The following is a 72089-nucleotide window of genomic DNA, read 5'->3' as shown; positions in this document are numbered from 1 at the left end:
AGATATTTGCTTGAGGTCAATTGAATAAAATAAATTCATAATGGCCAAGAAATGTATATCTGTTTGCTGATGTCAGACCCATAAATTACAAATCCCATCCGAATCAGAAACAAAGACTCAAAACCAGGAAAAGCTTTTAATTATTTTTATATACTTAGAAAGCTTTAAATGGAACAGAGCAAAATAGTTCTCCGTTTCTTTTATCAGGAATTCTGCACAAAGCCAAAAATAATGAGGGACAAATTTCAAATATTATTTTATGTATTTGCTAACTAGGTAAAAACACTTGGCAAAGTATCCCTTTATGGGGTTACCCGGGAGAACTGTCTGGTTAAGTGACCTGCTCAAAGTCACACAGTAGGCAAGTGATGTGAAAGGATTCAAAACCTGTACCTTTCTACAGAAAGCAGTTCCTTAAGTACCAGGTAACAGTAAACCACTTAAGCCATCAACAGAACAGCAAGTCTTGCACAGACATACGGTCTCTTAACAATTAAAACTATGAGACCGTAATGACTGGCATTATCAACTCATAGTAATCCTCAGTGATTTGCAAGAAAAAAGAAGTTAACTAAGGGGAGCGTAAAAACATAAGGTAAAATCAGCAATATTCTGCCAAACTGGAGACAAATAACACAAACTACTCTAATTCATTTAAAAAAAGTAACAGAACAACTGCCCTCTATATTTAATGTCATTAACTTAATATCTCCTGAGGAAGAGCTTATGCTACCTTTAAAGCTTGAATAATTGCAAAACCTATGGTGCTCAAGTGTTTCCACTGAAGACAGGGGTATGCATATATTTATAGAAAATAAAACAAATTATACAAATGTCAGTGATTTTTAACTCTCAATGATTTATCTGAAAATGAAGACATGAGAAGGTCTGGCTATAAGTACAGAGGATTAATTCTGAACTGCTTCCTTTAGTCAAGGGTACAGTGTTTGATTCTTTATACTTCCATTTGCTGTGTGACTTTGAGCAAGTCATTTACCAGACAGTACTCCTGGGATCCTCTTTACCTGGTTTAAGAAATCGAAAAACAAAGTGAGAGGCAAAATACTTTATGTGCAGTTTCTGAACAAGTGCAGAGCCAGATCATGAACCTAAGCAGAGTAATGGACCAGACCCCACCCCAGCAGCCATGCCAATATCCATTTACTTGGCTATATTTCCCACTCTAATTACCTTAACTCATTCCCTCCAGGACAGCTCCTTTGAGCGTGTACCTCTAACTCCCAGTGGGTGTGGTTTGAGCCTTTAGAAAAATGAAGTTATCATCTTACAGATATTCATATCTCTAGAACCATGCGTGTATTAGAAAACTGTAAATGGCAAACTATTCAGGATAAATCAGTCTTTATATTCATGGCATTCATTCACTTTAATGCTTTAAACTGGATTTTACAAGGAAAGATAAAGGTAGTGAATATTAATTTTGTAGTATTGTATAAACAGCTTATGATATCTCTGTAACTATTCAAGCAAGACACATACTGCCAGGAGGATTTTCTTCGTACAGCTGTAAGCTTTCATATAAGAAGCTGAGATCCCTCATAAAATCCTCCAAAGCAAGTTACGAAAATAAAATTGCCAAAGATTCCAAAGACAACCACAAGGTATTCTATAACTATATCAAGAATCTAAATGGCAATGCTCAGATCTGCTCTGAGCTATAACAGAATGTCATTAAATATACTGATCCCAAGGATATTGCCAATATCCTGGCAGATCGATTCAGTGCCAACTTCACCCCCCTCTCACTGCCTAAATGGCCCATATCAATACCGGAAGATTGCCAAATTCCAGTAAAAAAAGCCACACAGGTAAAAAATGCACTCTCCAAAGCTAAGAATACAGCATCCATGGGACCAGATGACATCACGGACTGTGTACTACATGAACTAAAAAATGAACTGGCACCTCACCTAAGTGTCATGTTTAATCATACCCTCTCCTCATGCTTTGTGCCCACTGAATGGCGCACATCTACAGTTATCCCACTTCACAAGGGGGGGGGGGGTCCAACTTTTACAGTGAGCTAATCGAAGGATGGACACTCAGCAAACTCGGAGCTACAATATATAACATTAAGTATCCTGTTTTTTGTTTATTTTGTTCTTTATTTCTTTGTTGTTTATAGCACTTTGTGTGCTGTGTATTTTTTCTGGCTAGTTTCACTGTGTGTGAGGTATTAACTGGAAATTGTCCACTCTTATTAAGCATCTGTTGGGTTGTTTGTTTATGATAACTTGTTGCAGTTAAACTCTTTTTTTCTAGTGGCTCCTTTAGCTGTTTAAAACTTTCATTTAAAGGCTCACTGCTGCTTTTCAGCTGTGAGTAACATTTCTGCAGTTTGTTCTAAGTAGTGGGGATATTTGTAGCATTTCCATATTCAGGCTTGTATGTGGGCCTAGTGTTTGTGTAGGCTGTGTGTCTGAGCACATAATTCAGGGACATCTTGTTTTAGCCAAAGCCATCAGGCATTTCAGTGACAGAGAATTGTTTGAGGTCATTGGCTGACTGTGGTCTCCTGGACTACAGCTTAGACTAAGTACCTCATTGGTTCTTTTGAGATTTCTTTCTTAAAAGCTGTCTCAGGTTTCAACTTTCTGTTACCTAAGAAGCTCAGTTGTGAGTGTTCAGCCATTTTACAGTGAGCTAATCGAAGGAAGGACACTCAGCAAACTCGGAGCTACAATATATAACATTAAGTATCTTGTTTTTTGTTTATTTTGTTCTTTATTTCTTTGTTGTTTATAGCACTTTGTGTCCTGTGTATTTTTTCTAGCTAGTTTCACTGTGTGTGAGGTATTAACTGGAAATTGTCCACTCTTATTAAGCATCTGTTGGGTTGTTTGTTTATGATAACTTGTTGCAGTTAAACTCTTTTTTTTCTAGTGGCTCCTTTAGCTGTTTAAAACTTTCATTTAAAGGCTCACTGCTGCTTTTCAGCTGTGAGTAACATTTCTGCAGTTTGTTCTAAGTAGTGGGGATATTTGTAGCATTTCCATATTCAGGCTTGTATTTGGGCCTAGTGTTTGTGGAGGCTGTGTGTCTGAGCACATAGTTCAGGGACATCTTGTTTTAGCCAAAGCCATCAGGCATTTCCGTGAGAGAGAATTGTTTGAGGTCATTGGCTGACTGAGGTATCCTGGACTACAGCTTAGACTAAGTACCTCATTGGTTCTTTTGAGATTTCTTTCTTAAAAGCTATCTCAGGTTTCAACTTTCTGTTACCTAAGAAGCTCAGTTGTGAGTGTTCTGCCATTTTTCAGTGAGCTAATCGAAGGAAGGACACTCAGCAAACTCGGAGCTATAATATATAACATTAAGTATCCTGTTTTTTGTTTATTTTGTTCTTTATTTCTTTGTTGTTTATAGCACTTTGTGTACTGTGTATTTTTTCTAGCTAGTTTCTCTGTGTGTGAGGTATTAACTGGAAATTGTCCACTCTTATTAAGCATCTGTTGGGTTGTTTGTTTATGATAACTTGTTGCAGTTAAACTCTTTTTTCTAATGGCTCCTTTAGCTGTTTAAAACTTTCATTTAAAGGCTCACTGCTGCTTTTCAGCTGTGAGTAACATTTCTGCAGTTTGTTCTAAGTAGTGGGGATATTTGTAGCATTTCCATATTCAGGCTTGTATTTGGGCCTAGTGTTTGTGGAGGCTGTGTGTCTGAGCACATAATTCAGGGACATCTTATTTTAGCCAAAGCCATCAGGCATTTCAGTGAGAGAGAATTGTTTGAGGTCATTGGCTGAATGAGGTCTCCTGGACTACAGCTTAGACTAAGTACCTCATTGGTTCTTTTGAGATTTCTTTCTTAAAAGCTGTCTCAGGTTTCAACTTTCTGTTACCTAAGAAGCTCAGTTGTGAGTGTTCAGCCATTTTACAGTGAGCTAATCAAAGGAAGGACACTCAGCAAACTCGGAGCTAGTTTATATAACATTAAGTATCCTGTTTTTTGTTTATTTTGTTCTTTATTTCTTTGTTGTTTATAGCACTTTGTGTACTGTGTATTTTTTCTAGCTAGTTTCACTGTGTGTGAGGTATTAACTGGAAATTGTCCACTCTTATTAAGCATCTGTTGGGTTGTTTGTTTATGATAACTTGTTGCAGTTAAACTCTTTTATTCTAGTGGCTCCTTTAGCTGTTTAAAACTTTCATTTAAAGGCTCACTGCTGCTTTTCACTTAGACATTTCTCATTTTTTAATAGATATTTGTAGCATTTCCAATTAGGCTTTATTTGGGCTAGTGTTTGGGACTGTTGTAGCAATAATTCAGGGCATCTTATTTTAGCCAAAGCTAGGCATTTCATGAAGAATTTTTAGGCATTGGTGAATAGCTCCGGATACAGTTAGAAAGCTCATTGGTTTTTGAGATTTCTTTCTTAAAAGCTCTAGTTCAACTTTGTTACAAGAACTCATTGTATTTAGCATTTTAAGTGACTAATAAAGGAAGAACTCACAAACTCAGTTTATATAACATAGTTCCTTTTTTGTTTTTGTCTTTATTATTGTTTATAGCATTTGGTACTTGTATTTTTCTAGCTAGTTTCACTTTGTGAGTATTAACTGGAAATTGTCCACTCTTATTAAGCATTGTTGGTGTTTTTTATGATAACTTGTTCAGTTAAACTCTTATTATGTCCTTTAGTGTTAAACTTTCCTAAAAACAAAAAACTAAAACTTGAAAACTTGCTACAAAAAAAAAAAGTTTTTTAAAAAAAAAAAAAAAAAAAAAAAGTTCCCCTTTCAAAAAAGGAAACATAGCCTCCCTCAGTAAAAGCTTCCCCACTTCCACCTTCAACCACAGTCATCATTCACAAAACATTAAATCCACCTCTAACTTAAAACCCACACCTTCATCTTAAATAAAGCAACTTGGTAAGGAAACTAAAAATAGGCTCTACCTCTGTAGATATCATCCCAACTGAATATCTAAAAAGGCAGGATAAAGTGTTGCCTATCCAATTTCAGTTCTAATAACGAGATCTATCCAACTGTCACATGTCCATTCCTTATGGAAAAGATGATATAACATCCAATTACATAAAGGGGAAGGGGGTCATTCACAGAAATGTCAGACTTTCGACCCATAGCAATCTTATCTCCCAAACTAAATTACTGGAAAAATGCCTTAATAAACAGTGATTAAAGTACCTTCAGAAGAAAAACTCCTCACCCCCAACCAACATGGCTTCTGTCCTGCACATAGCAGCAGTTCTACTCTTCTAGTATTCACAAAAACTTTCAGTAAAGCCAGAAATAATGGTAAACTAGTATCTGCCTTGTTCTCAGACCTCTCAGAAGACTTTGACACTGTCTGCCATACCCCACTCACTCAAAAAACTTGTAACCCTGAGGGTATCATTACCAGCACTGAACTGGTTCATCAGTTATCTGTCTGATTAGCATCAATCTATTAGATGACAATCCAGCCTTTCACCCTTCCATCCTGTTTTGTAGGGCTCTACTCTGTAATATTCTCACCAATAGACTATGTATATCCACCTTACAAGCCTCATTAATTCATTACTTGGATAACTCACCACTTACATGTTTATCCAGCAGCAGAACACATTACCAGCACTTAACTCAAGAACCTTAACTGCAACCAAAATTGGTTGTAACAATTTCATCTCATGTTAAAACCACAGAAAACTAAACTATTACTTTTTCCCAAAAGTTCACTACATAAAAAAATATATATTCTCTGAAAAATAAAATCATTGTGATGTATTCTAGTACAAAACTATTAGGTATGATAACCAACAATGAACTTAAATTCCATATTCATGTCCATGTCTCTATACAGAAAACAAATCAAACACATGGCATGTAATTCAGAACAAAAATGTTCTCACTGAATCAAATAAAAACACACTGGCTACTACCTACTTTCTATCTTCTCTTCTCTGTGGTAGCACCATTCCAAGAAACCTTCTGGCATCACAAAAGCCAAATTAGAACAATGTAATAATTAAGCAGCTCAATTTGCAGAAATTATGACTTTCCATGCTCCCCACTGTATAGCACTCAGACCCTAAAATGGCTAGGCTTACCTCACTAACTAACCTGCACACAACTAATCACTTCCTTTAAAAACATCCCAAACACTAATGGCTGCCCTGTTTTAAGGAATCTCCTTCCTACCTACATCCTAACTGAGCATTGCAATCTAAAGACCATAACCTTCTATTTATCTATAAACTTTATAAAACCATAGGACAAAACATATATGTTTACCAGGTTACTAAATCTTATCTAAAGACCATAACCTATTATCTATAAACTTTATAAAACCATAGGACAAAAAATATATGTTTACTGGGTTACTAAACCTTTTCTAAAGACCATAACCTACTATATAGCTATAAACTTTATGAAACCATAGGGCAAAATGTATATGCTTACCAGGTTACTAAATCTTGGAACTCCATACCAACATAACCCAGGAATGCTCAAAACCGCCACTCCTTAAAAACCTCCTAAATAACACTTGGTTATGCTCCTGTCCACCACCAGGTTAATCTAAATATAACTTCTTCCGATTAAACCAGTCAACTTTTCTCTCCCTTATCTCACATTTATCCACAACATGTAGGTCTGGAAATTGGACTCGCAAAATGATGCTCGACTCGAACAAGAGACACTGGATAAAATTTATTGTCAACATAGCACCGGAAGACAATATATCAATACAAAAATCTGTATATAAGGAACCACTAGGTTAAGCGCTTTCATCTGAGTAAACCAGACTTCATCAGAACTGAGTAGTCATGACTACAAATGAATTAAATACCCTTTTTGGCGCCAAAATATTTTTGAATTTAAAGAAACAGTGCGTGATTCCATAACTTGGTTCAACACATACAAATTAACAATGTAAAACCAACATACTTACAAAAACTGTAAAAATATATCTAAAAAATACATATAAAAATACATATATATAAATATAACATATACATAGAATACCTGTTAAACTGATGAAACATTATATGCTAAACACCAAACTTCATTATGCCATAACCAAAAACGGTTTGATACTAATATAGTCATTGACACCTGGTGATCTAGTGGCATCTGTAATAATCTGCCATCTGCTTTCTTTATAACTCAAAACAGTCTTAATGTTGCCCCCATATGATAATATGTTGACTTGATCTATAATAGCAAATTTGAAAAAGTGTGAGTCACCATTGGACTGTATATGTCTATATAAAGCGTTGTTCTTATCCTTTACCTTAATACTATATAAATTATCATAAATGCGTCTCTTCAATTGTCGCTCGGTTTTGCCTATGTAAAATGCTGGGCAAATCATACACTTGGCCAAATATATGATGAACTTGGTGTTGCAGTTCCCCGCCCTGTACTTCACATAGGTCCTGTTGATGTTATCCAATTGACAACATTCAAATTCATAAATAGCGTGACATTGTCTACATGACCCACACTTTTTAGTACCAAACAGATTCTTTTTCTTATTTTTGCCCTGTCTATTGGTCATAACATTCAATATTCTCTTAATAGTAAATCCAGTTTTATACACAAAACTTGGATATACACCCAAAATGGATACTATGTCCTGATTAGTTGTTATCAAATTCCAATGCCCTTTAATAATGTCTTTGATATATTGAACGAATGGGGAAAATGTCAGCACACACACCCTGTTGTTATGATCATTTTTAACCATATTTCTTGAATCAATAGATATACTATTTCCTAACAGTGGTGGATATTTTTTACCCCATTCTCTTATAACATAATTAATTACATCACATAGTAACATATTGGGGGTACCCCCTTATCTCACATTTAAAAAAAATATTCTAATAGGTATTACTAAAGTCTAGAACCTAGATCTTGCTTAGAACTTGTATAAACAATTCCTCACTAATGTTCTGTTTGTATAGACCTATGTAAATATATATGTCTTATATGTTCTTGCATTTTGCTGCTTTTCTCTCTAGGCCTCCAGTGAAAATATATAACTTACTGAGTCAGACTTTCTCAATAAACAAATTCTGAATAAATAAGTAAATAATTAACTGTCCCAAAAATAAAAGCATTATCACACTATGTGACATCAATTGTAATTATCTTGGCCATTTTTCCTCCAGCATGGTTACTTTCCTAACAGACCTGAGTCTCCTTCAGCTCATAAAAGCACTAATAAGACGTAACCTCAGGTCCTCCAAATACACCACATTCAGCTCGATTATTACAAACATACCAAACTCCATTCTGCCACCATCAGTAAGTGACCACTGCCCAGTCACCTTTATGATTGTCAACCATCCTATAAAACTGCCATCAATATTAAAAGCCTTCAGAAATCAGAGGAGCACTAATACTGACAAACTCAGAACCTTTCTCACAGCCCATATCTGGAACTACATGCTCTCCTTTTCTGATCCTATTACAGCAGCTGTAAGCCTAACCAACTGTCTATGTCAGGACAAATTCTTCCCACTTATTCACAGGCTTTATAGACCCACTAAAACTGAAAGACTATCCACAGAACTCAAATATTGTTTAACTTAAGGGATGACGCATGGCAAAAATGAAACAAGCCCCCATAACTGACCACCATGCCCCCTTTATAGTCTTCCGTAGCCTAAACAAGAATTCCATCAAAAGGCACAAAAGAAATCTCCAAAAGAAGAATCAAATAATAATACCCCCTTACATTTCCCAGAATACTCTTTGAAAGTAGGTAGCCTTCTTACAGGAATAAAACCTGTCTACAAACACTGTTCAGTATGCTACAACAAAACATTATCTGGAAGATTTTCTTAAACAATTTAGCTTAACTTTCATACATAAATCTCACACTCCCCATGGATCAGATCATGTATTGCCCACTATTCATCCTCCTCTACCACTTCAAATGCAAATGTGCCAACGAAGTCTCTATTCTACTTAAAAATGTTTCCACTGACACCACTTCTGAATCTGACAACATAAACCTCGGGTTCATATATGACTGCAGACATCTGGCCACACTTGTAGAAAAGATATTCTATAGCCAGCTCTCACTATATATCCAGCAGTCCCCACCCGATCTCCAAACAGCCTGTCTTCTGGCTGAGATGAACAAGCTGCACAGGACTGCACACACTTTCTCTTCCCAGGCACCTACACTTTGGCAAGCTCTTCCGATCGATATAAAGGAAATCAATGCTTATTCTAAATTCAGAATGCAACTCAAAAAGCACTTCATCCAAAACTGCTCCTGCTGCAACACAGGACTTATTACCTGACACACTATCCATATTTCAATCCAAATCTTTTCTCCTCCCTCAAGGTTTACTGAAGATCGACCCACTTTAGAAATGAATGTATAGACTGTACATTACTCTCTGCTTGATTGTACATTACGCTGTGCTTGTTCTTCACCAGAATGTACACATACAGTTTTTTTTCTATGTAATTAATCTGAACCACTCTGTTATTGCTTACATTTCTATATTTAAGACCTAACCTCAGGTCCTCCAAATGCACCACATTTGATTTGGTTATTATAAACATGCCTTAGATGCATGTTTCATGGTTGTGGCTGCCTGAATAGAGTGTTTGTATTTCACCCAGCCAGAGTCTGAAATTGGTCTACATTGATCAGTGCACTACCGTGATAAACAAAAATGAATCAATAAAGAAACAAATAAATAAGTGAATGTGTAAGTAGTATGTTTGAATGCATATCATGTCCCTAAAAGAGAGTACAATACTTGGGAGCTCAAAACATACTTTCTATGTAAATATTACAGTTAAGTAGACATGTACACATCACACTTGTTCAATAAACTAGTCATGCTTTTTGCTGGTTGTTTTTGTACACACTCATACTAGGTACAGACTGCTGGATTTGAACACCTGCCTGCCTAAGTCCACATTCTCTAGAGATGTGCAGTAACTTTTGATACCTCAGAAGAAGCCATGGCACTGTAATTAGAAAGCACTCAGCTGAAGAGTCAGCTTCATCAGTGTTAGTATGCATATGTTGTCCCTAACAGTGAGTATAACACTTAGAGGGAATCAAAGCCCTCTCCTTGTATAAATGCTAGTGATAAGGTTACTTTTGTTGATGGCCCTAAAAGGATCACAACCCTCTCCCTGTGTAAATGTTACCACCACATGGACTTCTACATGTCACATTTGTTGATCAAGCTTACTTTCTACCTGTTGCTTCTGTACACACTCATACTAGATATAATAAGTGCACATTGCAGGAGTCAAACACTGGCATAAATAACCATAGGTTCTCCAGAGCTGTGCATTAAGCACTGATGCCATAGAAGATGCCATATCGCATGTGTCAGAAAACACACAGTCGAAGGGAGAGTGACACATGTATAGAAGAACATGCAATGTGAAACAGATACTGGCAATATGTGGATCAGCATCTGCAACATAACCTATTGATAAGTCCAAAATGGTATCAGCAGCATATTGAACCATCAAGCCTGTGATATCTATAGTAATAACTGTCTCTTCATAGTCATTTCAGCATTTATTTTTGTCAAGCAGTGAGGCTAAGCATAGTATCATGAAGAGCACCATATAAATGCAGCTAAAGACAAATTCTCATCATTTTTTGCTATCAGAAGTGATCTGGTGGTTACCATTACTTACCTTTAATTAGAGATGCTGTTAGATGCTAAGCATTGCACAAAGGAGAAAGCAGAGAGACTAATTAGCCCAGCATTCGAAAGCCATATGTTCATATATGTGAAGTGTTACATTTGCTAGTTAACATTAATTGTTATGGTAGGGCATTATACATATGTGTGTAACAGTGGTGTTAAGTACATATTACTGGAATGGAAGTTATGATGGACTAATATACATGTTCCACAACAATGTTGTAACAGTTATAGATACAAAGGGAAATGGATTGTCATATGACTGACAAGTCAAAGGTGTAGGAATTGTGTAGAATGGAAATCACAACCATTCTGTTAGAGGGACTGAACAGAAAGATGGTGGGTGATAGTGACAGCTGTTACACATCTGTGTGATACTCATGCATTCCTGATTGTTAACTTACAGACCTCTGCATTCTGCATTATTGTCATTAAGTCTTGTGTTTCTGTGTACATCAGTAAAAACTAACTATTGCTTATATACAATGTGCAGGCTAATAACAAGACATATATGCACATGATGTAACTGTTGCACTCATCAACATCAGTCTGCAAATATGTATGTAATTGTACAAGTGCAATGGAGCACACTGTGACACCAGCAGGGCAAATGTGACCTTCACCCCTAGTTACATGCAGCAATACACTGAGTGTATTGGAATGGACTCCTCATATCAGGTGCACAATAACCCAATAAACCATGTACAAGTAACAAAGGCCACTGATGTTACTTGCAGTGTGTCAAAATTGCTTAGTGAAGTGCACTACTGTCAAGTTATTTGCATGACTCATGGCAAAAACCTCAGTGGTTGCTTTATTATTTTTTGAGTTTTTGCCATAGGACGAGAACAGCAGTAGGCTTTGCTGCTCAGTGCCCAGTGCTGAGTAAATGTTGAGAACAGAAATAGAGATTTCTGTGCATAAGCCATTTCTGGCCATGTGTGCAGTGTATTTTGAACAGATTAAAGGTGTGAAATGGCATTGATAGCACAGTGGTGAAAATGGTGAGCAAGCAGAGGGTAGAATGCTGGGGAAATAATTAAGGAATGAGCAGGATGGTGGTGAAAGAGGACCACATCTAATCACTTCACAAGCTAAATTTGTATATGTGCAAAGAATTTGGAAAACTTGGATACAGATATCATAAATTGTGTGTGACAACAATTTATTTATTTGCGTTAGTTTTCTGGGATAGTCTACTCAGCTAGGAGTGGCCATTTTCAGTGGAGGCCTGGAGAGAAAAGCTCCAAATATTACATATACACTGATGAGATAAAGCTGCATAATGACTGTTAACAGATTCAAGTTACCAGTGAGCAACATTATACAAAATACAAGAATAACAATTATTTACATCCAGGTACAATATATACATGTTGATATACAATTAGAATTAGCCTTTCTTTTCTTTCAGTTTCATCTTGCAGCTGACGATGCATAACACTGAGAGGGAGAAGAGTTACATTACGTGACGATCGATAGATATTTCGAAGTGTTAAAATTTTAGGAGAGGTTTCTAGTTTCATGCAACGCTGGAAGAATTATTTGAGCAACTACAGAGACATCGTTTGGAGAGGTATTCTTGCAGAGACGTCTTGAAAATGGTGTGGTTAGAATGGGCTCTGATTGTGGTGGGTAAGGAATTCCACCCCCACAACTTAATTATATTGTGTGACTAATCGGTCCAAATCAGGTGCGTAATACAACATGTAGGCAATGTGTACAGTTATGTATGGGGCCATTTTTACTTTTCTTTTAACAGAGAAAGGAACACTGAAAACGGTATTTAGGAATAACAGGTGTAGGTATGTAGGGTAGTTTAGGTATCGAGTGCAGACAGTGAGGACGTACAAGCTAGACAGAGATGATGATTGACACAAGAAGAATAGGGACACCATGACAGTGGGACTTGTCTGTACACATACACGGTTGCTATGGCCAAGAACTCATTACCTGTATCATCCATCAGTTCAATATTCTCCCTCGCGTCTTTCAAAACCACTCTGAAGGACTTCCTAGCTAAAATCTGGCTTTGCTCTTGCTCAGAACTGGGATAAACTATATCCTTAAATGTAAACTAGTATTTTTTCATTCCATATACCTCCTTAGCCTCCCTTATTCACTTATTTCCTTACTTTTATCAAATTGTCTACCCTGACATTCTAAACATACCTCAAGCCTGCTTTTCCCTCACTTCATATTGCAATTCCTGTTTGTATTAGACTAACAACTTTAATTTCTCTGCAAACTGTCTAAAATTTCTATAAATATTAAATAATTGTCCTGTAACTTTTATTGATTTTTAAACAATGTTTTTATACTATCACTAATTTGTTATAACTATTTAAACTGCTGATGTTTTTGTTTTATGTTCGAAGATTGAAAAATTAATGTTCTTAAAATAATTTTTAATAATTTGGAGTTTTTTTCTTCCCTGGCCTCCACTGAAAATGTACTTCTACCCAGTTGGACTTTTCTGGTAATCAAATGACAATAAATAAATAAATAAATAAATACATAAATAAATGTTGGATTTCGGAGGTGCATCACCATCCAGCATGAATTAGCATGAATTAGCAGCATGAATTAGCATGTCAATGCTCCTAAAGCATTTTTATATAGGTAAAGTACTTATATACTAAACAAAGTACTACATTAGCCTAGAATCCCGTTGAGTACACATTTCCCTATAGGTCCGTTCTGACTCAGTTACACAGCAAACTTTTTCACTTTTTCTAGCATGTCGAAGGGTCAGTTGCTAGCGTCCTCTCCTGTTCAGCTGGTGAATCTGGGCATCTTGAGGCAATGCTACAATTGCCTCATGTACACAGACAACCCACTCCTTCTCCCACAAAACACAAATACATGTGAGAGATGCAACTATATAGCCAAACTGGAGGCTGAGCTCTCTCAACTCAGGACTGGCAAGACCAGACAGGAGGAGAAGGAAACCACGCACACCACAAACCCAGTTTCACATAGAACTATCACAACTGCAAAACAAACACATAAACACACAAAGACATACTCGGAGGCACTGATCGAAAATCTACCAAAACTACAGAGGCCTCCAAAGCAGACACCCAAGCAACTGCCACCTCAAGACATAAGACATGCAACACATAGTTCTCAAAGTCAGTGTGCTAAACAGTCACAGCCCTTAAGGCCAAACACAATGCCAGACACACTTGTTATAGGTGACTCCATAGTCAGACACACTGACGTCCCACTCACCAGACTGAACAAGGAAAAGATCACAGTAAGCTGCCTGTCAGGCGCTAGAATCCGCCACATAAAACAAGCGCTCAGGTCACTCCACAGCAAGTGCAAGTATGACTCAGTCATTGTCCATGCCGGTGTGAACGACCTGAGACGTACCTCCCTGGACTACATGAAAAGAGACATAGAGGAGCTCTCAGATTATGTAGCCCAGGCCGGTATGACCCTGACCCTGAGCAGTATCCTACCCTCACCAAGAATGGTGCCACAATACAGAGACAAAATGATCAGCTTTAATAATTGGCTTTATTACTGGTGTCATTCTAAGGGGATCCAATGTCTGTCTGCCTGGGATGACATGCTTGACAAGCCACGCTGCTTTGCAAGGGACGGCTTGCACCTGTCACCCCTGGGCTTCCGGATATTGGCAAAGGCTCTTGCCACCCCCATAGTGCCTTTTTTAGGCAAGGCTCAAATGATAAACCTACCACCCTAGAACACCAAAAAGGAAAAAAACTAAGGGTAATACTGCTCAATGCCAGAAGTCTAAACCTCAAGATGCATGCCCTCAAAGCTCTCATCAGTATGGAGAACATCGATGTCTGTGCTGTGACTGAAACCTGGTTCAAGGCTCCTGAGAGCACCCCAGCACTATCAGGTTATACCTCATATCATGCGTTCCGGCCCCAAAATCCGGACCGAACCACAAAAGGAGGGGGGGTATCCATATTCATAAAGGATACCCACACCTCCAGGTTAGTGGCAATGCACGAAGCATCGGAGACCATCCAGGTGCAATTAACCATAGGTAAAACTGCCCTACAGTTTGTAGCATGCTACAGACCACCCTCTCAAACTCAGGAAACCCACACAGCCTTCCTGAAGACACTGGAGAGTATGAATGTCTCTCCAAACACCATCATATTCGGTGACTTCAACTATCCAAACATAGACTGGGAACATTACTCAAGCCCCAACACCCTAGCCCAAAGGTTCCTGGAGTTCATAAACTCAAATGCTATGGAACAACTAGTCACCATTCCCACAAGAGGAGAAAATATACTAGACCTGATCATCACAAACATGGGGACAAAATTCTCCACACCGGAAGTATATCCCTCATTGGTGAGATCAGACCATAAATTAATCTCACTGGAGATCCACATCCCGCCCCCAACCCCAGCAAAAAAGACCACAGTGACGAACTTCTCAAAAGCAAACTTCACACTTCTTAAGACTGGAGTGGTATCCTTCAAGGCCACCGAGCCAGTGGAAACCACAACCCACGCTGCTGAAACCCTTACAAATGCCTTCTACGAGCACCTCCAGGAATGTATGGATCAAGCAATCCCTAATAAAATCAAGACCCTTTCCACCAAAGGCAGGCACCCGGTCTGGTGGACCCCAGCCATAAACAAACTCTACAACAAGAGGAGAAAGCTACTACATGACAGAGCAAAATCCCTAAAAGGGAAGGCATCTCTGATCAATACTAGCAAAAAACTACGTTCACTCATAAAATCATCCAAGGCCAACTTTGAGAAAAAAATCGCTAAAGACACAAAAGACAATCATAAGGCCTTCTTTAGCTATGTTAGAAACCTGGGTGGAAACTCCCAGATATGCTCAGAATTAGTCCAAAATGATACAAAAATCACTGAACCCACAGACATTGCCAACATACTGGCAGACAGGTTCAGTGCAAATTTCTCCCCTCCCCCCCCAAAAGGAGAAATATCTATCCCACCAGAATCTAGCCTCCCAAACATCTCAGATGCCCAGGTGAGAGCTGCTCTCTCTAAAGCAAAAAACACAGCATCAATGGGACCGGACGGTGTCCCCGGCTGTGTGCTACACGAACTCAATGAGGAACTAAACCCACACATAAGGCTGCTGTTTAATCTTAGCCTTACTACAGGATACGTACCCAAAGAATGGCGTACGGCAACTGTGGTCCCACTCCACAAAGGCGGTGCTTCTACGGACCCTGGAAATTACCGCCCCATAAGCTTGACGAGCCTTGTCTGCAAGGCTATGGAGAGGATCATAATGGAACTCATAAATAAAGACATTGGGGACCTACATACACTGGATCCTACCCAATTTGGCTTTGTCAAGGGCAGATCCTGCCTCTTGAACTTGGTCTACTTTTTCGAAACAGTCACTAAGGCCATTGATAAGGGTAAGGCAGTTCACACAGCCTACCTTGACCTAGCAAAAGCGTTCGACACAATACCCCACTCGGGTATCATAGAAAAGCTCACCAGCTTAGATGTAAACCCATATGTCACAAGATGGGTTGCAAACTGGCTCAAGGACAGAACCCACAGGGTTAGAGTTGCTGGTGCCATGTCAGACTCTAAGCCGGTCACGAGCGGTGTCCCACAGGGCTCAGTCCTGGGCCCCCTCTTGTTCGGCATTTATTTTTCTGAAGTGCAGGCAAACATAGGGGCATTGTGGCTGACAAAATTTGCAGATGACTGCAAACTGGGCACCATAATTGACACTCCATCAGACACAGACATCCTCCAGAGAGGTCTCATAGAAATGGATAACTGGTGCCAGAGCCATGGCCTTAAGCTAAATGCCAAAAATGTATAGTCATACCCTTTGGGAAAAACAAGGTAACCCCTAATTACCACATAGGTGGTAATCCATTAAACACGGAAGAAGTTATCAGGGACCTGGGGACCCAAGTTGACAGTAACCTCTCTTTTGACACTCACATTGCCAAAGTGGTTAGGAAGACCTTCTACATTGCCCACCTGATCATGAAGGGATTCACATCCAGATCAGGAGAGGTCATTGTACCCCTGTACTCTTCACTTATCAGACCAATGATTGAGTACAATGCCCCATTCGAATGTACCTTACCCGACACCTGCAGCAGTTGGAAAGACCCCAAAAGTTCCTCACCAAAAGGATAAAGGGGCTCAAACATATGTCATACGCTGCCCGACTGAAGAAACTCCAGCTCTGTTCAGTCGCATACCGTCTGCTCAGAGGTGATCTGTGCCTGACATACAAGGCCATGTCCAACCCGGAATTAATGGACATGCTCCACCTCAAAAAATCCAAATCCAACAGAGCCACGAGAGCAAGAGACTTAAACCTCAACACGGATATAAATAGGACATGCTGGAGGGACAGATTCATCACCCAGAGACTCCCTACACTATGGAACAGAATCCCAGTCCATGTGAGGCAGAGCCCTTCACTGACTCTGTTCAAGAGAAATCTTGACGAGTGGATGGGAGATTGTAGGTTTACCCTGGGAATCATCTCTGTGTCACTGCTGGACAGAGGCACAGCAAACTAATGGGTATAGTATTCTCATCCTAAGGGGTGGTGAAAGCCAGACACACTCTGGCTAGGCTTATAAATGCCCTAGGGCAGATAGCCTAGTATGAACCTATGAACCTATGAACCTAAGTTACAATTTTTCAGTAACAAACAACCTTAGTCTTTCTCCCCATCACAGTTATTATGTCATTCTACCCACTAAATTGCTAATATTTTAATCTATGACCCCCTACACACACACACACACACACACACACACACACACACATGCACATTAATTACAATTAATTATATGACTGTACATCTCAGATATTTGCTTGAGGTCAATAAAATAAAATAAATATATAATGGCCCAGAAATGTATATCTGTTCGCTGATGTCAAATCCATACAGTACAAATCCCATCCAAATCAGAAACAAAGACTCAAAACCAGGAAAAGCTTTTAATTATTTTTATATACTTAGAAAGTTGATAGAATAGCAAGCTTTAAATGGAAGAGAGCAAAAGAGCTCTCCGTTTCTTTGATCAGGAATTCTGCACAAAGCTAAAAATAACGAGGGACAAATTTCAAATAATATTTTATGTATTTGCTAACTAGGTAAAAACACTTGGCAAAGTATCCGTTTATGTGGTTACCCAGGAGAACTGTCTGGTTAAGTGACCTGCTCAAAGTCACACAGCAGGCAAGTGATGTGTAAGGATTCAAACCCTGTACCTTTGACTACAGAAAGCAGTTCCTTAAGTACCAGGTAACAGTAAACTACTTAAGCCATCAACAGAACAGCAAGTTCTGCCAAAAAGTGTATAGTCATCCCCTTTGGCAAAAACAAAGTGCCTACTAATTACCACATAGGTGGTAATCCATTAAGTACAGAAGAAGTAATTAGGGACCTGGGGACCCAAGTTGATAGCAATCTCTCATTTGACAACCACGTGGCCAAAGTGGTTAGAAAAGCATTTTATATAGCCCACCTAATCATGAAGGGATTTATATCTAGATCAGGGGAGGTCATCGTGCCTCTTTACTCATCCCTCATCAGGCCCATAATTGAGTACAATGCCCCTTTTGGGATGTACCTTACCAGACACCTGCAGCAACTGGAAAGACCCCAAAAGTACCTCACCAAGAGGATCAAAGGGCTCAAACAGATGCCATATGCTGCCCGGTTAAAGAAACTCCAGCTCTACTCAATGGCATACCACCTGTTCAGAGGCGATCTGTGCCTGACGTATAAAGCCATGTCCAACCCGGAATTAATGGACATGCTGCACCTCAGAAAATCCAAATCCCATCGAGCTACGCTCGAGACTTGAACCTCAGCACTGAAATAAATAGGACATGCTGGAGGGACAGATTCATAACCCAGAGGCTCCCTTCACTCTGGAATAAAATCCCAGTCCAGGTTAGGCAGAGTCCCTCATTGACTCTCTTCAAGAGGAATCTTGATGAGTGGATGGAAGATCATAGGTTTACCCCGGGTATCACTTCTGTGTCACTGTTAGACAGAGGCACAGTATACTAACCTCGAAAAAGGGCATAGCAAAATAAATTTAAAATGGGTGGCGAAAGCCAAACACATTCTGGCTAGGCTTATAAATGCCCTAGGGCAGAGAGCCTAGTATGAACCTATGAACCTATGAACCTAAGTCTTGCAAAGACATACGGTCTCTTAACAAATAAAACTATGAGACCGTAATGACTGGCATTATCAACTCATAGTAATCCTCAGTGATTTGCAAGAAAAAAGAAGTTAACTAAGGGGAGCATAAAAACTTAAAGTAAAATCAGCAATATTCTGCCAAACTGGAGACAAATAACACAAACTACTCTAATTCATTTAAAAAAAGTAACAGAACAACGGCCCTCTATATTTAATATCATTAACTTAATATCTGCTGAGGAAGAGCTTATGCTACCTTTAAAGCTTGAATAATTGCAAAACCTATGGTGCTCAAGTGTTTCCACTGAAGACAGGGGTATGCATAGATTTATAGAAAATAAAACAAATTATACAAATGTCAGTGATTTTTAACTCTCAATGATTTATCTGAAAATGAAGACATGAGAAGGTCTGGCTATAAGTACAGAGGATTAATTCTGAACTGCTTCCTTTAGTCAAGGGTACAGTGTTTGAATCTTTATACTTCCATTTGCTGTGTGACTTTGAGCAAGTCATTTACCAGACAGTACTCCAGGGATCCTCTTTACCTGGTTTAAGAAATTGAAAAACAAAGTGAGAGGCAAAATACTTATGTGCAGTTTCTGAACAAGTGCAGAGCCAGATCATGAACCTAAGCAGAGTAATGGACCAGACCCCACCCCAGCAGCCATGCCAATATCCATTTACTTGGCTATATTTCCCGCTCTAATTACCTTAACTCATTCCCTCCAGGACAGCTCCTTTGAACGTGTACCTTTAACTCCCAGTGGGTGTGGTTTGAGCCTTTAGAAAAATGAAGTTATCATCTTACAGATATTCATATCTCTAGAACCATGCGTGTATTAGAAAACTGTAAATGGCAAACTATTCAGGATAAATCAGTCTTTATATTCATGGCATTCATTCACTTTAATGCTTTAAACTGGATTTTACAAGGAAAGATAAAGGTAGTGAATATTAATTTTGTAGTATTGTATAAACAGCTTATGATATCTCTGTAACTATTCAAGCAAGACACATACTGCCAGGAGGATTTTCTTCGTACAGCTGTAAGCTTTCATATAAGAAGCTGAGATCCCTCATAAAATCCTCCAAAGCAAGTTACAAACATAAAATTGCCAAAGATTCCAAAGACAACCACAAGGCATTCTATAACTATGTCAAGAATCTAAATGGCAATGCTCAGATCTGCTCTGAGCTATAACAGAATGGTATTAAATATACTGATCCCAAGGATATTGCCAATATCCTGGCAGATCGATTCAGTGCCAACTTCACCCCCCTCTCACCGCCTAAATGGCCCATATCAATACCGGAAGATTGCCAAATTCCAGTAATAACAGCCACACAGGTAAAAAATGCACTCTCCAAAGCTAAGAATACAGCATCCATGGGACCAGATGACATCACGGACTGTGTACTACATGAACTAAAAAATGAACTGGCACCTCACCTAAGTGTCATGTTTAATCATACCCTCACCTCATGCTTTGTGCCACTGAATGGCACACAGCTACAGTTATCCCACTCCACAAGGGGGGGGGGGGTCCACCTTGGAACTACCACCCCATCAGTCTGACGAGCCTGATCTGCAAGGCCATGGAACGTATTTTCATGGAACTTATAAACAAAGACACTGGCAACCTTAAAACACTGGACCCCACCCAGTTTGGGTTCATGAAGGGCCAATCTTGTCTCCTAAACCTGATTGACTTCTTCAAATCAGTCTCCAGAGCCGGGGACGAGGGTAAGGCAGCTCACACAGCCTATCTGGACCTCGCCAAGGCCTTTGACACCATCCCCCACTCTGGAATCATAGATAAACTTACTAAGCTGGGCATTAATCCCTACGCCACTTGATGAGTTGCCAACTGGCTTACTGACAAAACCCACACTGTAAAAGTGGCTGACTCCAAATCCAACTCCAGACAAGTGACAAGTGGAGCACCTCAGGGTTCAGTCCTGGGACCTCTCTTGTTTGGCATCTACTTCTCTGAGGTACAGGCCAACACTAATGGACTCTGGCTAACAAAGTTCACAGATAACTGCAAACTGGAAGTCATTATTGAAAACCCAAATGATGTGGATATGCTAGAAAAGGGCCTTACAGAAACAGATGCTTGGTGCCACAGCCATGGGCTCAAGCTCATTGCCAAGAAATGTATAGTTATCTCCTTTGGGAAATAAAACATGTACCCATGAATTACCACATAGGTGGCAGTACAGTAAACACTGAAAGTGTGATAAGAGACTTAAGGACACAGGTGGACAGTGGTCTCACCTTCAATAACCACATCACCACAACAGTCAGGAAATCCTTCTATGTGGCACACCTCATCAATAAGAGCTTTTCATCAAGAAATAAGGAGGTCATTGTCCCACTGCACTCATCCCTCATATGACCCATTATAGAATACAATGCTCCATTTGGTATGTACCTCTCAAGACATTTGCAACAACTGGAAAGGCCACAGAAATACCTCACTAAAAGAATCACAGGCCTAAAGAAGATGCCCTATGCTGACCACCTTAAAAAACTCCAGCTATACTCTGTCGCATGTTGTCTACTCAGAGGTGATCTCTGCTTAACATACAAGGCCATGTCAATCCCAGAGCTGATGGACATGCTACACTTAAAGAAATCCCAATCCCTCAGAGCCACACGCTCCAGGGATCTAAACCTTGTCATCACAATAAACAAAACATGCTGGAGGGTATGTTCCTGACCCAGAGACTCCCCAGACTCTGGAATAGAGTGCCCATACATGTCAAGCAGAGTGCCTCTTTGGCCCTCTTCAAAAGGAACCTTGATGATTGGATGGGAGAAAGGAAATTCACCCTGGGGATCACGTCAGTCACCCTGCTAGACAGGGGTCCAGGAAAGTAAATAGTGTAGGAAGAAATAGCCAGGGAATTGTTATTGCTAGGCTTGTATAGGCCCTAGGGCTGATAGCCTAGTAACAATCTATGAAGTTCTGTCTGTGTTAGCTGAATGTTGAGATATTTGGATAAATTTGAAAATAATTGCAATACAAATAAACAGTATACAAATAATATCCAATGTCTCTTTAGCTGCATTAGACAGAGGTCAAATATCAATGCAATAGTGTTTGCCATCATGTACACTTTAAGATGAAATCTTTTGATACCTTGTATGCAGCACTGTTTTGGAATTATTAATGCAAATATGAACAAGCAATATTTGACACCTAGAGGTGTCAGTAGGATGTAATTGCAGAAATGCCTAGAGCCACACTCATCTGAGATAAGTACTGTTCAAACCTGTGTGTGCATAATTCTTGTTTCCTTACTTTTATAATAATCAGAGATCTGGATTTTATTTAAAACATTGTATTAACATTTTTACAGTAGAAACCCTGACAGCCCTTTGATGAATAAAACAAAACACTCCCACATTCAAATCAGACATCATGAGGAATGGTAAACAACTCTGACTTTCAAACAGGTTTACTGAAAATGCATGTGGCAATCCATTAAACTACAACAGCTGTGCTGGGATTCATAATCAAAAACATACACTGAAGCACTCGTTAGCAGCTATCTAAATTCTAATTCTAAACAGGAATTCAAAAGACAAATGTGTAATGTATTTGCTAAAACCTTGGGACAGCCTAGTTAACAGAAATGTCTCTTTTCAGGGGCAGCCCAGGAACACTCTCTGGCGAAATGACTTGGTCAGACTCACACAGCAGAGGAACACTCTCTGGCGAAATGACTTGGTCAGACTCACACAGCCCACAAGCACTCGCTGGCAAAATGACTTGGTCAGACTCACACAGCCCAGGAGCACTCTCTGGCGAAATGACTTGGTCAGACTCACACAGCCCAGGAGCACTCTCTGGCGAAATGACTTGGTCAGACTCACACAGCCCAGGAGCACTCTCTGGCTAAATGACTTAGTCAGACTCACACAGCCCACAAGCACTCGCTGGCGAAATTACTTGGTCAGACTCACACAGCCCAGGAGCACTCTCTGGCGAAATGACTTGGTCAGACTCACACAGCCCACAAGCACTCGCTGGCGAAATGACTTGGTCAGACTCACACAGCCCACAAGCACTCTCTGGCGAAATGACTTGGTCAGACTCACACAGCCCAGGAGCACTCTCTGGTGAAATGACTTGGTCAGACTCACACAGCCCAGGAGCACTCTCTGGCGAAATGACTTGGTCAGACTCACACAGCCCAGGAGCACTCTCTGGCGAGATGACTTGGTCAGACTCACACTAGACAAATAAAGACTGGGGGAACCAAATGCTGCACTACAGAAAATATTTCAATAATAACTGACAGCCTTAGCTCATTTGCACTAAATACAAAACTGTTGTATGCCAACACAGTGTATATAACATCTTTTACTGCAAAAAAAAGTTAAATTAAAAATGCATTCATTGTTAATCTTTTCAACATTAAGTTCATAGACTTCATGTACTCTAGTTAGTTCATGCCAAATAAAAACATTGTCAACAGTCAACAAAACAAGGAAACCAGTGATCGTCCCAAAAACATGCCTCAAATGATGAAGTACATGTTTAATACAATCAATTCCTTCCTTTACACTTTACACACACGCATGACACACACACACACACACACACACACACACACACACACACACACACACAGCTGTGACTATCAGTTACAGTTCATTGTACAATTGTGTAAATTCAGATGTTTGCTTGTGATAAAATGAATGAATAGTGACCAAGAAGTGTATTTCAGCTCATTGCTGTGCGAACGATGCACCCTTGTGGCATCCCAACATCTTTGTTCAAGAATAAGAGATAAAGACCCAAAAATCAGGAACAGATTTTAAATCGGTTTCTTATATACTTGGAAAGCTGCATTAGCAATCATTTTCTGAAGGATATAAAGTCTGAAACTCAGACGTGTATAATTATTTAGTGACTGCAATCCGTAACACTTTAAATTTTATAAAGAAAAGACCAAAATAATTCTCAACTACTTCAGAAGGGGGAGGTGAAAATTTTAAATACTACTATTTTTAATCTATTTGCTAACCAGGTAAACCCACTAGTGACCCAGGAATACTGCATGAGTGACCTCTTCACAGTCACACAGTAGGCAAAAGGAAGTGGGACAATTTCAACTATATACTTTGACTGCAAGAAGCAGTTTATTAACAACTCAGAATCTTAAGTGCTGAGCAACGATAACACACGTTAAAATTTACAACTTGGTCTTAAGTGCTGAGCAACCGTAACACACGTTAAAATTTACAACTTGGTCTTAAGTGCTGAGCAACGGTAACACACGTTAAAATTTACAACTTGGTCTTAAGTGCTGAGCAACGGTAACACACGTTAAAATTTGACACAACAACAGGTGTTGCATGGACATGCATTTTTGAATGGTTAGAACTATGAAATCTTAATGATTGACATTTACTGACTGACAGAGTATGATTTACTAAAAAATGAACCTAATGGAGGTCAAGTGGTAGATGTGGAGTATTAAGGCTCTGAAGGGTACAGGGTTTCGTTCTTTCTAACTCCATTTTCACTTGTGGCCTGTCCTCCTCTACTTAAAAATGCATTTTCCTAATAATAATTATAAAACACTAATGACTGGAGCATTACTAATAACTGAAACTGTAATGATTGGGCATTATTAAATAGAATGTGCTGTAGTGTCCCAAAGGATCCCCAAACTTTGGAATAGGCTCCCTATCCATGTAAAACAGATTTCATCCCTGACCGTATTCAAATGAAACCTTGACAATTCGGTGGAAAATAAATTTACAACCAGCCTGACCTCTAAGTCCCTTATGGAGAAAGGACATCAGTAAGAAAAGCTTTACCCAAACTAATACCCCACCCCCACACACAAATCCTTAGTTATCTTATTACTAACACCCCCCCCGTATAGATGTCCTTGATACTCTAGGACCCAAATGCTTAAGGATGTGGTTAGGCTTGTAAGGGTCCTAGTGGTCATTAGCTAGTAATAACCTATGAACATAGAATGACTGAAACTCTAATGACTGGTGCATTATTATAATGACTGGCACATTATTAATGACCAAAACTATAATGAATGGTGCATTATTAATGACTGAAACTATAATGACTGGTGCATTATTAATAACTGAAACTATAATGACTAGTGCATTATTAATGACTGAAACTCTAATGACTGGTGCATTATTAATGACTGAAACTTTAATGACTGGTGCATTATTAATGACTGAAGCTATAATGATTGGTACATTATTAATGACTGAAACTCTAATGACTGAGATATTATTAATGACTGAAACTGTAATGACTAGTGCATTATTAATGACTGAAACTGTAATGACTGGTGCATTATTAATGACTGAAACTGTAATGACTGGTGCATTATTAATGACTGAAACCCTAATGACTGGTGCATTATTGATGACTGAAATTCTAATGACTGGGGCATTATAAATGACTGAAACTATAATGACTGGTGCATTATTAATGGCTGAAACCGTAATGACTGGTGCATTATTAATGACAGAAACTCCAATGACTGGAGCATTATTAATGACTGAAACTATAATGACTGGTGGATTATTAATGACTGAAACTCTAATGACTGGTTCATTATTAATGACTGAAACTCTAATGACTAGGACATTATTGATGACTAAACCTGAATAACTGGGACATTATTGATGACTAAACAGGAATAAGCAGGGTATTATCAATGACTGAAACTATAATGACTGGGGCATTATTAATGACTGAAACTCTAATGACTGGTGCATTATTAATGACTGAAACTGTAATGCCTGGGACATTATTGATGACTAAACCTGAATAACTGGGGTATTATTAATGACTGAAACTATTATGACTGGGGCATTGTTAATTACTGAAATTGTAACAAGTAGTGCTTTATTAATTACTGGAACTCTAATGAATGGGGCATTATTAATGACTGAAACTGTAATGAGTAGTGCTTTATTAATTACTGGAACTCTAATGACTGGGGCATTATTAATGACTGAAACTGTAATGAGTGGTGCTTTATTAATTGCTGGAATTCTAATGACTGGGGCATTTTTAATGACTGAAACTGTAATGACCAAGGCATTACGTATTGGCTGAAACTGTAATGACTGGTGCCTTATTGATTACTGAAACTGTAACGACTGGTCAATCTCCTCATAACAATATCAGTACTTGTCAGGATATCTCCAAAATACTTAGAAGTCACACTGAAGGCATCTTTTCCTTCCTCACTCGCATATAGTAATCCTTTTTTCAGGAAGTGCTGATTTTCATACAAATACTTCTCACCACACTCAGCAATGAACCCCTCTAGTGCATGGATACCACAGTCACTTGTGGCTAAGATGGCAGCACCATTTGCAAACAAATATGCAACCATCTCCAAACTGGATGTTTTATGAACATTGTCTACACCTTGCTATCACGTCCATGAGTATCGCAAACAGGTGGTTCAACAAGCCACAATTTGGCATTGTCCTTTGGCCACTTTGTATCATGTCCATGAACATCACAAACAGGTGGTTCAACAAGCCACACTTTGGAATTGTCCTATGGCCACTCTGAATAAGTTTGATTTAATGCCAAGAATAAGGACTCTCAGTCCTCAACTCCAAGGGATAAACTGCATGCAAATGCGGTTCTGGACTCCTTACTATTGTAACAAGTCCCTCAAGACTTTTAGAGGTACACAATCAATTACCTTCTCCAAGCCCAAAAAAGCAAATGCTGACAGTAGTGGTCAACTCCCATGACCTACCCTGTATCTGTGAAAAAACAAAGAGCTCGTCTACAGTTGCACAGTCAGGATCTGATCTTAACTCACCACCATCATCATCATTATCATCATCAACCCACTTTTAACATTTTCTACATGTCTACATGGGGTTGGGGTGTCATGTCAGCAGTCCCCATCTCTGTTAATTCAATGTCACTCTCCTGCCTTCTTTGACAATCATGTCTGACCATTGCCGTTCTGTCATACAATCCATCCATCCATCCATCCATCCATCCATCCATCCATCCATCCATCCATCGCTTTGCTGACAACCTTATTTCCTCTTGTCTCATTCTTGTCTGTCCCATATCTTCTTCACCACCAGCTTTGAACTGTTATCCTGAATCAAAGGTTAAACTACTGGATAAGGTCTCCTTTTCAGCACCCTGAAATATGTTTTCCCAGGGAGAGTGAAGAGTGTTATACCTCTGTAACTGGAGCACATTCTTCTGTAAAGTTTTCTGAAAATTTGAATCATTACCACAGTTTGCTAAACCAATGTATTGTCAGAATCTCCCACCCTGAAAAGGTTTGTGTTATGTTTGAGACCCCAACATTGTCCAGCACTCAAGATATCCAATTGTATTTCATCTAGACCTCACCACCGTGGAATATTTATTAGTTACTGTGAGTTCATCTTCTGTCTGGCATTGTCTTCTCTAAGGAAGGCATGTCCACTGGATTCTTCAAAGCCCACCTGTCAGTAATGTTCCCAGAAAGATCAAAATTCCTCCAACCCTGTTGTAAAGTGCCTGTGAAATCTTTTGTCCGCACCCCAAGTAAAAAGATATTTTCCAGACTGTCTGTGAAGTGGTATAAAAGTAATTTTTCATGGCCTCACCAATCTCCTTCCACTTATGGATCTTTGCTTCAGTGACTGTCATAGATGTTAATTTTCTGACTTCTCTGTGCTTGTGTGTGAAATCTAGAGACCTGCAAAAAGGTAATTAGCGATGTTTCAACAGTGTTACAACAAAAAAGTTAAATTTGCAGCAGGCCTCCTTAAGAGATCTTACCAATGCCATCAGACAACTTAAATTAATGGAATTATATGAGTTATATGCAGTTAATGGTAACTCATAAGATCCTTTACCTACTCAATAAATATCTATCTTTATGTACTCCCCCTGCAGAGGTAGTCATCTAGCAAAGGCCTTCCAATGGCACAAACATTATTTACAATAAAAAATCACATAATTCATTTGTAGAAGCGCTACACTCAAGCCCCAACTATGGAACAATATTAATTCCATTCTTAGACAATTTAGTATGTTGCATTACTTCAAATCAAAACTAAGATTGTTCTTTTATGTCTCCTGAATCTGTCATCTCTCTCTCTCCCAGACAGCATGTATCTCATCTAAACAGGTTATTTTTGCCTTCTCTCCAGTTTTACTACTGTCATCCCCACTGTCTGATATTTTTTTTTTATTTATTTTTACATTTGTTGACCAGGCTAGTCTAACTGGATATATGTCCATTTTCAGTAGAGACCTGAGGAGAAAAGCTCTGGGAAAAAGAAATATTATACATAGAGTCCACAAAAAAAGCAGTGGAAACAAAAAACAATTACAAAAGTATGAAACTGACTGGCGAAATGTTTTAGCAACAGTTATTAGGTTACACATAGAAAAAACATATTATTTTACAGTTTGTATAAAAAAATAGCAAAAACATTTAATGTACATGAGTTTACACGGCACAGTAAGGAGGTAAAAAAAGAATTGATTCAAAACAAACATAGAGGATAGAGAAGTATCAGAAAAACGTTTTTAGTTGAGAAGTATTTCGACAAGGGGAGAATAGCATCAGTCAGGACTGGAGCAGTGGCAGAGCCACTGGTTTTTAATGAAGATTTTCAATTGTTTTGTGAAAAGGTTGGTGGGAGTAAGGGATGTTAGTTTGTTCCAAGTATTGCCAACAGCTTTTGAGATCAGGCAGTCCCCGGATTTGTTGGTGGATTTTATGGTGGCTACTTGTAGCTTTTTAGTGGATCTTCGGGTTGGTAGATTTTTATAACAATTGAAAAGGTTACAGAGTATGGGAGTATTTGTAGGATGATGAAAAATCTTGTGGATAAAAATGAGTTGTTGGAAAAGCAGTTGATTTTGTACTTCCAGCCATCCTAGAAGTTTAAGATTATGGCAATGGTGGGTATGGAAAGAGGCACCATTGGCAAATTTGGCTATGTTGTTGTAGCATGTTGCTAGTTTATTCAGATTGCTTTCGGATAGGTTAGTATAGATAGGGGAGGCATAGAGAAGGGTGGAAATGAGGTGGGTTTGGGCAATATAAATCTTAGCTGAGGCTGTGAGAAAGGGCTTGATTTTATAAAGGAATCCATTTTCTATTAAATGTTTTAATAGTTGAGTTGTGTCAAAGTTGAGATTGTTATCTATTGTTACACCAAGGAGTTTGGTGGTAGTGTTGGGAGCAATTTCTGATGTCACAAGGAAATTGATAGGGGGGACTTCTGTGTGTGAGTAAACAGTAATAATTGGGTTAAGGAGGAGACATCTTTGATGGAACCAGTTTTCAACTAAGGTAAAGACTGTTTGTGTACTAGTCTGGAGTTTTGCCGGAGAGGATAAGGCACATATCAGAGTCAAATCATCGGCATATTGTATGCATGTAGTTTGGGGAAGGGAGGTTTTTAGATCATTAATGAAAATTGTGAAAAGGAGAGGTCCAATAATTGATCCTTGTGGGACTCCAAGGGTGATTGGAAGCTGAGAGGATAGGTTGTTCTTCCACAGGACTGCTTGTTTTCTGTTTTCCAGGTAGGATTTGAACCATTGTACTAATTGGGAATCAAGAGAAAGTGATTTAAGTATCCCTGTCAATAGTTGGTGGTTAACCATATTGAAGCCTTTGAGAGGTCTATAAAAAGAGCAGAAGATAGCAGGTTAGTATCACTATTTTTATTAATGCAGTCTGTAAAGGATAGAAGAGCAGTTGTAGTACTAGGGTAAGGTCTGAAAACCATGTTGGCAGTCAACTAGTAGGTTATTTTGGAGGAGATGATGATGTAATTGATGGTGGATACATCTCTCCATAATATTTGCTAGGGGAGAGAGAAGGGCTATAGGGCAGAAGTTTGATAATTCATTTGAGGTACCTCCCTTATGCAAAGGGGTGATATGTGAGACTTTCCAGATGGATGGGACATAAGATTCAGAAATCATTCTGTTTATTAAGATAGAAATAGGGTAGGCAAGTACACCAGCTGCAATTTGCAGGTATTCAGCTGGGAGGAGGTCAGCTGATGGTGTACATGGTTTAAGTTTAAGAAGCAGGGAGTGTATTAGAGATGTTGGAACAGGCTGGAGGTTAAATGCCTGGGGCAAGTTGGTTAGTGAGGGTGCTTTGGTAGTGGTAACAGGTGGTAAGGTATTTGCTAGTGATTGGACTGTTTCAGAGAAAAATGTATTAAAGGTGTCAGCAATTTGGTTGGGAGAAGTTTGAGTTAAGTTAGAGGGGGTAGGTGTTTTGGACTGTCCTGGGTGGAGTAGTTTATTGATTCCTGACAAGAACTTTTGTGGGTTTTGTTGTTGGGTCTGCTCTGTTGAGGTAGTAGTCTTTTTTGTCAAGGAATATCGATTTTTTTAGTGGTAAAGTTTAGGTGGTCAGTTGGGTTTTTAGTTTTTCTCCATTTGGACCAGAGTTTATTTCTTAGTCGAATGTTTAGCCTTGTGTCCTTACACAGCCAGGGAGCCAGTTTGTTTTTAATTCTAACAGTGCAAGTGGGAGCATGGTGATATAGGATTTGCAAAAAATGTTTTGTTAAAGTATGAAATGGCTTCGTCAAGAGATAGGCATTTTAGGGGAGACCAATTGCAAGCTTTGAGCTCAGCTTGGAAGTTAACTGGGTTGAGATTTTTTTTGTTTCTGGTAGTTCTAAAAGCTATTTGATTGTGAATGTGGGTCTTTTGCCTAGAAATGAAAGTAAGAGAGTGGTCACATGTCATCGGGGAGTATACCTGTTTTATAAGCATGGGGGTTACTATTAACTAGTATCCAACTAGTAATGAAAGTAAGAGAGTGGTCACTTATGTCATCGGGGAGTATACCTGTTTTATAAGTATGGGAGTTACTATTAACTAGTATCCAACTAGTAATGAAAGTAAGAGAATGGTCACATGTCATCGGGGAGTATACCTGTTTTATAAGTATGGGAGTTACTATTAACTAGTATCCAACTAGTAATGAAAGTAAGAGAGTGGTCACTTATGTCATCGGGGAGTATACCTGTTTTATAAGCATGGGGGTTACTATTAACTAGTATCCAACTAGTAATGAAAGTAAGAGAGTGGTCACTTATGTCATCGGGGAGTATACCTGTTTTATAAGTATGGGAGTTACTATTAACTAGTATCCAACTAGTAATGAAAGTAAGAGAATGGTCACATGTCATCGGGGAGTATACCTGTTTTATAAGTATGGGAGTTACTATTAACTAGTATCCAACTAGTAATGAAAGTAAGAGAATGGTCACATGTCATCGGGGAGTATACCTGTTTTATAAGTATGGGAGTTACTATTAACTAGTATCCAACTAGTAATGAAAGTAAGAGAATGGTCACATGTCATCGGGGAGTATACCTGTTTTATAAGTATGGGAGTTACTATTAACTAGTATCCAACTAGTAATGAAAGTAAGAGAGTGGTCACTTATGTCATCGGGGAGTATACCTGTTTTATAAGCATGGGGGTTACTATTAACTAGTATCCAACTAGTAATGAAAGTAAGAGAATGGTCACATGTCATCGGGGAGTATACCTGTTTTATAAGTATGGGAGTTACTATTAACTAGTATCCAACTAGTAATGAAAGTAAGAGAATGGTCACATGTCATCGGGAGTATACCTGTTTTATAAGTATGGGAGTTACTATTAACTAGTATCCAACTAGTAATGAAAGTAAGAGAATGGTCACATGTCATGGAGTATACCTGTTTGATAAGTATGGGGGTCACTATTAACTAGTATCCAACTAGTAATGAAAGTAAGAGAATGGTCACTAATATTGTCGGGAGTATACCTGTTTTATAAGTATGGGAGTTACTATTAACTAGTATCCAACTAGTAATGAAAGTAAGAGAATGGTCACATGTCATCGGGGAGTATACCTGTTTTATAAGCATGGGGGTTACTATTAACTAGTATCCAACTAGTAATGAAAGTAAGAGAGTGGTCACTTATGTCATCGGGGAGTATACCTGTTTTATAAGCATGGGGGTTACTATTAACTAGTATCCAATCTAAGGTGGTTTGTTTCTTGCTAGGTTTGTGGGTTCTAGTAGGGAAGGCAATGGTTTGATGGAAGCCAAAGAGGTTTATATGAGTAGTTGGATTGGCAGAGGTACAGCCATTCCAGTCAATATTAAAATCTCAAAGGAGTATGGTTTCCTGTGGTAGGGACATGGAAATCCAGCTAAGGGTATTTTCAAGAGTACTGATGTTATTGCCAGGGAGGATATATGAGCAAATAATGTATAAAGCTTTATTTGTATTAATTTGGAGCTAAGAGGTTAGAATTTCCACGTAATTAGGTGGTGGTAGATGTATATCTAGTGATATGACCTTCAGTTCAGATTTGAACAGTATTGCTACCCTACCACCCTTTTTATTTAGACGGTCAAGTCTGAGAATGTTATAGCCTGGTGGGACAATATCATTGTCTTTAGTTGTGGGTTTAAGCCAAGTTTCATTAAGGCATAAAATGTCAAAGGAATAGGTGTCTAATAGGGCGTGTAGCTGGGTAATTTTGTTATTTACACTTTGTATATTGAGGTGACCTATAAGTAAAGAGTTTGGGATTTTTGGGAGGTTAAGGAGAGTGATAATATTGGCTGAAGAAGTATTAAGGGTGGTAAAGTTTGGACCAGGGTATGGGTGGATGTCACCATGTAGCAGTAAACAATTATGATGGTTAAATGATAGTTTGACAATTTTACAGAGAGAAGGGTCTCCTTTTTTCATTTGGAGAAATTTAATATGAGTTAGTCTATGAAACTGAGGTAGAAGGAAGGATGAAGAGGATGTTATGTTACTGTGTGTTAGGGAGTTTATAAGAGAGAGAGGGCTTGTTTGCCTTAGGGCTCCAAATAAAAGTTCCAGGCTACAGAGTATTTGAAGAGGAGTAAAAGAAACTGAAGTAAATGAAGAAAGTAGAACAGCTAGTCTAAGCCGTAATTATTATATGTCCGTTGAAGAGGAGTAAAACAAACTGAAGTCAATGAAAAAAGCAGAACAGCTAGTCCGAACCATAATTATTATACGTCCATTGAAGAGGAGTAAAACAAACTGAAGTCAATGAAGAAAGTAGACAGCTAGTCTGAACCGTAATTATTATACGTCCATTGAAGAGGAGTAAAACAAACTGAAGTCAATGAAGAAAGTAGAACAGCTAGTCCAAACCGTAATTATTATATGTCCGTTGAAGAGGAGTAAAACAAACTGAAGTCAATAAAGAAAGTAGAACAGCTAGTCCGAACTGTAATTATTATATGTCCGTTGAAGAGGAGTAAAACAAACTGAAGTCAATGAAGAAAGTAGAACAGCTAGTCCAAACCGTAATTATTATACATCCGTTGAAGAGGAGTAAAACAAACTGAAGTCAATGAAGAAAGTAGAACAGCTAGTCCAAACCATAATTATTATACGTCCGTTGAAGAGGAGTAAAACAAACTGAAGTCAATGAAGAAAGTAGAACAGCTAGTCCGAACCGTAATTATTATACGTCCGTTGAAGAGGAGGAAAACAAACTGAAGTCAATGAATAAAGTAGAACAGCTAGTCTGAACCGTAATTATTATACGTCCGTTGAAGAGGAGTAAAACAAACTGAAGTCAATGAAGAAAGTAGAACAGCTAGTTCAAGCCATAATTATTATACGTCCGTTGAAGAGGAGTAAAACAAACTGAAGTCAATGAAAAAAGTAGAACAGCTAGTCCGAACCGTAATTATTATACGTCCGTTGAAGAGGAGTAAAATAAACTGAAGTCAATGAAGAAAGTAGAACAGCTAGTCCGAACCATAATTATTATACATCCGTTGAAGAGGAGTAAAATAAACTGAAGTCAATGAAGAAAGTAGAACAGCTAGTCCAAACCGTAATTATTATATGTCCGTTGAAAAGGAGTAAAACAAACTGAAGTCAATGAAGAAAGTAGAACAGCTAGTCCAAACCGTAATTATCATACGTCCGTTGAAGAGGAGTAAAACAAACTGAAGTCAATGAAAAAAGCAGAACAGCTAGTCCAAACCGTAATTATTATACGTCCGTTGAAGAGGAGTAAAACAAACTGAAGTCAATGAAGAAAGTAGAACAGCTAGTCCAAACCATAATTATTATACGTCCGTTGAAGAGGAGTAAAACAAACTGAAGTCAATGCAGAAAGTAGAACAGCTAGTCCACACCATAATTATTATACGTCCGTTGAAGAGGAGTAAAATAAGCTGAAGTCAATGAATAAAGCAGAACAGCTAGTCCAAACAGTAATTATTATACGTCCGTTGAAGAGGAGTAAAACAAACTGAAGTCAATGAAGAAAGTAGAGCAGCTAGTCCGAACCGTAATTATTATACGTCCGTTGAAGAGGAGTAAAACAAACTGAAGTCAATGAAAAAAGTAGAACAGCTAGTCCAAACCGTAATTATTATATGTCCGTTGAAGAGGAGTAAAATAAACTGAAGTCAATGAAGAAAGTAGAACAGCTAGTCCAAACCATAATTATTATACGTCCAAAGAGAAAAGTCCGTGTTACAGAAAAAATCGCTGGTCATGATGACTTAGGAAGGGGGTCTTGTCTTGACAAATGTCTTCCCGTTGCCTGACCAAACAATCAAAATAAATGCATGCACTCCCTTGGTGACACAAGACGAAACCTACTTGCCGAACGATAAGGAACTCTGCTGTTGCGGTGTCCCAGTCTCTACTCTGCAGCCCTTTTAGAAGAAATCCATCCATTCCCCTCAACAGTAAACATCGACCTTTACGATCAACAAAGACAGCTCAACTCTGGACAACCGATGAGCCCCCTGCTAACATTTCAACCTCAACAGCCTGAGAAATTGTTATGGAAAATCACTTAAAAAATAGTCCATGCTAAGCCTTTTTCTCTTCGGCTACCACTATTCCCTGCAGCACAGTTAACTCAGTATCGTTAATACAAGCTTCTGTGTCAGCTAGCAACCTAACTGCAGATATTCTTCCCTTTGTATAGTAATTTCTTTCTATTTTCTGCAGCACAGTTTGATGCTGTCTTACTAAAAAGGAATGACAAAATTGTGCATAAATGTGCTGGGGGGGGGTATTTAGTATTAAGGTGACGGAGAGTCAAGTGATGCTATAGCTTGGATGATTTACTGAATAGGCATAATGGAGTGAAGCTCTTAGTAAGGGACATAAAAACAGCATTTGAGACTATATCTCATAAACAGTCATACATTTAGAATTAAGGCAAGAGCATTGTAACAGCTTATAGCAGAACCAAAATAATAATTTTGTTAAATGGCAGTTTGAGTCAAAGCAGTGTGGTAAAGAAAAGAGTTAGGCAAGAGTGTCATATAAGTAGAATTGTATCTATAATTTTTAGGAATATTATATCCTGAAAGACGGAGAAGACATCTAAAAATATGAATACACTTTGCACTTCTAATCTTTCATTCTTGTAACACTGAATTGACCTTAATGGTTGCCTCCAACCCACCCTACTTTTTCAAGATGATGGTTATCCTAAATATGCTTGAATGTGCCTGAATATCATCTCTCTTAACTGGTTTTGAGATCAACTCTGTCATCTGGTTTTCTTTAACTTCAACCCTATGTTAGTGGGTCTATCTCCATTCTTTATTGAACATTATTAAATATATATATATATATATATATATATATATATATATATATATATATATATATATATATATATATTTATATTTATCCATGGTGGTGGTGCTGCGGTAGCGTTGTCACCTCACAGTAAGATGCTGCCCGGTTCGACTCTCAGCTAGAGCGTCTTCTGTGTGGAGACATGCATGAATGGGCGTACTTTCTTTGAAGGCTGTGTGTCAGGGCTGGCAACTTGGTACGTAAAAATCAACTGCCAATCATTAGTGAACCGGCGTTCCACTGTGGTGACCCCTAATTGGGAAAAGCCAAAAGTCACAATGATATATATATAGATATATATATATATATATATATATATATATATATATATATATATATATATATATATATATCAGAAATAATTATGACTCTTAGGTTCTATATGAGTTTCAAGGCTCCTTTAGTCTAATCACAATTTGTACATTAGCAGTGCACACCCTCACAATCTACCTCCTATCACAAGGAGAGAGAGAGGTCAGTTGTTGCCAGGGTAAATTTGAGGGCACACATCCAGCCATCCAGCCATGCAAGTTTAGTTTGGAAAAAGATACTATATCACATTACTTACCCTACACAGGAAGTTTGTTCTAGAGAAAAGGAAGATGTTGTGAGTCAAATCTATCACTTCATCATGCTGTCTTTATTTGATTAGAAAATTTTAGGTCTCTGGTTCTAGTGTTAGCTGTGCTGTTTGACTTACTGAGGTATAGGAAGTCAGAAAAACATTGTACATTCCATATGCAACTATCTGGAAATACAAATTCCTCCATGAATGCACATATAAATTCACTAGACAACTTTGTCAAATACTTTTTGAAAGTCAAAAAGGAGAGTAGTACGCAATTGATTACATGCATTGCACTGTGTATATTTATCAGAACTTTTACCAAGTGTGGTTCTCCCATTCTAACTTTAATGAAGCCCTAATGATTAATGGGTATTAATGACAGAAGTAGCTTGTCCAGCTGATTAGCTGAGATTTTTGTATACATATAGATAATTAGATAGATAGATAAATAGACAGATAGATAGTTAATAGATATATATTTAGTCTTCTTGCAAAAAATGACTTTGCCTCTACAATTTGAGAGATTTAGATGTCTTTGACTGATTTAAATACTTCATAACCCTCATGCCCTCATGGATATCCAAGCATGACATTGTTGTAATAAAATATACGATGGATCATTGTTTAATGTTTTCTAGAAGCTGTATGTGAGACCATCAACACCTTATGCTTCCCCACCATTAAATTATCAATGTCCCGCTGTACTTCCTGTATGGTAGGTACTGTTGTTGACAATGTCCCGTTGTACTTCCTGTATGGTAGGTACTGTTGATGGAGATTTAGTTTACTTTGTGGTAATTCTGAAAAGTGCCAGATTAGCACCAAATTCTTTCTTAGCTGAGAACTTTCCTTTTCTGGGCAGGGAAATTGCTTCATAACACTCTCTTATCAACACTTTAGCTATCAAAAATGGTTTATTGACTATTTTCCAATTTCATCTTGTATCTCTTCCATCATAAGGCCTCTAGGTCTTTCAGTATATTTCTAACAAAATTCAGGACACTATCAGACCATTAGACCTCCTTAAAACTCTAATGTTCCATCTGTCAGGACATTCTGAAAGACTGAAGCAGGGATATCAAACTCATGGCCCTCCTATATCAAGGAGCTCATAGTTCCACAAGAGCGAAACTACTACACACTACATTATTGGCTGCACTGACTTCCTTTCTTTTTATTTTGGAGATTGTGGCCCTCAGCTAAGTGTGGTGAGCCTCACATAGCTGGTATGGTGTTTTCTTAAATCTCTGGGCTAGAGCTTTATACCTTAATTTTATCTGTCTCAAATTATCTAATTTACGTGTACACTTTTTCCTCTTGTATCTGTTTAATGCCCTGTTGTAATGCAAGCATCCAAATTACACATAAACACCTATCTTTCTTTCCTTTTTTACACTAATAGTGCATTTCTTCATCTGGGTTTTCATCCATCCCCATCTTATGATCATAGGGTACTCTCTTTCCTCCATCTTATGAGCATAGGATACTCTGCATCCTAGGCTTTCTGATCTTATTGTTCTATATTTTTATTACTAATCACTTATTTTCATCCTTTAGAATCAACAGATCCATTGATTATTTAATGGACTGCACCCCTTATATACTGTTAACCCACTCTATTCACTGAAAGTCTTTCTATTAGCTTCCTAAAAATTTGCATTCCCAAAAACTGAATCTTCAGAGTAACCCTCACCAACTGTATGTGTACAAATGTCTATTTAGTTATATAAAATCCTGTATTATTAACTATAAACCTGTATGTTGTATTGATGTAACTTGCTCTGTAAGTCCAGGTTATGGCTGAAAAGAGTTAATAGACCAGACCACTCATATGGTTAACAAATACTAAATAAGTAAGTTAACATCTAAGTAAATCAATGAGTTTCACATTATACTGGTCTGTGGACAGAAAGACTGGAGTTAAACATATTGACTTATAACATTTTGAATAATAATTGAGGAGAAAACAACCAGTTGTCAGTTCTGTTATCATTATCCTGTGCAGACCAAAGAAAAGTTTAGTCCTTTAGAATAGTGTTATGAGCTCTCCAACAGTCAGTTACATTAAGGTCATCTAAGGATACCTCGACAGCATATGGAACTAGAGAAGGTCTGAGGAATCATATGCACTATCGGATTTGGTACTCCATTAAAATCTCTTATAACCCTGGGCCATAATAGCTTCCTAAAACAAGCTTTAGTTCATTTACATCAGTCTCAACATTCACATTCTCATCACTATATCCTATTTTAACAGGGACTGGGAAACAGTTCAGTGATTTATACAAACAAATCTCCATTCCTCTTTCAGTGATGTACAAGGGCTAAATCCTTTAACGTTGTTTCCAGATGATACCACATTACTTTCAACTGTTATGGTTTACTTTCATTTCTCTCAAAAATGTTACTTTACATTCTCTCTTCAAAATTTCATGTAAAACATACTTTACTTTGACAGGAGATGAAATCCGTTTGATATTTTGTTGGTAAGAAATCCATTTGTATTTTTTTCTCTGCCATTGAAATCAAGACATATGATAATGGGATGCTCAGGAAATGTGGAATTTTGCTTTCTAGACATAATTTTGTTAACTGTGACACTTACATGCACATCCACCTAGGGTCAGAGTTCCTTCCAAAGAAACCTTAATGTGTCTATGCCTTCCATGCTTTCAAGCAAGCCACATTTTTGAGATTAATTCTTGCACATCAATTTTCCAGATTAACTTTGTTTTTAAGCAAAAACAAAAACAAGGACGTATGAATGTTTACACTCTCACTCTCCTTCTACCACTGAGAGTTTTGTAGCAACTGGCATCTTTGATTCTGAACAGCATAGAAAAGAAAGTTTGGAAATTATTTGAGATGAATCCAGTCCAGTCTAAAGGTCTTCCATTTCCAGTGCAGAGACCTTTCGGTCATTCACATTTATTGGTGTTTAATTGTTAGATCCAGCACAAAATATTATTTCACAGGGTCTGTGGAGAGAGCTGCTATTTACTATTACTGTTCGTACATCACCTAGTGGGTATGTCCCAAACTGTCTGGCTGGTCTTCTGCATTTTACACACACACACACACACACACACACACACACACACACACAGACACACACACACACACACACACACACACACACACACACACACACACACACACACACACACACACACACACACGCACACACACACACACACACACACACACACACACACACACCTGCAGACAATTTAGAGTCCATCTACCTCTTGTATTTGGAATATGGCAGGCAACTGACCAGAATACTTGCCTTCTAATTAACAGATACTTAATTTATACCAAAGAAAATTCAGTTCTCAAAGCTAGAATAATTTCAGTCATTAGATATCCTGCTAAATAACATCATTTCTTTGTTGTTTCTCCATGGCTATGGCATGACATCATGGCATCATGATATAATGGCTTCATGGCATCATGGCATCATGGCATCATAGCATCATGGTATCATGACATCATGGCATCATAGCATCATAGCATCATGTTATCATGGCATTATGGCATCATGGCATCATGGCATCATGGCATCATGTTATCATGGCATCATAGCATCATGGCATCAAGGCATCATAGCATCATAGCATCATAGCATCATGGTATCATGACATCATGGCATCATGTTGTCATGGCATCTTGGCATCATGACATCATAGTATCATATCATCATGGTATCATGACATCATGGCATCATGGCATCATAGCATCATAGCATCATGGCATCATGTTATCATGTTATGGCATCATGGCATCATAGCATCATAGCATCACATTATCATGACATCATAGCATCATGGCATCTAGGCATCATAGCATCATAGCATCATAGCATCATGGTATCATGACATCATGGCATCATAGCATCATGGCATCATGTTATCATGGCATCATGGCATCATGACATCATGGCATCATGGCATCATAGCATCATGGTATCATGATATCATGGCATCATGGCATCATGACATCATGGCATCATGGCATCATAGCATCATGGCATCATGTTATCATGTTATGGAATCATGGCATCATAGCATCATACCATCACGGCATCATGTTATCATGGGATCATAGCATCATGGCATCATGGGAGTCTCATGAATGATCTTCTTACTGAGACTGAAGAGACTCAGAATGGCTCCTAATCATTACTAATAGTCCAGCTAAATGCACCCTCTTAAACTCTGAAACCTCCATTTAAACTTTTCTTGTATGTCCATGGGTCCCACTTCCTCAAATTTACAAAAAAGAACTACATTCAGGAAAGCACATGTCCAACCCTCACTTTTCTAGTGCTACATCAGTCCACAAATAAATGTCAACTTACAGAATCTGGACTGTGACAACTTATCAATTTATATATTTACATAACAGCACTAGGCACAGATATGTATCCACTTATGGAATCTGTATAGGGACACCTTATCAATTTATATATGTAAATAACAGCACTGGGCACAAATAAATGTCCACGTACAGAACCTGGATAGGGACACCTTTTCAATGTATATATGTACATAACAGCACTACCTGCATGACATTACTGTACATAACAGCACTACCTATACAGCATTACTGTACATAACAGCACTACCTACATGACATTACTGTATGTAACAGCACTCCCTGCATGACATTACTGTACATAACAGCACTACCTACACATCACTACTGTACATAGCAACACTACCTGCATGACATTAGTGCACATAACAGCACTACCTGCAAGACATCACTGTAAACAACAGCACTACTTTTATGACATTACTATACATAACAGCACTACCTGCATGACATTACTGTACAATAAAGCACTACCTACATAACATTACTATATATAATAGGACTTACTACATGACATTACGGTACATAACAGCACTACCTACATGACAGTACTGTACATAACAGCCCTACCTACATGACATTATTGTACATAACAGCACTACCTGCATGACATGACTGTACATAATAGAACTACCTGCATGACATTACTGTACATAACAGCACTACCTACTCAACTTAAATGTACATAACAGCACTACCTGCATGATATTACTGTAAATAACAGCACTACCAACATGACATTACTGTACATAACAGCACTACCTAGGTGACATTACTGTACATAACAGCACTACCTACGTGACATTACTGTACATAACAACACTACCTAGGTGACATTACTGTGCATAATAGCACTACCTACATGACATTACTGTAAATATCAGCATTACCTACATGACATTACTGTACATAACAGCACTACCTACATGACATTACTGTACATAGCATTACCTACACAACACTACTGTACATAACAGCACTACCTGCATGACATTACTGTATATAACAGCACTACCTACATGACATTACTTTACATAACAGCACTACCTGATGACATTACTTTACTTAACAGCACTACCTGCATGACATTACTGTATGTAAAAGGACTACCTGCATGACATTACTGTAAATAACAGCACTACCTACACATTACTGTACATAACAGCACTACCCACACAACATTACTGTACATAACAGTACTACAAACACAACACTACTGTACATAACAGCACTACCTACATGACATTACTATACATAACAGCATTCCCTACATGACATTACTGTACATAACAGCACTACCTGCATGACATTACTGTTCATAACAGCAGTACCTGCAGGATATTACTGTACATAACACCACAACCTACATGACATTACTGTGCATAGCAGCACTGCCTACATGACATTACTGTACATAACAGCACTACCTACACAACATTACTGTACATAACAGCACTGCCTACATGACATAACAGCACTACTTGCATGACATTACTGTATATAACAGCACTACCTACATGACATTACTTTATATAACAGCACTACCTGCATGACATTACTGTATATAACAGCACTACCTGCATGACATTACTGTACTTAACAGCACTACCTGCATGACATTACTGTACATAATAGCACTTCCTACATGACATTATTTTAAATAACAGAACTACCTGCATGGCATTACTGTACATAGCACTACTTGCATGACATTGCTCTATTTATATTAACGGAATCTATTCCATATATACACACACACACACACACACACACACACACACACACACACACACACACACACACACACACACACACATATATACATTATCTGAAATTACTACATACATGTAGTTTTTTTTCTAATTCTATGTATTTCCTTTAATTTTACTAAATGTCTCTACTCTTGTTTAGTGGTATTTGCCTCTTGGCCATGGCTGTAACTACAGAAGAGCCCTTGGAACAGTGTCCTTGCCCAGTCAACAAATAGAAAATAAATAAATAAGTAAGGAAATAAATCTGATATATCTAAGCAGCTATAAGCATGTGACAGTTTCTACCTCATGGTAGCTGGATAAGAGTACCCATCCTGATGGTAGCACCCCTAGGTAGATAATAATACCCATCCTGATGGGAGCACTGCTAGGTAGATAAGAGTACCCATCCTGATGGGAGCACCACTAGATTGATAAAAGTACCCATCCTGATGGGAGCACTGCTAAGTGGAGAAAAAGTACCCATCCTGATAGGGAGCACTGAAAGTGAAGTGCAGGGTTGCACACATCACTTTATGAGATGGTAGTGGGGAATCCATCTCCTGTACATGATGGTTCCTTCATCATCATCATCATCATCATCTACAGCGTACTTTTTCTCAGTCTTCTGTATGGGATCAGGGTGTCATGACAACAGATGTCATCTCTCTGAACTGAGTGCAACTTTCATAGCTTCCTCACTGGTCATGCCTGACTGTTTTGGGACTTTTCTCATGGAATCTTTTTGGGACTTCTCTCATGGAATCCTTTTGGGACTTCTCTCATGGAATCCTTCCATCCCATTACTGAAGGCCCTCATTTCCTTTTGGGACTTCTCTCATGGAATCCTTTTGGGACTTCTCTCATGGAATCCTTCCATCCCATTACTGAAGGCCCTAGTTTCCTTCTTTCTTCTTACTCTCTCTCCAAATCTTCTCCACCAGTTTTTTCTGCTTTCTTCCACACGTGCCAGACCCACCACAATCTCTTTTCTTTGAGTTTCTTGCAACTGGAGCTTCTTGGGCTTCTGCTTTGAAATCATCATTATTTTACCAATATCTGCCTTCTATATTCTACCACCTATTTTAGGTACTTCATCTCCATCATGTCTTATAGGTTCATAGAAGTTTACTAGACTAATAGATTAAGGGCCTTTACAAGCCTAACCAATTTAAACTGAATTTACCCAATATATGGCCCTACGGGCAAGAGGATGTCATGGATTTGTGCCTGTGCATTCAGTGTCTTACAAATTGCTCCTGTCCATAGAGGATATTGACCCAAATTGCATTTGAATATGGATAGGGAAGGGCTTTGCTCGATGCAAATATGAAACAAAGAAGGGGCAATCTGTGAGACACATATCAGTGTCTCCAGCATGTTTTGTTTGAGTTGCTGACTAAGTTGAGATCCCTAGACCTGGTGACCCTTGGGCTGTTCAGCTTGGGGATGTGTAGCAGATCCATCTCTGCTGGATTTGTGAATGACCTGTAGGTCAGGCATCTGTCACTCCTTAATAGTTGGTAGGAGACAAAGTGAAGAAATAGGGCTTTTAGTCTATCCGAATAGTGCGTGTTGTTTACACCCTGTATTTTTTTTGTGGTGAACTTCTGAAGTCACTTCAGTTTCTGTACGTGCCTAGTCAAGTACCTGCCAAATGGCACACTGTACTCAATTATTGGTCTAATGATGGCTGAGTGCAGTGAAACTATAATTTCCTTTGATCTGAATGTCGCACCTTTACTTATAAGTTGTGTCACATAAAAGGACTTCCTCACAACTGTGGACACATGGTGGTCAAAGTTCAGGCTACTATCTATCTGTGTACTAAGATCTCTTAGTCTACACTTAGGGGATGTTCTGTTGGTGTTGTAATTTGCAGGGGTATTTGACTTTACAAAGGGTATGATAATGCATTTTTTTTATTTAGTTTTAGGCCATGGTTCTAGCACCAATTATTTCTGTGATCTAGACCTTCTTGAAAGATATCAACATCAGTGGGGTATTAAATGATTGCTTTCAGCTTGCAGTCATTACCAAACTTTGTTATCTACAGAATTTCCATACTAGTTTTGTCTTGTGACATAGGGATTTATACCTAGTTTAGTGAGTTTATCTATAATTCCAGAGTGGGGAATGGTGTTGAAAGCCTTGGCGAGATCTAGATAGGCTGTGTGAACCACCTTACCCTCATCTACGGCTTTGGTGACTGCTTCAAAAACATCTATCAGGTTTAGGAGACATGATCTGCCTTTTAAAAGCCTGAACTGGGTGGGGTCCTGAGTTTGGAGATTACCAATGTCATTTTTATAAGTTTCATGATGATGCATTCCATAGCCTTGCAGACCAGGCTCGTTAGGCTAATGGGGGCGGTAGTTTCCAGGGTCTGTGGTGGCTCCCCCTTTGTGGAGTGGGATAACTGTTGCTGTGCACCATTCAGTGGGCACATAGCCTGAGGTGAGGCTATGATTGAACATGGTACTTAGGTGGGGTGCCAGTTCGTTCTCTAGTTCATTTAGAACACAGCCTGGGATGTTGTCAGGTCCCATGGATGCTGTGTTCTTGGCTTTGGATAGTGTGTTTTTTACCTGCACAGCCATGATTACAGGAATTTTGCATTCTTCTGGTATAGAGACGGGCCCTTTAGGGGATGACGGGGGTTAAGTTAGCACTGAACCTATCTGCCAGGATGTAGCCAATATTAGTTGGTTCTGTATATTTAGTGCCATTGTGCTGTAACTCAGAGCAGATCTGAGTATTCCCATTGAGATTCTTGACATAGCTATAGAATGCTTTGCGGTTGTCTTTAGAGTCAGTGGCAATTTTGTTTTTGTAACTAGCTTTGGAGGATTTTATGAGGGATCGCAGCTTCTTACTAAGCTGACCAGGGAGTTCCTCCAATCATGGGATTTTACTTTTTTTGAAACAGTTTCTTTCTTCTGTTGTAGAGTTTGTTTTTGGCAGGGGGCCACCAGATTGGCTTCCTTTTTTTGGAGGATAGCATTTTGGCTCTGTTAGGGATTGCATGATCCATGCACTTGTGTAAATGATTATAAAGTGCATTTGTGTAGAATTCAGCAGTCATACCTCTATTGTCCGTCAGCATGAGTGTCATGAAGTTTGCCACCTCTGTCTTAAGAAGCATGAAGTTGGCTTTGGAGAAATTCTTTACTGTGGTTTCCCTAATGGGGGGTGGGGGAGGGATGTGAATGTCTAGGGTGATTAGCTTGTGGTTGGATCTGACCAACGAGGAATTGACCTCTGGTGTGCATGACCATGGTTGCCATGTTGGTAATAACCAGGTCTAGGATATTGCTATTTTATCTTCAAGAACTGTAGAGCTATTAAAATACTCAGAGTCAGGAATGTTACAGCATACCCTGAAATTTTAGCTAGTGTCAGGACCTTAACACATGGAACTTGATTACTTTTATCTGTAATTTGTTGTGAACAGGCTCCTTACTTTATAACCATATGTACATTTGAGTATATTTCCACTTAATGACCTTTGTATTTTAATAAATCTCACCTCTATCAGGTTCTATTCCCATCTATCTACTATACAGACAGGCTTACAAGAACTGAAGGAAGCTAACCCTGATGAAAATTATCTGAAACATAGCCCTGAACTACCCCCCAGTAAACTGACATTCTAAGGGAACATTAATAATTAAGCTGTATCTGTACCATATCTTAAGCTGCTGGGTTTAGAGACCTGTCAGGAAGCCCTAAATATTAAACCATCTCCCTCACGCTCTAATATTTCACAATAACAGACGTGTCCCCAACCTTAATCATAGAGAATTCACTACTTCAAAAGCATAAGAAACTAAAGAAAGCCTACATTACCCTAGTTTACTTACAGGCACTAAGGTCCTTGTGTTGGCTAAGCCCAGCTGTATAGAGGGACTAAGGTCCTTGTGTTGGGTAAGCACTGCTGTATATACAGGCACTAAGGTCCTTGTGTTGGCTAAGCACTGCTGTATATACAGGCACTAAGGTCCTTGTGTTGGGTAAGCCCTGCTGTATATACAGGCACTAAGGTCCTTGTGTTGGGTAAGCCCTGCTGTATATACAGGCACTAAGATCCTTGTGTTGGCTAAGCCCCATTGTATATACAGGCACTGATGTGTTTGTGTTGGCTAAGCCCCGCTATATATACAGGCACTAAGGTCTTTGTGTTGGCAAAGCCCCGACGTATAAATAGGCACTAAGGTCCTTGTGTTGGCTAAGCCCTGCTGTATATACAGACACTAAGGTCCTTGTTTTGGCTAAGCCCCACTGTATAAATAGGCACTAAGGTCCTTGTGTTGGCTAAGCCCTGCTGTATATACAGACACTAAGGTCCTTGTTTTGGCTAAGTCCCGCTGTATGCTTGTATATACAGTGGGGCACTAAGGTCCTTGTGTTGGCTAAGTGCCGCTGTATATACAGGCACTAAGGTCCTTGTGTTGGCTACGCCCTGCTGTATATACAAGCACTAAGGTCCTTGTGTTGGCTAAGCCCTAATGTATATGCAGGCACTAAGGTCCTTGTGTTGGCTAAGCCCCACTGTATATACAGGCACTAAGGTCTTTGTGTTGGCTAAGCCCCGCTGTATATACAGGCACTAAGGTCCTTGTGTTGGCTAAGCCCCACTGTATATACAGGCACTAAGGTCCTTGTGTTGGCTAAGCCCCACTGTATATACAGGTACTAAGGTCCTTTTGTTGGCTAAGCCCCGCTGTATATACAGGTACTAAGGACCTTGGGTTGGCTAAGCCCTGCTGTATATACAGGCACTATGGTCCTTGTGTTGGCTGAGCCCTGCTGTATATACAGGCACTAAGGTCCTTGCGTTGGCTATACCCTGCTGTATATACAGGCACTAAGATCCTTGTGTTGGCTAAGCCCCTCTGTATATACAGGCAATAAGATCCTTCTTTTGAGTAATCCCTGCTGTATATACAGCCACTATGGTCTTTGTGCTGGCTAAACGTCGTGAATATACAGGCACTAAAGTCCTTGTGTTGGGTTAGCCCCGCTGTATATATAGGCACTAAGGTCCTTGTGTTGGCTAAGCGCCACTGTATATACAGGCACTAAGGTCATTGTGTTGGCTAAGCCCCACGGTATATACAAGCACTAAGGTCCTTGTGTTGGCTAAACCCCACTATATATACAGACACTAAGGTCTTTCTTTTGGCTAAGACCCGCAGTATAAACAGGCACTAAGGTCCTTGTGTTGGCAAAGCGCCGCTGTATATACAGGCACTAAGGTTATTGTGTTGGCTAAGCCCCACTGTATATACAAGCACTAAGGTCCTTGTGTTGGTTAAACCCCACTATATATACAGGCACTAATCTCCTTCTGTTGGCTAAGCCACGCAGTATATACAAGCACTAAGGTCCTTGTGTTGGCTAAGTCCCATTGTATATACATGCATAAGGTCTTTGTGTTGGCTAAGTCCCGTTGTATATACAGGCACTAATCTCCTTCTGTTGGCTAAGCCCCACTATATATACAGGCACTAAGGTCCTTGTGTTGGCTAAGCTCCGCTGCATATACAGGCACTAAGGTCCTTGTGTTGGCCAAGCCCCGCTGTATATACAGGCACTAAGGTCCTTGTGTTGGGTAAGCCCTGCTGTATATACAGACATGAAGGTCCTTGTGTTGGTTAAGCCCTGCTGTATATACAGGCACAAAGGTCCTTGTGTTGGCTAAGCCCCACTGTATATACAGGCACTAAAGTCCTTGTGTTGGCTAAGCCCTGCTGTATATATAGGCACTAAGGTCCTCATGTTGGCTAAGCCCTGCTGTATATACAGGCACTAATGTCCTTGCATTGGCTAAGCACAGCTGTATATACAGGCACTAAGGTATTTGTGTTGGCTAAGTTATGTTGTATATACAGGCACTAAGGTCCTTGTGTTGGCTAAGCCCCGCTGTATAAACAGGCACTAAGGTCCTTGTGTTGGCTAAGCCCTGCTGTATATACAGGCACTAAGATCCTTGTGTTGGCTAAGCCCTGCTGTATATACAGGCACTAAGGTCCTTGTACTGGCTACTCCCCGCTATATATACAGTCACTAAGGTCCTTGTGTTGGCTAAGCCCCACTGTATATACAGGCAATATGGTACTTATGCTGGCTATGCCCTGCTGTATATGCAGGCACTAAGAACCTTGTGTTGGCTAAGCCTTGCTGTATATACAGGAACTTAGATCCTTGTGTTGTTAAGTCCTGCTGTATATACAGGCACTAAGGTCCTTGTGTTGGCTAAGCCCTGCTGTATATACAGGCACTAAGGTCCTTGTGTTGGCTAAGCCCTGCTGTATATACAGGCACTAAGATATTTGTGTTGATTAAGCCCTGCTGTATATACAGGCACTAATGTCCTTGTGTTGGGTAAGCCCTGCTGTATATACAGGCACTAAGGTATTTGTGTTGGCTAAGCTATGTGGTATATACAGGCACTAAGATCCTTGTGTTGGCTACATCCTGCTGTATATACAGGCAGTACTGTCCTTGTGTTAGCTAAGCCCCACAGTATATACAGGCCCTAAGTTTCTTGTGTTGGCTATGCCCCGCTGTATATACAGTCACTAAGATACTTGTGTTGGCTAAGCCCAAGGCAATATACAGGCAGTAAGGTCCTTGTGTTGGCTAAGCCCTGCTGTATATACAAGCACTAAGGTCCTTGTATTGGCTAAGCCCTACTGTATATGCAGGCACTAAGGTCCTTGTGTTGGCTAAGCCCCACTGTTTATACAGGCACTAAGGTCTTTGTGTTGGCTAAGCCCCGCTGTATATACAGGCACTAAGACCTTTGTGTTGGCTAAGGCCCATTGTATATATAGGCATTAAGGTCCTTGTGTTGGCTAAGCCCCGCTGTATATACAGGCACTAAGGTCCTTGTTTTGGCTAAGCCCCATTGTATATATAGGCACTAAGGTCCTTGTGTTGGATAAGCCCCACTGTATATACAGGCACTTAGGTCCTTGTGCTGCCTAAGCCCAACTGTTTATACAGGCACTAAGGTCCTTGTTTTGGCTAAGCCCCATTGTATATATAGGCACTAAGGTCCTTGTGTTGGATAAGCCCCACTGTATATACAGGCACTAAGGTCCTTGTGCTGCCTAAGCCCAACTGTTTATACAGGCACTAAGGTCCTTGTGTTGGCTAAGCCCTGCTGTATATACAGACACTAAGGTCCTTGTTTTGGCTAAGTCCCGCTGTATGCTTGTATATACAGTGGGGCACTAAGGTCCTTGTGTTGGCTAAGTGCCGCTGTATATACAGGCACTAAGGTCCTTGTGTTGGCTAAGCCCTGCTGTATATACAGGCACTAAGGTCCTTGTGTTGGCTAAGCCCTAATGTATATGCAGGCACTAAGGTCCTTGTGTTGGCTAAGCCCCACTGTATATACAGGCACTAAGGTCCTTGTGTTGGCTAAGCCCTGCTGTATATACAGGCACTAAGGTCCTTGTGTTGGCTAAGCCCCACTGTATATACAGGCACTAAGGTCCTTGTGTTGGCTAAGCCCCACTGTATATACAGATACTAATGTCCTTTTGTTAGCTGAGCCCTGCTGTACATACAGGTACTAAGGACCTTGGGTTGGCTAAGCCCTGCTGTATATACAGACACTAAGGTCCTTCTATTGGCTGAGCCCTGCTGTATATACAGGCACTAAGGATCTTGTGTTGGCTATGCCCCGCCGTATATACAGGCACTAAGATCCTTGTGTTGGCTAAGCCCCGCTGTATATACAGGCACTAAGATTCTTCTTTTGGGTAATCCCTGCTGTATATACAGCCACTAAGGTCTTTGTGCTGGCTAAACCCCGTGAATATACAGGCACTAAAGTCATTGTGTTGGGTAAGCCCTGTTGTATATACAAGCGCTAAGGTCCTTGTGTTGGCTAAGCACCACTGTATATACAGGCACTAAGGTCATTGTGTTGGCTAAGCACCATGGTATATACAAGCACTAAGGTCCTTGTGTTGGCTAAACCCCACTGTATATACAGGCACTAAGGTCTTTCTGTTGGCTAAGACCCACAGTATAAACAGGCACTAAGGTCCTTGTGTTGGCTAAGTGCCGCTGTATATACAGGCACTATGGTCACTGTGTTGGCTAAGCCCCAATGTATATACAAGCACTAAGGTCCTTGTGTTGGATAAACCCCACTGTATATACAGGCACTAAGGTCTTTCTGTTGGCTAAGCCACGCAGTATATACAAGCACTAAGGTCCTTGTGTTGGCTAAGTCCCGTTGTATACACAGGCATAAGGTCTTTGTGTTGGCTAAGTCCCGCTGTATATACAGGCACTAATCTCCTTCTGTTGGCTAAGCCCCACTATATATACAGGCACTAAGGTCCTTGTGTTGGCTAAGCCCCGCTGCATATACAGGCACTAAGGTCCTTGTGTTGGCCAAGCCCCGCTGTATATACAGGCACTAAGGTCCTTGTGTTGGGTAAGCCCTGCTGTATATACAGGCACGGAGGTCCTTGTGTTGGGTAAGTCCTGCTGTATATAAAGGCACTAAAGCCCTTGTGTTGGCAAAGCACCACTGTATATACAGGCACTAATATCCTTGTGTTGGCTAAACCCTGCTGTATATACAGGCACTATGGTCCTTGTGTTGGCTAAGCCCTGCTGTATATACAGGCACTAAAGTCCTTGTGTTGGCTAAGCCCTGCTGTATATATAGGCACTAAGGTCCTCGTGTTAACTAACCCTGCTGTATATACAGGCACTAATGTCCTTGCATTGGCTAAGCACAGCTGTATATACAGGCACTAAGGTATTTGTGTTGGCTAATTTATGTTGTATATACAGGCACTAAGGTCCTTGTGTTGGCTAAGCCCCACTGTATAAACAGGCACTAATGTCCTTGTGTTGGCTAAGCCCTGCTGTATATACAGGCACTAAGATCTTTGTGTTGGATAAGCCCTACTGTATATACAGGCACTAAGGTCCTTGTACTGGCTACTCCCCGCTATATATACAGTCACTAAGGTCCTTGTGTTGGCTAAGCCCCACTGTATATACAGGCAATATGGTACTTATGTTGGCTAAGCCCTGCTGTATATGCAGGCACTAAGATCCTTGTGTTGGCTAAGCCCTGCTGTATATACAGCCACTTAGATCCTTGTGTTGGTAAGCCCTGCTTTATATACAGGCACTAAGATCCTTGTGTTGGCTAAGCCCTGCTGTATATAGAGGCACTAAGGTCCTTGTGTTGGCTAAGCCCTGCTGTAAGTACAGGCACTAAGATATTTGTGTTGGTTAAGCCCTGCTGTATATACAGGCACTAAGGTCCTTGTGTTGGCTAAGCCCTGCTGTATATACAGGCACTAAGTTATTTGTGTTGGCTAAGCTATGTTGTATATGCAGGCACTAAGATCCTTGTGTTGGCTACATCCTGCTGTATATACAGGCAGTAAAGTCATTGTGTTAGCTAAGCCCCACAGTATATACAGGCCCTAAGTTTCTTGTGTTGGCTATGCCCTGCTGTATATACAGTCACTAAGATACTTGTGTTGGCTAAGCCCAAGGCAATATACAGGCAGTAAGGTCCTTGTGTTGGCTAAGCCCTGCTGTATATACAAGCACTAAGGTCCTTGTGTTGGCTAAGCCCTACTGTATATGCAGGCCCTAAGGTCCTTGTGTTGGCTAAGCCCCACTGTTTATACAGGCACTAAGGTCTTTGTGTTGGCTAAGCCCCGTTGTATATACAGGTACTAAGACCTTTGTGTTGACTAAGGCCCATTGTATATATAGGCATTAAGGTCCTTGTGTTGGCTAAGCCCCGCTGTATATACAGGCACTAAGGTCCTTATGTTGGCTGATCCCTGCTGTATATACAGGCACTAAGGTCCTTGTTTTGGCTAAGCCCCATTGTATATATAGGCACTAAGGTCTTTGTGTTGGATAAGCCCCACTGTATATACAGGCACTAAGGTCCTTGTGCTGCCTAAACCCAACTGTTTATACAGGCACTAAGGTCCTTGTGTTGGCTAAGCCCTGCTGTATATACAGGCACTAAGGTCCTTGTGTTGGCTAAGCCCCACTGTATATACAGGCACTAAGGTCCTTGTGTTGGCTAAGCCCTGCTGTATATATATATATATATATATATATATATATATATATATATATATATACAGGCACTAAGATCCTTGTGTTGGCTAAGCCCCGTTGTATATACAGGCACTAATGTACTTGTGTTGGCTAAGACCCGCTATACATACAGGCACTAAGGTTCTTGTGTTGGCTAAGCCCTGCTGTATATACAGGCACTAAGGTCCTTGTGTTGGCTAAACCCCACTCTATATAGAGGCATAAGGTCCTTGTTTTGTCTAAGCCCTGCTGTATATGCAGGCACTAACATCCTTGTGTTGGGTAAGCCCTGCTGTATATACAGGCACTAAGATCCTTGTGTTGGCTAAGCCCCGTTGTATATACAGGCACTAAGGTCCTTGTGTTGGCTAAGCCCTGCTGTATATACAGGCACTAAGGTCCTTGTGTTGGCTAAGCCCCACTGTATATACAGGCACTAAGGTCCTTGTGTTGGCTAAGCCCTGCTGTATATACTTGCACTAAGATATTTGTGTTGGCTATGCTCTGCTGTATATACAGGCACAAAGGTCTTTTTGTTGGCTGAACACTGCTGTATATATAGGCACTAAGATCCTTGTATTGGCAAAGCCTCACTTTATATACATTCACTAAGATCTTTGTGCTGGCTAAGCCCCGCTTTATAAATAGGCACTAAGGTCCTTGTGTACACTAAGCCCTGCTGTATATACATGCACTAAGGCCCTTGTGTTGACTAAGCCCCACTGTATATACAGGCACTAAACTCCTTGTGTTAGCTAAGATCCACTGTATATACAGGCCATAAGGTCATTGTGTTGGCTAAGCTCCGCTGTATATACAGGCACTAAAATCCTTGTTTTGGCTAAGCCCCACCATATATAGGCACTAAGGTTTTTGTGTTGGATAAGTCCTGCTGTATATACAGGCACGAAGGTCCTTGTGTTGGCTAAGCCTCACTGTATATACAGGCACTAAGGTCCTTGTGTTGCCTAAACCCAGCTGTATATACAGGCACTAAGGTCCTTGTGTTGTCTAAGCCCCACTGTGTATACCGGCACTAAGGTCCTTGTGTTGGCTAAGCCCCGATGTATATACAGGCACTAAGGTCTTTTTGTTGGCTAAGCACTGCTGTATATATAGGCACTAAGATCCTTGTGTTGGCAAAGCCCCACTTTATATACATTCACTAAGATCTTTGTGCTGGCTAAGCCCCACTTTATATATAGGCACTAAGGTCCTTGTGTACACTAAGCCCTGCTGTATATACAGGCACTAAGGTCCTTGTGTTGGCTAAGCCCCACTGTATATACAGGCACTAAGGTCCTTGTGTTGGCTAAGCCCCACTGTATATACAGGCACTAAGGTCCTTGTGTTGGCTAAGCCCTGCTGTATATACAGGCACTAAGATCCTTGTGTTGGCTAAGCCCTGCTGTATATACAGGCACTAAGGTCCTTGTGTTGGCTAAGCCCTGCTGTATATACAGTCACTAAGGTCCTTGTGTTGGCTAAGCCCCACTGTATATACAGGCACTAAGGTCCTTGTGTTGGCCTAGCCCCAATGTATATACAGGCACTAAGATATTTTTGTTGGCTAAGCACTGCTGTATATATAGGCACTAAGATCCTTGTGTTGGCAAAGCCCCACTTTATATACATTCACTAAGATCTTTGTGTTGGCTAAGCCCCGCTTTATATATAGGCACTAAGATCCTTGTGTACACTAAGCCCCGCTGTATATACAGGCACTAAGATCCTTGTGTTGGGTAAGTCCTGCTGTATATACAGGCACTAAGGTCCTTGTGTTGGCTAAGCCCTGCTGTATATACAGTCCCTAAGGTCCTTCTGTTGGCTAAGCCCCACTGTGTATACCGGCACTAAGGTCCTTGTGTTGGCTAAGCACCGATATATATACAGGCACTAAGATCTTTTTGTTGGCTAAGCACTGCTGTATGTATAGGCACTAAGATCCTTGTGTTGGCAAAGCCCCACTTTACATACATTCACTAAGATCTTTGTGTTGGCTAAGCCCCGCTTTATATATAGCCACTAAGATCCTTGTGTACACTAAGCCCTGCTGTATATACATGCACTAAGGTCCTTGTCGTGGCTAAGCCCCACTGTATATACAGGCACTAAGGTCCTTGTGTTGGCTAAACCCCACTGTATATACAGGCACTAAGGTCCTTGTGTTGGCTAAGCCCTGCTGTATATACAGGCACTAAGATCCTTGTGTTGGGTAAGTCCTGCTGTATATACAGGCACTAAGGTCCTTGTGTTAGCTAAGCCCTGCTGTATATACAGGCCCTAAGGTCCTTGTGTTGGCTAAGCCCAGTCTATTAAAGTACAACCAACTAATAATGGCTCACAAAGTACTTTACCAACCAGACAATATTCCTGCTTTTAAAAATATTATCTACCCCTCCAGTATCTTTAGACCAGTTCACTCATCTAATAGACTGGTAGTCCAAACTGTTAAATACAAAAATATGGAGGTTGACTCTCTGTTTGCCAATTCTTTTGGTAAAACTTGGAACTCGCTGACTGATGACATCACTCTAGAGACATCCGTAACACCATTTAAGAAAAGTCTCAGTCAGTATCATTATAAACATTGGCTATGCTCTTGCTCTAAACCTGACTACATTTTTGGAATACCTGTGTATTTATACAATGTAATGTGTTTTTATTGTGTGCTATATCTCAAGTCTTTGACTGTATAACTCAAATGTCTCTACTGAGCTTGTAAACTTTAATTGCCTATTTTTTTCTGCTTATTCTTGTAGATACCTTTGGAGCTTTTCTCCCTGGGCTTCGGTTGAAAATGTACATGTATGCAGTCAAACTTTCCCTGTCAACAAATGGAAAATAAAATAAAATACAATAAATAAATATTTATCAGGTCCATGATTATTCTTTGCATGGCCTTACATGTAAGACTAGTCACACCTATGAATCTGTAATTTCCTGGGTCAGCAGATGGTCCCCCTTTATGCAGAGGGATGACTGCTGCTGTCTTCCACTCTGTCAGAAAAAAGCCAGTCTGGAGATGGTGGTTAAATAGAGATTCTAATGGGCCTGAAAAGGCCTCTTTAAGCTATTTAATAGGCATCCAGGTATATTGTCAGGCCCCACTGAAGCTGTGTTTTTAGCTTTACAGTGGCAACCTGTTGTTTGGTGATGATTGGCAGTGGAATGATTGGGGGAGAACTGGAGGTGATGGAGAGGTAAAATGTCTAGCTGTCTCAACTTATCCACTTTTTCTTCCCAGGTACTTGTATCATACAGAAGTACTGGATTTCAGTGCTGTTTCATACGCCTTAGTTTTCAGCTTCTTTAGCTATTTACCAAGAGACTGGTTGACATAATATTTAATTTCTTCCCTTCCCAAGCTCAAGGTAAAAGCTTTGTGATCTCCAGCCAGTGTCTGTCATACCCCCCCCCCCCCATGTAGTGTCTTCCCAAATTCCCAAAAGCATGCTTGGTGTTTACAAGTCAAATGCACCCAAATTTGAATTAAGTTGATAACAAGCCAGTGTCTAGGCAGTCTATTCTGGGAAGAGTAGTGAATGTCAACTCTGGTGAACAGTATCCTCTATCGAGGTGATCAGAGACTGTGTACGCTGTTAAGGCTAGCCAGTTAATGGTCAAAAACTTGCTCTGGGTGATTTGGTTGCAAAGATATGATAGTTCACTTGGCTGTAAATACACGAGAAAGATAAACACAATCCCAGTACTTCTGTTTTTCAAATTGGCACTGGGTACTTGAATCTCACCTTTGAAATAATTATACAAGAAGAGTAACATCAGGGAACATGGTTCAAAAGAATGTCTCAGAATTAAAGGAATGTACTCTGTTCCTCAGAAAAGTGTATAAACATGTAGAAGTTAAAATGCCTTTCAAAAACCCATTCCTATGTAACAGAGGTAAGCCATATTACATGCCTGCACTGACTTCAATACATTTGACTCAATATTTCAAAGATCCACTCGTATGTAACAGAGGTAAGCCATAGCACACTCTCACAATCATGTCAGTATTTTCAAATCAGTAACCTTCTTGCACCTGACATGGTCACAGTCTGGGACTTTGGGCTGATTTTATGTTAAACAAATTTTTCTAAGAAGATGAAGAAGTCCAAAATAAATACATAAATAAATAAATAAATAAAAGCCACAGGTTGCTTCATGGTGTGAAATCCTGGGTCCACATCAACTTACTGAAAAGTAATACATGAAAGTTATAAAACTGAATGTACAATGTTGAAATGTCAAAATGTTAAAATCAAATGCCTACCCCGTGTGTGTGTGTGTGTGTGTGTGTGTGTGTGTGTGTGTGTGTGTGTGTGTGTGTGTCTGGGCTTAAATATGACCATGTGTGGGTGTGGGAGAGTGAGTGAATGGGGTATCTGTGCCAATGTGAAGCATGGAGCATCAGTGGGAATTACAGTAAGAAAATGCTGATTAGCACCACATGATGCAAATTAGCCAGTAATAAGGACTTTCCTCACTGCAGTTAAACATGTCTCTGAATCCCACTTCCAGTGATCACATAAATACACTTTTCAGCCACAGCAGCTTCCAGAAATGCAGGGAACATTTTTGAATCCCAGCCAATGTCTATGCTAACAAGTGTGATAGTACATCCAAAGGACAAGGACAGGAGCAATGTTGTTTCATTCACTTAAAAGAAAAAGCTGAAACATCATGATTTCATCTTGCTTGTTAACAAGAACATTAGATGGACCCTCTGCCGTTGATATGGGTAGCATCACTAACCACATTTGATTTGTCTTATCATCTAAATATGTATAAATACCTTGTAGGGTGGGCTGTGATTCTTCTGCAATAAATATGTATTCTTGTTTTTAGCTGATCCTTTGTCATCTTGTCTCCTATCTACATGTGACAACTAGCTAGTTGAGTTTTACATGGAAAATGCTTATGAGCCTTTAAACTTGGGCATGTTATTTAAAAGCATCATGCTTCTCAGAATCTCTTTCTCATTGATGCTCTGGTATTACGTATCACTAGCTGGTGCACACGAGGTAAAAGTATTACTCAAATGCAGAACATTGATACCAATTGCAGATAACTGCCTTAGTTTGTAAACAAAACAAAAAAAAACAAAAAGTTCTAAGCTTGTTTCCTGCCTTTCCTGTAACTAAAACAGAAGTCCAAGAAACCCAACAGTGCAAAGTCCACAAATAAAGCTACAAAAAGCACTGTCAATGCCAGGAACTGCTTCGTAAAAACTTTTATTCCACAAACAATTTACAGATTGAGCGCTTTCATCCCCTCCTGGGGATTTCAATCTGTAAATTGTTTGTGGAATAAAAGTTTTTACGAAGCAGTTCCTGGCATTGACAGTGCTTTTTGTAGCTTTCCTGTAACTAGTCTAGTCCAGATACAGATGTGCTGTATCCAGGACTGTTTTGTAAGTTTCTGAGCCCTCCAGACGTTTCTCTGCTGGAGGGAAGCCTTCCAGTTTATCGGTGGGAGTGGTAAGCACTAGGTAGCCTATCTAACTCAAGAGGAGTGGTTTCTGGACCAGAAATTGAAGTTTATTGGGCAGTTTTTGCATCCCTTTTAACTTTCTGGTTTAAAAGCCCATGTTTCCATCGGTTTGCGTACTGCTCAATGGTTTCTGGCCCAGAAATTGTAGTTTATTGGCCATTTTAGCAGTGTTTCTGTCTTTTTCAACTTTATACAGATTTGCTGCATCCAGGACTGTTTTGTAAGTTTCTGAGCCCCCCAGACCTTTCTGTGTTGGAGGGAAGCCTTCTAGCTTGTCAGTAGGAGTGGTAAGCACTAGGTAGCTTATCCACCACAAGAGGAGTGGTTTCTGGTCCAGAAATTGAAGTTTATTGGGCAGTTTTTCCATCCCTTTTAACTTGCTGGTATAAAAGCCTGTGTTTCCATAGGTATGTGCACCGCTCAATGGCGCTCAGCTGAGGTAAACTATTACCGGTGTCAGAAAGTCTGTTCTTCAATTTTTGCCCTAGAATGTGCTTGTTCTTTTATTTCTTTCACTTCAATTAGCTTAATCGGCTAGCACTTTAACAGGCTTTTGTAGCATTTATTGTCACTCACTTAGGTGCTATCAGCACTAGCTATTCCTATGCAGTAACAGCACTAGTACTTATTAGTTATGACCACCCCTCTTGGTATGATTGTAGGGCAATTTCCTGTGCTTTCTTCTTCTAACCTGGTGCATTTGGGCATTCTGAGACAGTGTGGCAACTGTCTAATATACACAGACAACCATCTCCTCTTACATCCCAACACTCATACATGTGAGAGATGCACTTATATCACCAAACTGGAAGCAGTGCATGCTCCAACCAAGACCAGACTAGCTGGTCAAGAGGAGAAGGTCAACATCTGCAACTCACTACATAGAACACACAGCCCTCCAAAACACCAACCATCAGAACCCACACATAGAAACACAAAGCATACACCAGCTTCATGGAGGCTTTCAATAAAAATTTACCCAAACAACAAAGATCCCTGAGACAGAAATGCACTCGACCACCACAGCACAACAACCCCAGAAAACATAGCTCACCACCACGGTGTACCCCTCAACCTAAGCCCTTAAGGCAAAACACTTTGCCCAATTTACCAATCATAGAAGACTCAATTGTGAGGCACACTGATGTCCCACTCACTAGGATGAACAAGGAGAAGGTGACAGTCAGTTGTCGATCAGGTGCCAGGATCTGCCACATAACACATGCACTTAGGTCACTCCACAACAAGTACAACTATGACTCAGTCATTGTCCATGTGGGTGTGAATGACCTAAGACGTACCTCCCTGGACTGCATGAAAAGAGATGTGATGGAACTCTCAGATTATGTGGCCCAGGCAGGTATGACCCTAGCCCTAAGCAGTATTCTACCATCACCCAGAATGATTCCACAGTATGAGCAGAAAATGATTGACTTCAACAATTGGCTAAGTTTCTGGTGTCATTCTAATGGGATCCAGTATCTGTCTACCTGGGATACGATGATTGACAGTTCTCAATGCATTGCCAGAGACGGCCTGCATCTGTCACCCCTGGCATTCCAAGTACTGGCTAAGGCTCTTGCCACCCCTATAGTGTCTTTTTTAGGCAGTGTTCCAAAAACCAAAATTCTACCATAACAGCTACAAACAAATGCAATCTGAGGGTCATGCTGCATAATGCTAGAAGTCTAAATCTCAAAATGCACTTTATTTATTTATTCATTTGACATGTAACTGGGTTAGTCTGACTGGGCAGAGCTCTTTTTCAACAGAGACCCGAGGAAAAAAGCTCTGAACTTACATTACTTAAACATAATTAACATATAGACAGTTGTTTATTTATTTTTTATTTTATTTTTTATTTATTTATTTATTTATTTATTTTACATTTGTTGACCGGGCTAGTCCAACTGGATACATGTCCATTTTCAGTGGAGGCCCGAGGAGAAAAGCTCCAAGATCATGGTAACAGAAACAAATACAAGTACAAAGTTGACACAAGTAAATGCACTGACATTTAAAGGCAAGATAAAGCTAGCAAGTAGTTATAAATATAATTAAAATAGATACAGACTATGAATAGAAGAACTAATAGGGCTATATTGTGGACTCTTAGGTTATAGAGTTGGGTGGAGGCTTGGAGAGGCCAAGGTGAGGTAGGAACGTTCACTATTAGTCTGGATTAGAGCAAGGGCATAACCATTGGGATTCCAGGAGAGCTCTGAGGTGTATTTTAAATTGGTGCAGAGAGGACATAAGTCTTAGGCTGTTTGGGAGGGCATTCCAGGATTTGCCAATGGAATTAGCATAAAGTGCTTCACCACCGGAGTTGTTAGATTTAATGGTCAGTACTTGTAGACTTTTGGAGGACCTGAGGGATGTAAGTTTGGAGTAAGGGGTAAGTAGTTTGTTCAATGCGGGGGTTTTATCTGGATGGTTGATAATTTTAAAAGCCTCAGTGAGTTGGTTGAGTTTGAGAATATTAGGCAGTTCTAGCCAATCTAGTGTCCTTAGGTTTAGGAAGTGATTTGTGCGATAGGGGATTCCCGTTATGAATCTGGCAATGTGATTGTAGGTAGTAGAAAGTTTATTGAGCTCTCTCTTATGGAGGAAGGAGAATATCGGGGAGGCATAAAGGAGTGTGGAGAGGAGGTGGGTTCGGGCAATTGTTAGTTTGGTGTGCGGGGTTAAGAAGGTCTTTATTCTATACATGGATCCGAGTTTTTTGTTGACCGACTTAATGGTTAGATTTACATGCATATCAAATTTAAGTTTGTGGTCTATAGTCACCCCTAGCAGTTTGGTGTGAGAGATGGGGTAGATTATGGTACCATTGTTGGAGGACACGTGGAAGGTTGGATTGTTGGTGTCAGGGGGATCTATTCTTTGGGCAGTAGCTGGAGTGGGGAAAAATAAAAGTAATTTGGTTTTGGTTGGGTTAAGTAGGAGTTTAAGTTCCGAGAACCATTTCTCGACTGTGGAAAAGCAGTTTTGGGTTGTGACTTGTAGTTTGGCAAGAGAGACGTCAGAGCAGATAAGGGTGGAATCATCTGCATATTGAATGCAGGTGGCTTTAGGAATGATAGAGTGTAGACCGTTTATAAATATGGAAAAAAGAAGGGGACCAAGGATAGATCCTTGGGGAACACCAATATTTGTGGGGAGTAGGTCTGATAGCTTATTTTGCCACTGAATCGCCTGTTTTCTGCAAGAGAGGTAGGCATTAAACCAACTTATTGTTGGTTTACTAAGATGAAAGGTTTCCAGTGTGTGGAGCGATTGTTGGTGGATGACCATATTGAAGGCTTTTGATAGGTCTAGAAAGAGCGCAGAGGAGATAAATTTGTTATTGCGGTTGTGGTTGACTGAGTCAACAAAGGAGAGGAGAGCATTGGTTGTGCTGTGATGGGGGCGGAAGCCATGTTGGGTGTTGGATAGGAGGTTATTTTGTGTGAGGTGGGTAATTAGTTGTTTGTGGACACAGCGTTCCATAATTTTGGCTAGAGGAGACAGTATGGCTATGGGTCTATAGTTAGAAGTGTCAGTGGAGGACCCTTCTTTATGGAGGGGGATGATATAAGAGATTTTCCAAATAGAGGGAATAGAAGCTTCTGAAATGGTTCGGTTGATCAAGATAGAGACAGGGTAGGCTATGGCGTCAGATGCTATTTGTAAGTATTTGGCTGGGAGTGAGTCAGCCACTAGGGTGGTTGGTTTAAGTTTTTTTAAGAGGGTACGAATATAGGAGGTGGGGGTAGGTTGAAGGTTGAAGGTAGTTTGGGCTGGATCATTGGTTGAGGTTGCCACCGAGGGGGAAGTGGCAAGCTTACTGGCGAGGGACTGGATGGTCTCAGTAAAAAGGAATTAAAAGTGTTAGCTATTTCAGTTGGATCTTTATCCATGAGTTTTTCAGGGGTGGGGGTAGTAGATTTACCTGGATGAAGGAGGTGATTGAAACCAGCCCAGAATTTTTTAGGATTATACTGATGTTTATCTTGGAGGTGACAGAAATATTGTTTTTTATCAGACATAACGGCTGCTTTGGTTGAATTTCTAAGCTGCAGGAACTTGATGCGATCTAAGGGCGTTTTTGTGGTTCTCCATTTGTTCCAGGCCAGGTCTCTGAGTTTAATTTTAGATTTAGTATCTTGTGTTAGCCAAGGTGCTATACGTACCTTTGTTCTAGTAAGTCGCTTAGGAGCATGAGAGTCAAGTATCTTGAGGAAGGTGTCATTAAAGTGTGATACGCTCTCATCTAAAGGTAGGATTTTTAGGATATGCCAGTTACAAGCCTTGAGATCAGCTAGAAATTTGTCTGGGACAAAATTCTTGCTGTTCCTAACTAGTCTAGTTATGGGAGGATTTGTAGTTGGACATTTGTGTTTTATAATTAAGGTGGCAAGGTGGTCACTGAGGTCATTAGGAAGGGTCCCTGCAGTATAGTTGTTAGGATTCTTATTAGTAAGAATCCAGTCAATGATGCTCTCCCTTTGTTGGGCATGACCAATTCTAGTGGGAGAAAGAATGTTTTGGGAGAAACCATGTAAGTTAATGGGGAGAGGGTTTGATTGAGCAGAGTATAGTGACCAGTCAATGTTAACATCTTCTAAAGTTATAGTTTCGTGTGGATAGTTGTTAGTGAGCCAACTAAGAGTTTGTTCAAGGATTTCAGCATTTTTGCCTGGTGGTAGGTAGATTACTAAGAGATTAATACTTTTTTGGTTGTTTAGGGATAGCTTCAGGGCAATCAGTTCCAGGTTGGGAACTTTTGGGGGTTGGAGTAAATTCATTGTGATGTTCAAGGAGTTCTTGAACATGACAGCTATTCCCCCACCCTTTCTGGTTATTTGATCAGCCCTGAGGATATTGTACCCAGGTGGGATGATTTCCTCATCCTTAGTGCTAGGCTTGAACCAGGTTTCTGAGAGACACATGATGTCAGGAGAGTGGGTTTCGAGCATGGCATGTAGGCTGTGGACTTTATTATTAATGCTTCTAAGGTTAAGATGAAGCATCAGGAGGGAGTCCGCTGGGCTTCTGGCTACATTGAGGGGGTTAGGGCCTAGGTCATTGTTGGGGCCTGGGTTGGGGTGGGTATCACCGTCTTTTGTAATGGATTTTTTCAAATAATCAAGTATTTTTTGTAGTTTAATTAGTCGTAAAAGATGGTCCCTTGTTGAGGATATTTTTGGGCGACAGAGTGTGTGGTGAATACTTTTAGGTATCAAGTGAGTAGCAGAGTAAAGAGATGGAGGGATGAGATTAGTGGGGTTATGGGAATGCAGGGAGGTCTGACCATTGGGGAGGTAGACTCCTATTAGGGTTTGGGTTTCAAAGTTTGTTAAAAGATAAGGAAAAATAAGGAGTAAGAGTGCAAGGGGGAGGGTGGTAAGTGAATTTCTATCCATGGTGAGGGGTGAGGTTGATGGGTAGATAGAGCTAGGGGTGTTACTTTGGTCGACTGGTAAGTAAAAAGCTGGATGTGAGTAGTGGGTGTTAATGGAGAGAGTTTGGTAGGTGGGCGGAGTAGCCTTAGTAATATTGACAGGTAGGGAAATGGAGTGGGGAAGGAGGGGACAGTTGTGATTGGGTGGTGGTAAGGGGGATGGGCTAGATGACTAAATAAATGTAGAGGTACTGGGGGCGGGTGGGAATAGGGGGCAGGGAGAGGAGCGGAGCAAGCCCGAGCGGAGCGGGGACTACACCACAAAGATTTCCCTGGGTCTTAAAGGTAACCAGGTTCAACAGTAGCTTGTTTAAGGTTTATTTAAAAGAACCTGTTTTTATTTGGCATTATTCTGCTTAATTCCAGAAGCAGAACGCTAGATATTTAAACAAAACTTATGTAAAATAATAGTCCTTTACCCTGAGTCAATTGTTAGAGTCAGAGGTGGTTGGTGGAGGGTTGTTTGTGCATTCGCACTTGTGGAGGGTCCTGTGCCACGCGGTGTATTTGGGGACTATCTGAGGTGAAAAATGATGGAAAGAGATATTATATTTAGTGTTAGATATCTTTGAGGTAATAGTTAGAAAGAGACTTGTAAGCGATGCAGTAGGTAAAAAGCACAATTCAACAGGAAATTACTGTTATAACTCACAATGTAGGACTATGCAATACTTAATTGCAAAAACAATGAATAATTAACATTATCTGTACCTAACTAGTTCACTTTTTACATAAAAACACATTCTGTATAAGATGATAAAGACTAAGTAATAGAGATTTATCATCAGGGATAAAGACAGGACTAATGGGCATAAACATAAATGTTGAAGAAAAAACAAAGACTTCACAGTTTGAGTATATTTATAAGAAAGTTGTAGTAAGAGTAAGAGGAATAATAATCTAGCACAAAAGCGAAGAGTATATGGTTGGAGAAGTGTACTAAGGTATATGATTGTAGCTAGTATAGAGTAGAAATAAAAAAAACTTGCTCAAAGCTCTCCTCAAAATGGAGAATGTCGACATCTGTGCTGTAATGGACACCAGGTTTAAAGAGGCAGAAAGAACCCCTGCACTCCCAGGCTACAACTCATTCCATACCTTTTGGCCTCAGATTACGTCCAGAAGCTCCAAAGGCGCTGGTGTCACCATATTCTTAAAGGATATGCACACCTCTAGACTGGTAGCCCAACATAACGCACCTAAGATACTTCAGGTACAACTAACATTGGGTAAGACAGCGATACAAGTCATACCCTGCTACATAACACCAAACATGACCCTAGACTCTCACTCCAAGTTCCTAAGCACCCTAGAATCTATCAAGGTCCAACCCAATACTCTCATACTGTGTGACTTCAACTACCCTTCCATCAACTGGGAAAACTATTCAAGTACCAATGTACAGGCCCAGCACTTTTGGGAATTTATCAGTTCCAATGACCTGAACCAGCTCATTCTGACCTCCACTATTGGAAGCAACATCCTCAACCTGGTTATCACCAACATGGGAGACCGTTGCTCCACACCAATAGTCAATTCCTCCCTGGTTAAATCTAACCACAAACTGATCACCATGGAAATCTACATCTCCCCTACAACCCCTGCTAAGGTGACCACCTTGAAAAACTTAGCTAAAGCTGATTTTGGGCTGCTAAAAATAGAGGTGGCTAACTTCCTGGCACCCATGCAAATGGAAAATAGCTGCATGACTGCTGAATCATACACCAATGCACTGTACGAGCATATACACAAATGTATGGACCTTGCCATAGCAAATAGAACTAAGAAGCTCTCCTCCAAAAAAAGGAAGCCAATCTGGTTGTACCTAGCCATCAATAAACTCTACAACAGAAGGAAGAAACTATTGTAGATAAAAATGAACTCACAAGACTGGAAAACCTCCCTTATCAGTTTCAAGAAAAAGTTGAAATCCCTTATCAAATCCTCTAAAGCCAGCTCTGAAGGCAGAATTGCGGCTGACACCAAAAACAACCACAAAGCCTTCTATAGCTATATGAAAAACATCCAAGGCAAAAGCCAGATTTGCTCTGAGATATTGCACAATGGCACCTCCTGTACTAAGCCAACATATATAGCCAACATACTGGCCAACAGATTCAGTGTCAACTTTACCCCTCTCACCCCCCCCCCAAGGGCCCCATCACAATACCAGAAGCAAGACTGGTACCCACCATTTCTGTGGCACAGGTAAAAGCTGCATTGTCCAAAGACAAGAATACAGCATCCATGGGACCTTATAACATCCCTGGTCGTGTCCTACATGGGCTACAAAATGAACTGGCACCACATCTGTGTACCCTGTTCAGTCACAGCCTTACCTCAGGCTATGTCCCTAATGAATGGTGCACTGCTACAGTCATCCCACTCCATAAAGGGGGAGCAACTACAGACCCTGGTAACTATTGCCTCATTAGCCTGATGAATCTGGTATGCAAAGCTATGGCGCACATCATCATGGACCTGCTTAACATAGATATAGGCAATCTACAAACTCTTGACCCCACACAGTTTGGCTTTGTCACGGGGAGATTCTGCCTGCTGAACCTGGTTGACTTCTTCGAGGCAGTCACCAAGGCTGTGGATGAGGGTAAGGCAGTGCATATAGCCTACCTCAACCTGGCCAAGGCCTTTGATGCCATTCCCCCAGTCAGATATCATTGATAAACTCACCAACTAGGCATCAATCCTTACATCACTAAGTGGGTTGCAAATTGGCTCACAGACAGGATCCACAGAGTAAAAGTTGCATAGAATACTATTCAATACAATTTTTAAACCTACAATTTAAACCTACGATTTACTATCTAAAATATAACATTTTAAACCTACAATTTACTATCTAAAATATAACGTTTTAAACCTACAATTTACTATCTAAAATATAACGTTTTAAACCTACAATTTACTATCTAAAATATAACGTTTTAAACCTACAATTTACCATCTAAAATATAACGTTTTAAACCTACAATTTACTATCTAAAATATAACGTTTTAAACCTACAATTTACTATCTAAAATATAACGTTTTAAACCTACAATTTACTATCTAAAATATAACGTTTTAAACCTACAATTTACTATCTAAAATATAACGTTTTGCACTTTTTTACTCCTTTCCTTCTTCTTCACCTTCTTTGTTTACTTTCCTTTCTTTCAATTATTTCCATATCTTTTCTTTATCTATTTTATTGTCTCTTTTCCTTCTCTCCTTTTTTATTTTGTCCCTCTACCACTTCCTCTGCCCCTCAAAGACAAACACGAGATTGATATAATAATCTCTGGAAACCTTTCCTAAATTAAATAGCTTCTAAGAAATCTCTATTACATAGTGATGTTATTTGTATGGCTTTTATGGTTATGTTTGTATTAAATTAAAGTGATCTTAAATGACAAAAACCTACATAAGAAAGAAAAGATTAATTTAATAAAATAATTACTAGAAGATAATAAAGAATAGAAGAAGCTGTCAACAAGTTTCAACTCTGTATGACTTTCAAATAAATATGTTTGACTGGGAAAAATATATATGCTGAGCAAGCAATTTATAAAAATAAGTGATCACTGAACTGAATGATTAACATAGATCTTCATCCATTCATCCCTTCAATATTATAATGATCAAAGTTCTAAGTATTTAAATGTATGAGCAAAGCCTATGTAAAAAAATCCCTAACTTACATGCCTGGCTTCTCCATAATCAGCCAGACATCCTGTCCATCTCAGAAACATGGATAAAACCCCATATTAAAGACTCAGAGATAATCCCTCTCAACTACTATGTAATTAGAAAAGACAAGACTCATAAAAAGGGGGTGGAGCTGCTCTTCTCTGCTCTTCCTTCAAATCAGTTACTCCCTATACTAAACCCATTTCCCAATTCGCCAATGCCGAACTAACACTTGTCCTACTTCAGTTGAATAGACACAAATACATATTTATAGCTGCTCTCTACATTCCTCCTGGAGACAATATCTCCATTCTTAAGGATATCCTCTACTGGCTCTCCTTCAACATTAGTAATGAGACCATTATCCTCAGTGACATTAACAATAACTGGGCCACCATCCAATCTCCTACAAACTCCCTAAACCTTAACCTATATAACATCTCACATTTAATCAATTGTACCATCAGACACTCCAAGGACTACTCCTTGGCAGTATCCTTGATTGGATTCTGGTTTCTCACCCCCACTACACCTCTCCCTAAATAATGCTGTTACATATTTAAATACAACATTCCTAAACCTTTTAAATAACTTTTTTCCCTTCAAAACTAAAAGAATCAAAAGCAACATAGTCCCCTGGTTAACCAAACAAACCACAACTGTCATGCATCTCTGAGACAAAGCCTGGAAGCATTACCAGAAAAATAAAACTCCCCCCACCCTAAATGAATATAAACTACTTCTCAACAAAGTTAAAACACTTATTGCATCCAACCATAAATCCTACTTCTCCATACTCCAAAATAACCACAAGATGAACCCTAATAAATTCTGGAATGGTATCACCTCCCAACTCAATCCCAGCAAAAAAGACAATGCCTGCCCTGATCCAAATGTTCTGACCTGGCCTTAACCACTCAGTTTAATTCCTTCTTCATTGATTCCGTAGCCAAACTAACAACTTCCTTCCCCAACAATTCTTCTTCTCCATCTCCACCATCTCTTCTTCCCTAAATCTTATACCCTCCCAACCCCTTTCCTTCACTGTCAAACCTATCCCTACATCTGCCATAAAAAAACTCTTTCTGAACTTGAAGCCATGCTCCAGTGCCCCTGACAACCTTCCTTCCTACCTTCAAAAAATAGCTGCTGAAGCCATCACTTTCCCTATCTCCATTCTAATAAATTGGCCAATCCAAGAAGGCTATGTACCGCAACTCTGGAAACAGGCCTTTATTATTCCTCTTCATAAAGGGGGTAACAATAACAATATTTCCAATTTTCGACCCATAACAATCTTATCCCCTATCTCAAAAAAAGTTCTTGAAAAATGTATTCACTTACAACTTTTACCCCACCTCACAGATAACCACCTGCTTACCCCCATGCAACATGGCTTTATACCTGGCCATAGCACAACCAGTGCTTTCCTCCCTTCCCTTGAGACCTTCAACAAAGCTCGTGACTCTGGCTGCCTAGTGTCTACCGTCCTTCTTGACTTATCAAAGGCATTTGACACTATTTATCATAATTTTCTTCTAGCTAAACTCTCTAATCTTAATCTATCCTTCTTCTCCATCATCTGGCTCACTAGTTACCTCTCCAATAGGTAACAAGTGGTCAAATGGAAAAAAGCCACTTCCTCCTTTCTTAATACTCCTACAGGTGTACCCAGGGTTCCATATTAGATCCACTACTATTCAACATTTTCATAAATGACTTCCACCAGACCATCCCAAATGCTAAGCATATCCAATACGCAGATGACTCTACAATCATCTGTTCTGCCATCTCCATCTCCACACTCTAAAAATTAACCCAAGATGCCTTCACTTCCACTGAACGTTGGATGTTAGATAATCACCTGGCCTGGCACCAAACACTTCAAAAACTAAACTTATGGTATTTACTCCTTCTAGAAACACCACCATAGTTAAAAAACTCATTCTGCATTACTAGTCAAAGTAATACCTTTCCTCGAGGTAGTATCCCATACCAAACTTCTAGGGGTCCTCATTGAAGAGTAGTTCAAATTTGATAGCCATCTACAAACAAACATCAAGAAAACACACCAGAAACTTGGTATGCTCTACTGCCACAATGGATACCTCACCCCCCCTACACAGTTTGGTCTGCATACCACTTACCTCATTCCTTCCCTCCTTTATGAACTGCTCTTCAATGAACAAAGAAAAGAGAACTTCTTACTAACCTACCGTCTTCTCTAAAGACAAAACATTCTTCCTGCTACAGCAAAATTGCCAAGTTTGCTACAGGCTACAATTCCTCCACCCATCAATGTAATGCCCTTTTCAAACTAAACTGGCTAGAACTCCCCAATCATCTTTCCTACATTCAAATCTCCCATCCCCACAAACTTATCTTCAATCCCTGTCTCTGCCCCTCCCTTGCCTCCTCTCTCAAAATGCATCTACCTGATAGACTTCTAAGATCCATTAACCAGAATCTGGTTGAATTCCACAAGCCCGCCTATCCACCAGGTAAATATTTACTATCATTTTCTCTAGCACACCTTTGGAACTCCCTGCCACCTCATATTAGTACCACCCATAACCACTCTACCTTTAAAGACCTTGTTTCACTCTCATCTCACATCCCTCTGGGAATGTTCCTGCTCTCTCCCCACATAACCCCCTCAGAACTACACCGTGTTTTCTCACTCTCCCTCCCTCTCTCTCTCTTCTTAGACCTCACACTAAGCTAATATCCCTCCTAATCTACCTTTCTCTCCAGCTCCTAACTTTTACTTTACTTGTTCTGATTATTCCCTTTTTCTTACTTCTACACTAAACTCCTCCTGTCCCGCTTACCCTACTATAGCTCTCATATGATTCCTATATGCATCACCTTTGCCTCTACTGTTGTATCTCCATTGTATGAACAATGTATTTGTAAATATTTGCTAATGTTTTTCTTAAATTTTCTTTTTAGATTCCTATTGTACATTGTAATTTTTTTAAATACTATGTTCTTCACCTGTATTACTGTATCACTTAATTGCTCATGATTTGTTTACATTGTATAATGTAAAACCAAAAAATAGTACTAAATGTTGTGAGTCCTCAGCAATAATTTTATTACAAATAGTTAAGCGCTTTCATCAATGCCAGTTGACTTTCTCAGAACACCTAAAAACCAAAGGAATATTGTTTAAATAATATAAGCTCAGTAATAATTTGTTCATTCTCCCACCAATAATTTAACAAGAATATCCCTAATTCATGAATATACAACACAGCTCATGAATATTAAATATAAGCTCATTAAAAACCCATCTTAAAAACACATGACTAATACATTGTTACAATACATTTTTTTTCAACAGTTTGGTCATCACAGTAAGAAATTCAGTAATCATATTCATTACTAGATATGTATCTAAGATAACCTTAAGAAACTTGTTGATATATATGTTTAAACGTTTTATACAAATATTTAAACCTGTCCTGCTTTTTCTCTTAATATTGGCAGGATAGTTAAATGGTCATTTAAACAATATGAATGTATGAGTTTATATTATTTAAACAATATTCCTTTGGTTTTAGGTGTTCTGAGAAAGTCAGCTGGCATTGACGAAAGCGGTTAAGTATTTGTAATAAAATTATTGCTGAGGACTCAACATTTTGTGCTATTTTTTTGGTTTTATAGTGGTTTATTTGAGCACTATTGCACCACCTATTTTGGTTACATTGTATAATGTTTTTATGAAGCTTTTCTCTCTGAGACTCCATTGATAATGGGCTCCCCTTGACCCAATGGGCTATCCTGGTAAACAAACTGTAAAATAAAATAAAATAAAAATAAATAAATACAAATTTCTTATATCATTCATTGACATCTGTGGGGGAAATAGGTATCATTTTAACACGTATCAATTACTCGAAATGTTGCAAAGGGAAAACAGTGATCAAATGCCAGAAAGGTTCATTCATTCAACTGTGATGAATAAAGCAAAATCAAAAATATGGGGATCAGAAATGGAATCTACAGTAAAATTAAGTGAATTAATAATCCACCAACAAAAACAGTAATAGCTAATCAAAACATGAGTAGAAAAAAAAGCCATGTAGTATTAACAAAAGTCATTTAACAATCAATCATAAATAAAGTATAATTTAAATTGTAGGATACAATCTTAATGTTAGAAGGTTTAGCTAATTTCAAATTTCCCACAAAACAACTCTGTTGCCACTACACATTGGGCATTTAAAATAATTTCCTATCAGGTCTCTGTCCAACCTTCAGTATTTTGGATTCATAAGAAAGATTATCAGTGTTCTGTACATTACCAGATAAGTTAAAAATCAGGGTTTCATTATAATTATGTTTTGCATATCTACACACACACAAACACACACACACACACACACACACACACACACACACACACACACACACATATGCACATGAAAGCGTATAAACATATACTTACACATATATATGTCTGTATTAGTTGATCAAAATTGCAGTTCAGCGAACTGTTCTTCAATGAACAAAGAACAATGAAGTTCAGTTAGACAAATGTTCACATCCATGAATGTGTTTCACAGGAAAGGAGAAAGTTGCCCAACATTCCCAACATAACATATAATGCAGTATATCAAACTCATGCGGGTGGTGTCTGCACCCCCCCCCACGCCCCCTACTTATATATACCAACTCTGAGATCGCACTACAGTGGGGAAAAGAGCATTTCCTGACATAGGCCAACTGGAAAAATAACATATTCTCAGCTCAAATATTGTAACTAAATTTTTTTCTTGTCATTTGAACTTGGGATCCATCACATTTTGTGAATATGTACCAACATTTTCCAGTCAAAATGCTTTGGAGAACTTTTAAGAAAAGAAACCAATACTCCAAATACTCGCACACAGATTCCTCTCTGAAAAAGAAGTTACAACTGGTCATGTTAGCATAAAAAGGTCTTAAATAAGTACAACAAATATAATAAGGGCAAAAAGGGCACATCAATCAGAAATAAAGCAAGACGACTGCATGTGTTTTGGCAAGTGCTATGCTGTGGCATAGCTATGACTTTGTATTGTATTAAGGGCGTAAGTAAAGTTATTCAAAGTATCTCAGAGTGTGTA

This window comes from Protopterus annectens, chromosome 1.part1, assembly GCF_019279795.1.
Source record: "Protopterus annectens isolate FY-2018-M chromosome 1.part1, PAN1.0, whole genome shotgun sequence".
NCBI lineage: Eukaryota > Metazoa > Chordata > Ceratodontiformes > Protopteridae > Protopterus > Protopterus annectens.
This window is presented reverse-complemented; position numbering follows the sequence as displayed.